The sequence below is a fragment of the Heterocephalus glaber genome, unplaced genomic scaffold (assembly GCF_053883595.1).
Source record: "Heterocephalus glaber isolate CG9 unplaced genomic scaffold, H.glaber_assembly_v1.0 deba00000122, whole genome shotgun sequence".
NCBI lineage: Eukaryota > Metazoa > Chordata > Mammalia > Rodentia > Bathyergidae > Heterocephalus > Heterocephalus glaber.
The window spans coordinates 62,411,755-62,467,344 of record NW_028258138.1 but is presented as its reverse complement, the minus strand read 5'-3'; the positions used below and the strand labels follow the sequence as shown (position 1 = coordinate 62,467,344).

Sequence of the window (55,590 nt, the reverse complement as noted above, 5' to 3'; positions counted from 1 at the left end):
GTCTGGTTATAGCAGTTCGGAGAGCCAGGTGGTATACTGTGGAACAGTATACTTTGAGCCAAAGAGTAAAAACCAGGACTGAGGCCCTTTGACTTTTTTTTTCTTTAACAGTCTCTTTCCCTACATTGCCTCTCATTTCTGTTTATTGTAGTCTGTAAAAAGTGGAGCGGCTAGTCTTTTCTCTAAGGAACGTTTGTTTTGTTTTATTTTTCCTCATCATTTAAGAATGCTCTACTTCTCTTTAATGCTTTTTAATGTTCCTCCCTTTTCCAATTGTCCAATTTTATAAGGAAAACTCCATAGTGAAGATAACAACTTAATGGAAGTAATGTGGAATTTGATACGGTGTGATATGAAAACATAAACATGGACCTCATCCCGATATACTTCAATATCCTGTTTATGGCTGGGCACAGTCCTTCATGTCTAGATTTGGGATTCTAAGGCAAGAGGAACGTTTAAGAAAAGAGGTCAAGACCAGCCTGCAATGTAGCAAGACCCTATCTCAAGAAGATTCTAGACAAATACACTGATTGCTCATATAACCAGCAATCCAGTCACCTGTCTTAATCTTCCAAACTAATTTTACTAGAATGCAACTATTAATATTTTCTGTCACTGCATATTTTTTCAAATAACGTTTTAATTTCAGATGTTTTTTCCAATTAAAATCTCTTTATGAATCCCCAAACATAAAAAATGGGTATATTGCCATAAATGTATTTTTTTATGAGTTCAGATTTATAGCATTCATTAGAACTAAGTTTTTGATGAACAATGGACCTTTGTTGAGCTTAAAACTGCAATTCAGACTATGGATCATCTTATCAGCCTTTTTGTTGAATTTATATTAAATTTCAGTTTCATAGTATTTTATTTCCCAAGGCATAGCAAATAGTAACTTTTATTTTGAAATAATTTTAGATTTATAGAACAGTTCCAAAGGTATCACAAAATCCTGTATACCCTTCACCTAGCCTTTCTAATGCTAAGATCTTATATAACCATGATCTATATACTGTGTTATGCCTTAAATATGAACTATCCCCCAAAGACTCCTCATGTATTGAGGGTACTAACCGCATCAATGGATTAACCGATTGTTGAGTTGATAGCTGAATGGGCTATCAGGTAGGGCCCAGTGCGAGGAGGTAGGTCACTGGGGATGCTCCTTTGAAGGGAGTGCTCCTTTGAATGGAGTGCTCCTTTGAAGGGTATATCTTCTACCTAGCCCCTTCCTCTCTTTGGGTTTTTCTGTTCATTCAGCTTCTTGGCTGCCACTAAGCAGGTTTCCTCCACCATGCCATTTCAGCCTTGGAGCCACTGGGCCTTGAAACTGAAACATCTGAAACCATGAACCAAAAATAAACTTTCTTCTTTAAGTTGTGTATGGCAGGTATTTTGTTCCAGTGATGAAAAGCAGAGTAATACAGTTAGTACAACTGAGAACTTAAAGTTGAATAGAATATATTAGATACCAATTTTATTCATAATTACCAAGTCTTTATTAATGTCTTTTTTGTATTCTAGAATCAAAATGTAGGATGCCACTGTGCACTTAGTTGTCATGTGCTTGCAGTCTGTTATAGTACCTGTCTTTTTATGTCTTCTATGACCTCAATACTTTCAAGAGTAATAGTCAGAAATTTTGCAGTATTCCTTATTTGAGTTTGATGTTTTCTGATGATTAGCCTGAGAGTATGAATTTTGGTGAATACCACAATAGTGGTGTACTCCTCTCTTTATATTATATAAGAAATTACTTAGTTAAGATGGTGTCTTCTAGGTTTTTCTACTATAGAGTTACTATTTTTTTCTTTTTCATTGTTAGAAATTAGTCTCATGTAGAAGTTTATAGCCTCAAAATGAGAGGAGTTAGTCTTTGCATTCTAGAGAAAGGACTATCAAAGAATATGTGGTCAATGTTAAAACCACCATGTAATTAGTAAATTTTGGGAGAAATACTTTGAGGTACCACCATTAGCCAGTTTCTCATTAGTTTAATACTTTTTTAGCACTTATCAGTGGACCTTCCTTGAAACTGGATCTTTCCTGTAGTGTTCTAATGGTGCATCTGGTTTTTTGGGGTTTTTTTTTTTTGCCTATACCACACTTGCCTTGATAATTATAATAAACCTTGAAATTGAGTACTGTATTTCCAATTTTCTTCTTATTTTAAGGAACTGATTTGACTATCATAGTTTCTTTGCTTTTGCATATATATTTTAGAATCAATTTGTATTTTTAAAAACCTTATCAGGATTTTGATTGGAAGTGCCTTGAGTCTATAAGAGAATTCACATCTTAGTAAGATTGAGTCTTCAAATCTATGAATACAGTATATCCCCCATTTATTTAGATTTTCTTTCAAACTGCACATACTTTGTTAAATTTATAGATAAGTACTTTATGATACATATATATGAACACAATTGACCTTCATACTCAGACTGATCATGTATCCTGAAACCTTGCTAATTTTTAATTTAGTAGTTTTTAGTATAGATACTTTTAGCTTTTCTACATAGACAATTGTGTCATATACAAATACAATATATAGTGCTTTCTAATGTATTATTTTTTCTCCCGACCCCATTGAACTGTCTGGGAACTATTGACTAGGAGTGATGAGATGGGACATCTTTGTCTTGTTCCTGATAGTGAGAAATAGCAGTTTCCCACTCTTAAGCAGAATGTTAACTGCAGCCTTTAGGTAATGCCCTTTGCTGAGAGTATCTATCATAAATGTTCGATTTTTCTACATCTTTTCAGATGGTCATTTTTTTTTTTAGGTTTGGTCTGTTAATTTGATAAGTTAACATTAGTTGTTGAGACAGCCTTGCATTTCTTGAATGAATACCATATTATCATTGGAATTTATTATCATCTGGAATTTAGTTTTCTAAAATTTCATTGATGATTTTTATATATGTGCTCACCAGAGATACTGACCTGTGGTTTTCTTCAAATGTCTTTGCTTTGGGTTTTTGAGTGACGCTAATTATGAATTGGGAATCATTTTCTTCTCTTTTCTGGAAGAAGTTGTATAGAATTAGTTTGCTGGTGAAAGCGGGGCATGGATATTTTTGTCAAAGCTTTTGAATGTAACCTTTACAGGATAATCTCCAGTGAATTTGTTAATTTATGTTTTTTTCAAAGAATTTGTTTCTGTAGTGAAGATGGAAGGGAGAGTTCCTGGTGGATTTTCTGCTTCTGTCATGGCCACCGTTCCTCTTTCAGTTCAGTACCACAATAGATACTTCTTAATTATCTTTTCCTGTGAGTGCCAGGTAGATGTTGTAGGCCATTTTAGCTGAACTACCCTAGGTGGGCTTGTGTCACTTCTGGTGTATTAAATTTTAGACCTTTTATTTGTTCTGCAGTCTCAGGCTTTGCTTAAAGTCTTGAATATGCAGTTAGTCTTGCTCTCTGTTTTGTTTTTTGGCTGTAAATGTGAAAACAACACATTGTTCCAGCTTTCTACACCCTGAGGCAAAAGTCTTATGTTTGCTTACAACAGCAATTCAATTTCAAGATATATTACTCAGTCAAGATAAATACTGAGAAATTTTCTGCCCTGTGTACATAAATAATTAACTTTGGAAACATAAGGTAATATGATGGTATGCAGTATACTAAGCATTTACTGTACAACATTTTGATGGCTTATATTTTTTAGCAGTTTGAAAAACAGTACATTTGTTAAGTGTAATTCAAATAAATCAGTGATTTGAGAGTTCCCAAAGCACTCTGTGAAACCCACTTGTCTAAATAATACATAGTTCATTTTGTAGGATTTGGGCTTCCATTTCAAAAAAAGCAACCAATAAACAATGCTGTGGTCTAAAAAAATATTAAGGAGGTGTTATAAGCATGAATTCAAGTCAGTTGATTCATAGGTAAAAGTTATTACTTGTTAAGTTACAAAATGAAAGATGCTCTAGACTGACAGTTTCCTACTTCCAAAGAAAGATATAAAGGAGTATATATTAAACCTGCCCAGATTAGAGTATGAAATTAAGTCCAAACTTCTTTTGGGGGGTACCAGGGATTGAACCACTGGATCTTGTGCTTACGAGGCAGGCAGTGGCACCACTGAGCTAAACCCCCGGCCCTAGGTCCAAACTCTTATGAAGTATAAAATTATAACTTTATAGAAGAAAATGTGGGGAAATATCTTGTGAATAAGGATTTTACAGGGCTTCTTAAACACCAGCCCCACCCCACCGTCCTGTTACTTGTTTGGCACGGGCCATAATACACAAATTTGATGAATGCAATTATCCCAAAATTACAGAGTTTTTCAGAAAAGATACTAGACAGATTTAATAGTTAAATGACAGTTTGGTGGAGGATATGTGTAAAGTCTAAAACTGACAGGACTCATTTTTAGACTATACAGGGAATTCCTTCATAATAACAAAAAACTGGGGTTTTGGTTAATCTGTTGTTCTATAAAAACTACCTAAAGTGTAATAGTATGAAACAATAATTATCTCTCACCTTTCAGGTAGTCAGGGAATTTGGGAGTGGCTTGGTACTTAATGTGTTTTATGCTAAGGAACTTCTAAATTTGAGGCCGCAAATGCTATATGCACCCAGCAGAGGGCAGCAGAAGAGCACAAGACATGAGCACATAGATACTAGGTTTATCAAATGTCACTACTCTGACTTCTTTAAGGTGGGAGGAGACAGGCAATATTGATGAACCTTCATTATGTTTGAGAGTCTCAGTCCTCCATTTATTTAAGGGTGATGAGACATCCTGGTCTTCAATATTTGTCACTTGTCATCGTTCTAAAATGAGAAAAGTGAATTAAACACAATATTGGGTTTTTAAGTTCTCATCCCAAGAGCCCTTGACCCTGCTGAGCTGTATCAGCACTGCTAGGTTGGAGTGGGAGGGGTGCCAAGTTACTCCCTAGCTCTGTCCATCAAGACATAATTGTTTTTATCTGACACAACAGACTTTCTCATAAGATTTTATTTAGAGGAAAAGGGTTGTATTTTTAAAAGTAGACATCTGCTAAAGCCTCTTTCATGTTTCCAGATTGTGAGGGCATGTACTCACTTTTAACAAAGAATAGCATTCTTTAGCATTCTTTAATGTTTGGTTAATTTATCAGTTAAAAATCAGTTAATTGTGAATTTTTATATGAAATGTTAAAATATAAAATGAAAATATTAACGTGCATTGACTATAGTAAAAATTATTTAAAACCTTTATTCTGGATATGTCTATGTATATATGCTGGGTAGAAAGGTAAAATGAATTTTAATTGTAGGTTGTGATCAAAAGTAAAAACCACTGCTATATAATATTGACTTGCCTCTTGCATTTATCACAGTGTTAATTTGCCAGGACTGATGTAATAAAGTATCCTGTCTATACTTTTACCCATCCATTAATCCATCTCGAAAAACTTTATAAAGGAATTTGCATATATCTGTACACTTTACCCCAAATAGTTTAATGTGCATATTATTAACTAGTAGTATTCTGTTAGTCTTTCTTTTGATGTGTACAAACAATAAAATGCACAATCCTCAAATTTGTATACATTGAACAAATGCATATACATATGTAGCCCAATTTTATATCAAAATATAAACCATTATCACACCCCCCAAATTCCCTCAGGTCTCTTCCTGGTCGGTCCTGCCCTCATTCCTCCAGCAACGATTACTCTCCTGGTTTTTTTCCACCAGCGTACTTTTGAGAATTTGATAAAAATTAATATAACGTGTGTACCCCTTAATATGCTACCTCTTTCTTGCAAAGTAGAAGCCATTGGATGAGAACACAGGGGCTATCCAAGTATAACATTCTTTATTAAGTGTGATAGAATCTAGCAAAAAGTGAAACATTTGTGTTTGCTCTTATTAATCTAAGAATCTTCACATTTCAAAAAAATGGGATAAAATTATGAATAAATTTTAAAGTCTACATTCTAAGAGTGAAATGATGTAATTTATTAGCAGATCATCTTATTTAAAAATGGACATGATAAAAAATTTTTATGGTGCTATGAAGAAAACAAAATACACCTTAAATTTTTAAGTACATAATATACAGCACAATTAACTGCAAGCATAATGGTTTACAACAGATCTCTAAAATTTTTTCATTTTGTATAACAAATTTTGTACCTGTTCAACAGCAGCTCCCATTTTTTCCTCCTTATGGTCACTGGCAATCATCATCCTACTTTTTTTTCCTATAAGTTTGACTATTTTAGATATACTTCTTATATGTGGAATCATGCAATATTTATCTTTCAGTGACTGATTTCATGTGCCATAATATCCTCCAGGTTCATCCAAAATGTACAAGGATTCCTTTATTCCCCATAGGCTCCCTTGCATTTCTTGTTTTTTGAGTTTGTGATGATAGCCATTCTTTCTGGAGTAATATGGAATTTGTGTTTTAACTTGCATTTCTTTAATGACCAATGCTGTTGAACATTTTTTCATGTACTTAATTGGCCATTTGTACTTCTGAAAAGTGTCCATTTCAATTGCCCATTTCTTTATTGGGTCCTTTTATTTTGAAGGGTCTAATTTTTTGAGTTTATTATATATTCTACTCATTAGTTCTCTGAGGAATGGCTGGAAAAATGTTTCCCATTCTGTAGGTTGTCTCTTTGATCAACTGGTTGTTTCCTTTGCTGTGGAGAAGCTTTTTTATATGACCTCATTTGTTGATTCTTGGTGTTATTTATTTTGCAGTTGGGATTCTGTTCGGAATCATTGCCTGGGTCTACATCTTCCAAGAGTTTTACTGTTTTATCTTCCAGCAGATTAAATGTTTCTATTTTAAAACAAGCTTTGAGGCATTTTTGTTTTATTTTAGTATGTTTGAGATATATACATATATGTCATTAATTCTTCTGCATGTGCATAACCAGTTTTCCCAGGACCATTTATTGAAGAAGCTATGTTTTCTATAGAGTATATTTTTGGCCTGTTTATCAAAGACCAGATGGTTGAATGTGCCTGGGGTTGTTCCTACATCCTCTATTCTGTTCCATTGATCTACATGTCTGTTTTGTGCCAGTACAATGTTGTTTTTATCACTATAGCTTTTCACAGTGTAACTTGAAATCCAAGATTGTGATTTTGCCTGCTGCTTTGCTCTTGTTGCTTGGGATTGCTTTTGCTATTCTGAATTTCTTCTGGTATAAATTTTTGGATTGTTTCTTCTAGCTTTGTGAAGAATACTGTTGGTATTTTGATTAGGATGACATTAAATATGTATATCAGTTTTGGTAAATTGGGCTTTGACAATGTTTTTTCTACCTATCCAAGAACAGGAATGTCTTTCCATTTTCTGATGTCCTTTTTAAGCTTTAGAAAATATATACTGTATAGTTTTTGTTATAAAGGTCTTTTTCTTGCTTGCTTAAGTTAATTTTTAAGTATTCAAATTTTTTGAAGCTCTTGTGAAGAGGATTGTAGTCTTAGTTCTTTTCTCTGTGGGTTTATTTTCTGGGTGGAGTTTTTTTAGCTCTTCTATAGAACAATCTTACCATCTGTGAATAAAGATAGCTTGACTTCGTTTCGTATACATATCCCTTTTATTTATTTCTCTTGCCTGATTGCTCTTGCTAAAGTTTCGAGTACTATATTGAACAGAAGTCGTAAGAATGGATAGTCTAGTTCCTGATTTTAGAGAAAAAGCATTCAGTTTTTCCCCATTTAATGTGATGTTGGAAGTTTTTCATAAATAGCTTTTATCATTTTGAGATAGGTCCTTCTATACTTGTTTTCTTCAGGTTTTTTTCTTTAATTGTGAGTGGATGTTAGATTTTGTCAAAGGCTTTTCTGCATGTATTGAGATGATCATGTGACTTGTCCTTGCTTTTTTTATATGATGTATTTATTGATTTACATATGTTGAACCATCTTTACGTTCCTGGGATGAAGCCAGCTTGGTCGTGATGTATTATCCTTTTAGTGATTTGTTGCATTCTGTTTACCAGTATCTTGAAGATTTTTGCATCTATTTTTTTTTTTGCTTAAATTCTTTTATTTGTACATTTTAGGTAGAGATTGGTCTGTAGTATTCTTTTTGTGTGAAGTCCTTATTGGTGTTTGCTATCAGGATAGTACAAGCTTCCAGGAATGAGTGTGGCAGTACCCCTTCCCTTTTAATTTCACTGAAGAGTTTGAGGTGTATTAGTATTCAGTCTTCCCTGAGGTTTTGGGAGCATCCTAGGGTTGATCCATCAAGTCCTGGATTTTTATTTGTAGAGTTTTCATTACTGCCTCTATTTAATTTTGCCTGGTATTGGCCTATTTCAAGTTTTTGTATCTTTTTAGTTCAATGTTAGTAATTCATGGGAACCTAGGATTTTCTCCATCAGTCTCATCAGTTTTGATGTTTTGTGCTTCCGTGGTCATTTGATTCTAGAAATTATTTCTTTCTGTGATCCATTGATTATTCAGTAATGTATTATTTAAGCTCCATGTGTTTACATAACATCTATGGTTTCTTCTGCTATTGATTTCTAGCTTTACTCCACTGAGTTGATAGTATACAGAAGATTTTAATTCTTTTATATTTTTTAGGCATAGTTTTTGGCCCAAGATATGTTCTATTATGTAAAAGTTCCATGTGCTGCTGAGAAAAATGTGTGTTCTGCTGTTGTTGGATGAAAGACTCTAGATATCTGTTAAATCCACTTTTTTTTCAATGGTGTGGTTTAACTCATATTTCTTTGTTGTTTTTTTTTTTTGTCTTACTGACCTAATTTTGAGAGTGGAGTATTCAAGTCCCCAGCAATGACTGTATTGATGTCTATCTGTCCTTTTTGTCCAGTTTTTGTTTCATGAATTTGGGTGCACCAACATTTGGTGCATAGATATTTACACTTTTTATCTTTCCCTGTTGATGTATTAATCATCTTTGTCTCTTTTGACCAGTTTTGGTTTGAATTTTGCTGTGTGTGAAAATAAGATAGTTTCTCCTGCTTGCTTTCTGGCTCCAGTGACAAGGAGTATGTTTTCTGTCCTTTCGCCTGTAGACTCTGAGCTTCTTTTTAATGAGGTATATCATCTGTAGGCATATGGTTCCATGGTGTCGTTGATCCCATTTTCCAGTCTATGTCTTTTGATTGGGGAACTAAGACCATTGACATTGAGAGTTATTATTTTAAGTGTTTACAGAATCTTCTTATTGCATTATTTTTTCAGTGCTGTCTTTTTTCTTTTTTTTTTTTTTTTAACTACTCTCAGCTCTTTGGTGCTGGTGGCCTCTCTGTCCCTGTGTAGGATTCCTTTAAGTATTTTCCACAATACTGGTTTAGGGGTTATAAATTTCTTTCATATTTCTTTGTTATGGAAAGCCTATACTTCTCTGTCAGTTTTAAAGGCTAATTTTGTAGGATATAAAAGCCTGGGTTCACCATTGTTTTATTTGAGGGCTGCAAAAGCTTTACTACATACTTTCCTGGCCTTTAAGGTTTGTGCTGAGAAATCTGTAATTCTGAAAGGCTTGACTTTATAAATAACTTGTAGCTTTTCTCTGATAGCTTTTCCTATGCACTAGCTTTGTTGAATTTCTAAAATTTTATGATGTGTCATGGAGAAGCTCTTTTCTAACTGTGGCTACTTGAAGTTCTTTGTGCCTCTTATACTTGAAAATAGAATTCTTTCCCCTAGATTTGGAAAGTTTTCTGCTATGATTTCAGTGAATAAATCTTTTTTTACCTTTTGAGTTATCTTCCAATTTTTCCTTTATTCCTATAATTTTGATTTATTTTTGAGTCATCTGGCTGTTGGATCCAGCTTGCTTGATGTCTTGCCTTTTTAAGGATACCATTAAGGTTATGATCTACTACATCCACTTTTTCTTCAATTTCTGACACACCTATGTTCATGTTGGTCAAAGCTGCTAGCCATGCTTTCTATTGAATTTTTCATGTCTTCTATTTATGCTTGCTTTCTTTGCAGAATTTGTAATTCTTTACTAAATTGGTCATTCATATTTTGTATCATCTTATTTAACTCTTATTTTCTCTTTAAGGTCACAAACATTTTATTAATAATATCCTTTATCTGTTTAATTACATTCTCTTTAAGCTCACTAAACATGAAATTGGTTATGTTTCTTTGAACTATCCAGATGTTTTGGGTCTTTGATTTTTGAGTTCTTTGCTTGTAACTTTCTCTAACTCATTGCCCATGAGAGTAGCTTTTGAGGGGCTAAGGGTTAAAAGTTTTTGAAGGCATCTTGTTGCCTTGCTTTCTTAATTTTATTTTATTTTTTTTTGTGTGTGTGTGCTACAGGTTGAAGATCAGTTGAAGTAGAAACCTAACTCTGTCCCTACTGTGTAGATCTTTTTAAATAGAATCTGTTTACCTGAAATATGCTCTTATGTATGTTTATTTTGGTTTTTATACCCATCTTAAGCTTGCTAAGCATGTCCGAGTGTCTTCTTAGTGTCCAACCTTCTACAGGCTTAATCCCCAGTACCAAACAAAGTGGAATAAACAAACTGCAATAATCTTGATGATGCAAAGACACACTAATTAACACCTATGGTACCACTGACAATAGCAAAGAAATCAGTAATAAGAGACAAATCAGATATTGACATTCCATAAGAATCAATAAAAGCTACATGTGTACCACCTTTATCAATATGAGATCTACAATAATATAAAGAAAAGACAAACCAAATAGCTGACATACAGTAAATACTAAATACAATTATACCAGCATTAACAATAGAAAAGAATTAAGCAATAATAGCAGATAGTCAATTAAATATTTAAAAATTAATATAGCTTAATTGTAATGAAAATGGAGGGAATGGGGGTGATGAAGTAAAGTTTAAAGAGAAAAATGAGAAAAAAGTGAGATAATCCAATTAAAGAATAAAGTTAATAGACTTACAAAAAAATGAGAGGAAGAAAACAAAAAGAAAATAAAGACACCCCCCCCACCCCACCCCCTGCCAAACCAAAGAGAAATGAGTCCAAAAACTCCACCTATGTTTGGGTGAGTGGTTTCTTTCCATGGCCTGTAGTATTGAATTCACCAGGTACAGAGAAGGGATAATGAGTTACAACTAGGACCTATTTTGTTTCCACCCCACTGTGCATGTGTATCGTGAGCCCTGCTCTGCCTTTCCTATTGGGCAGAGGTGCACTTTCTGCCTTAGGGCTATATTCGCTCAAGTGGCTCTCAGTGTTTGTGCCTCTCTGTGCACCCCAAGTGGTTGATGTCTGCCTAGCTCTATAGCCTGTGGGCTTTTTGGGTGCTTCCCTTGCTTCAGAGGTTCCTTTGACCATGCAACCTGAAATGTAACTGAGCTGAGGTGTGTATCCCTGATGATGTTGGCAGATGAGGAAAAAGCACTGAGAACTGTGCTAGATGTAGGCATTGAGGAATGAGGGAGGCAGGCAGTCCACTTGAGTTAGTACCAGACCCAGCCTCAGAAAATCACATACCTCCCGCATAGCTTCTTACCACAGAGGATGCAACCCCATGTCCTTCAAAACCTGAGGTCAGTGCTGCTTAAACTTCTCAGGTGGTTTATGAGTGGCTCACTTGCTCTCTGCAACTGTCTCTTGTGACCGTCTACCGCCAAATCATTGTGGTAGGTTGACCCCAGGAACTCTGAAGTGTAATTGTTCCGTGATTTCTGATTCCTGGAGCAGCTCAGTCTTAAAAAAAACCCTTGCCAAAATGGCTCCTTTTTTTTTGGTACCGGGATCTAACTCAGGACTTTGTGCTTGCTAGGCAGACACAGTCCCACTGAGCTAAATCCCCGTCCCTTAAATGGCTCCTGAATAATTATAGCCAAATATGGTAGGTATTGCAATGTATTTCTTCTCTAGAAGAACTCTAGCCTGCCATGCAGGAGTGAGTTTCAGAGTAAACTACTACACTGTATTTTCATTTTAAAATAATCATGGACTTTTCTTGTAGTTAGCACTGCAAGTCTATTTTTTGTCCTTGTGTCTGCTGACCCTCTCTAGACTTACCTTTCTTTTGCCGAAACAGGTCCCCTCTCTTGGAGCTGGTTTTACCACTCCAGACTGCTTTGTTCTTTTCTCTGCATTGTCTTCAGTTTCTCTATGGTTTTTAGTTTTCCTGTCAGGTCTTTCTTGATTCCAACAGCTCTTTTTCCTTTGCTCTTCACTAAGCTGTTGTTTTCTAGGTGTCTAGATTGCAGGCCTTCCTTGGAGAGCCTATGTTCTGTTGCTACAGTTTTCTCTTTCTAGCCCTTCCTTGGAGACCCTATGTTCTGTTGCTACAGTTTTCTCTATTTTGTTTTTTTTGTTTTTGTTTTTTTTGATAATAGTAAATGATAGGCTTGGTTCATTTTTTGTTGCTATCACAAAACCTGAAGCTGAGTGTTTTATATAGAAAAGAGATTTATTTAGCTTACATGTTTATAGTTTTGGAGATTTAAAACCATGGCATCCTCATATGTGGAATCTATTGAGGGCCTAATGGCAGATGGCATCACAAAATGAGAACAAGAGATCACATGGCAAGAAAGGAAGCAAGAGACAATAGAGGGGTCATGCTCACTTTTTTTTTAATAGAAACTCAGTGTCATGGGAACCAACCAACTCCTACCAGGCTTGATTTACTCCCACATGACAGCATTAGTCCATTCATGTGAGTAGAGTTCCTATAACCTAATTACCTTCTTCCAGGTCCCATCTCTTAAGGATTCTACACCCCAGGATGGCCACACTGGGAACCAAACTTCCAGCACATAAAACTTTTGGGAAACAATCTTGACAATAGTATTCCAGGACTGGTCCTCAAAGTTAATGTCTACCCAGTTCAAAATGCACTCACTTTATGCCCAGAGTTCCAAAAGCCTTAAATTGTTTAGCTTCAATTCAAAACTCCAAGACCAAAGTTTTATGTGAAACTTAAAGCAAACTCCATCTAGCTGTAGCCCTGTAAAATTGAAAACAAGTTACATGTGTCTTAGCTACAATGGTGGAACAGACAAAGGGTAAACATTCCCAGACATAACTGAAAAGGAGAGTCCCTCTCTGCCTCCAACCTCCAGCAGGACTGAAACCCTATCAGGCAGACATTGGATCTTAAACTCCAAATTTGGCATCCTGTAAGTTCTGGGGCAGAGGATCGGCTCTAGGGACTTAAGAAACCCTGCCCCTCTAGCTTGCTGGGCTCAGCTGACATGTTGATCTCATAGTTTAGATGATTATTCCTATGACTTTTCTCAGCCTGGGGTTGCATGCTGACAGTGGCTTTACATTTCTGGTCCTGGCTGCAGCTTTACACCTGTAGCAGGCCTCACTGTCTGGCCTCCAAGCCTTCTTTAAAATCTCTATGGAAGCCACCATACCCTACAACTCTTGCATTCTGCTCTCTTGCAGAATTAGCACCATGTGAACACCACCAAGGTCCCTTTGCACTCTTCAGAGCAGTGGCATGAGTGATGCCTCGATATGCCTCAGCTACAGCTGTAGCAGCTACATAATACTTCTCCATAAAGAATGGTACATGATCCCAAAATGGCCCTGGGCAGTGAACAAGTGGAGAATGAATTGGATCTTCCAAAACAATTCTCTGAAAGACCTGTGAGCCTGTGATGGGAAGAGTAGCTTGCAGATTTCTTAGAATCCTAATGCACAACATCTGGCTTCATTGATGCAAGTTGTCACTGGACTGCATACACCCTTGTACTATTTTTCCCTAATCAACCTGCACATTTTCCAAGTTCTTCCACTCTGATTCCTTTTGCCCCTCAAATCTGAGGATAAGTGGTTAAAGTACCAAATAGCCTGATAACGTTTTTTTAGAAAGAAATTTTCTCCATCAAATATGTTAGTCTGTCAGCGTTGAGTTCCACCATCTACAAAAACTTCAGCCATGGACATAATGCAGCCAACTTCTTTGCCACTTCCTAACAATAGACTCTAATTTCTAATAAGATACTTGTCATTTCCATCTGAAGCCTTGTTCACATGGCCTTTACTGTCTTCATTTGTATCAGTATTCTGGTCATGACCACTCAGCCAATATCTAATGAATGCTAACTCTTCCTTAGTCTTCTCATCTGAGCCCTCACCAGCTTTGCTCATAAAGCTTAAGTGACTATAAAACTGTGAGACTTTCTGAACTTTCTGTTATGTTTCTTTGGTGTACTTATCAATCTTTATATTATGTCTTAATTGATAGAGCTCTATAGGAAGACTTGAAATCAAGTAACATATGTCCTCAAAATTTGTTCTTTTTCCCAGATTACTTTGTATATCCTGAATCCTTTAAATTTTCACATAAAGTTTTAAATGAGTTTTTTTAAAAAAAAACCAAAAACCTTATTATCCCAAGATAGAGATCAGGAGGAGAATTGACTTTTTATTTTTATTTTTTAACAATATTTTCTCATTCTCTGAATGTGGCATATCTCTTTGTCTTATGAAAAAAAAAGTTTCGTAATCAAGAGACTATCAATAGTTACTACACTGTGTATTGTTATCTTCAAAGTGGTTACTCGGTACAAGATATAAACCAAAAAGATTTCTTACAAAAAAGAAACAAATAATAACACAAATTTTCTTTTCAATGAACAAAGATAAACTATTAGTATAAATGAAACAAAGCATATAGCAATATTTTTAAAACAATGGAATATTTAATTTGGGGAAGCATTTTAACTTCTTGCTATTTCCTATTTATCTCTCTTCTATTTTGATGTGTGTGTGTGTGTGTGTGTGTGTGTGTGTGTGTGTATGGTTGTTCTCACGTAAGAGAAACCATGTGAGAGAGAGCCCATTGCTATGAGATCAGGAAGATGGCAAAGTGGTGAGTAGCAGAGAGAGGGCCTCTCTGAGGCTTGTTGAAAATTGAACCCCACTGGGAGAGCAAAAATGCAGCTGCCTACAGTAATTGATGAGTTGTTGGGACCAGCATTTCCTACCTAACCAGACTGCTATGGGGTAAGGGCAGTTCAAACCTGCAGAAGCACTTGTGTAGAGTTCAAACCCACAGGAGGTCAGGGAGCTCAATTCCAGCCTTGCAGCCAAAAACCAGCCTGAATATCAGTGGACTACTGTGGGCTCACTGAGATTAACCGACTTGATTCTGCACTCTGCTGCCTATGTTATATATCAGCAACAGCAGAGACACGCCTCAAAGGGGCCCCTTTTTTCTTTTATTTCTCTTCTCTTCTTCATCTCTTTTCTTGTTCCTGTTTTTGTCCTATTCTTTTTTTCTTGATTGTTTTTATTTTTATGGGAACATGAATACAGTTTCTAGTTTTCCTGTTGCTGTTAGTTTGTTCTGCTCTTCGTTTTGTTCCTTCTTTCTTTTTCTCCTGTCCTCACCAGTTTCCCAAATTTTGCATGATCTTCCTGTGTCCTCTAGCCCCATTTTTAACCTTTCCCTCTCCTTCTTTTTCTCTATCCCCCCCAACTCTGTCTAAATCTTCTTCCTGGAGGGTAAATCCACTATATTAAAGGGCTTATTTACTGCAAACATATTTCTGGTTGGTCCTTGATTTTGATATATAACCACAAGTCCAGTTCATGTGGTTAAAGGTGACAGATTAATAGCTAACACACTTTATCATTTTCTAAGCTGTGTTTGATGCTATTGTTGATGCTGATTATATTACTTTGGCCAAGGTAATGTGATTGTTTTTGGCAGTGGTTCTTCCTGGGTACACTGAGACTGAGATTGTCTAAGGGTCATTACAAACTCAAAACCCAAGGGCACACCCTATACCTGGAAGACATCTCTGAGTAGTCATCCCCTATGGGTTCTAAATACGGGCAATAAGATACTCACTGTAAACAATATACAAGCATCAAGTGAGGAATTAGATGAAAAACATTAACAACAACAACAAAATAGAAATAGGAAGATACCTAAACAAGATCAAACCCAAACTTCCAGATCACCAAAAGCAAATCCAGGCAGGGGTCAAAGAGATGAAGCAATCCAAAAGGCAACAATCTTGATCCCTGAACTGGTAACAAGATAATGAAAGAGGCTCTGGAAAAAATGAAATCAGAAATAATTTCTCAGAAAACAAGAGATGGTGACCATAATGAAAGATATGATTAATCATAGAGAAGATACAGATAAAAAAATAGAGGAGCTGAGGAAAATGATAGAATCCATGAATACCCAACATAGGAAAAGAATTGGAAAACATAAAAACATCCAAGCCAATATCCAACAAATTAAAAATTCCATTGAAAGTTTCTGCCGCAGAATAAATAAATGTCACAACAAAATTTCAGATATAGAAGACAGGATAGGGGTTTAGTGCACATGAAAAGAAAGGTTTCTTAAAAATCACAAAGGACTATGCAAAATCAACAGCTACTAGATGATGCAAAAAAAGAATAACATCATTGATTGGAATCAATGAAGAAGTAGGAGATAGCACAAAAGACAAATTTTTCACAGAAGTAATCTCAGAAAACTTACCAAACAGGAAAAAAGAATTTATCATTAAGGTAAGTGAGGCATATAGGACTCCAACTAGCCATGATAAAATCTACATCTAAGCATATAATAGTCAAGATTCCAAAAATCCAACACAAGAACAAAATATTAAAAGCAGTTAGAAAAAAGAAATCACATACAAAGGAAAACCCATTAGAATCACATCAGACTTGTCAACATAAACCCTCAAGTCAAGGAGAGCCTGGAGTGAAATATTTCAAGCCCTAAAAGAAAACAACCTTCAATCCAGATTGATGTATCCTGCAAAACTATCTTTCAAAATCAATGGAGAAATAAGATACTTTTATGACAAAGGACACCTGAGGAACTTCATGAATAACAAACCAGCACTCCAAAACATTCTAAACAATATCCTAGGAAAAGACAATGAGGGTAACAATGCCATGAAGCCCAACAGAAGGAATCCATCAGGAAAGACAAGAAATTAAAGGCAAGGTGAGGGGGAATCCAACAACAGGAAAAGATCATGACAAAGATAAGTCAATACATACCAGTTATAACTATCAATGTTAATGGTCTGAACTAACCAATCAAAAGAAATAGACTGGCAGAATGGATCAAGAGGCAAGATCCAACAATATGCTCCATACAAGAAACACAATTTAAAAAAATTCATAGACTGAAAGTCAAAGGGTGGAAAACAATACTCCCAAAGAAAAGCAAGGGTAGCTATGGTATTTGCAGACAAAATAGTTTGCAGACCAAGACTAAGAGAGACGAAGGTCACTACATCCTTGTAAAGGGAATAATCCAAGAAGAGATGACAATCATAAATACATATACACCAAATACTAGTGAACCCAACTATATAAAATATTAATAGACATGAAAAATCAAATAGACAATAATGCAATAGTAGTAGGGTACCTCAATTCCCCACTATCACAGATCAACTAGACAAAAAAATCAACAATGAAATACTAGAACTCAACCAATTTCTTGAACAAATAGACTTGATAGATGTTTTCAGAGTGTTCCACCTGAGAAAATCAGAATACACATTCTTTTTAGTTGCATACAGGTCATTCTCCAAAATAGACCACATATTTGCTATGAAACATGTTTAAGTAAATGCAAAGGAATTGAAGTTATCCCTTGTATACTATCAGATCATAGTGCAATGAAATTGGAGATCAGTAACAAAAGAAACCACAAAAACTTCATGAACACATGGAAATTGAATAATACCCTCCTGAACAACCAGTGGTTCACAGAGGTATGTAAAGAAGAAATTAGTTTCTACAATTAAAAAAGTGCCAATACACATATCAGAATTTATAGGACACAGTGAAAGTCTTAAAAGAGAAATTCATGGCAGTGAATACCCATATTAGGAAAACAGAGTGAGCGCAAATAAAAAAACCTAATGCTAAACCTCAAGCTTCTAGAAAAAGAAGAGAAAGACAAACCCAAAGCTCATACAAGGGACATTAAATTATAAAGATCAGAGCAGAAATCAATGCAATGAAGACTAAGAGAATAATACAAAAAAATCAGTGAAGCAAATGGTTCTTCAAAATAATAATGAAAATTGACACTCAGCCAACTTTATCAAAAAAAGGAAAAAATGGCCCAAATGCATGCAAATAAGAATAGAAGGGTGAAATTACAACAGATCCAGAAAAAATCCAGAGGATCATCTACTCTTGAGAACCTGTACTCCCATAAGATGGAAAACACTGAAGAAACAAATTTCTAGGTACATATGAATTACCAGTGTTTACCAGAAAAGATAATAAAAATTCTAAACAACCCAATGTCAATCAATGAAACAAAACATAATTAAAAACTTCCCAATAAGGAAGAGCTCAGGTCCTGATGGCTTCACTGCTGAATAATTCTACAAAACATTTAGAGAAGAACTATTGTCACTACTGTTTAAACTCTTCAATAAAATTAAAAGAGAAGTAATACTCCCAAATTCATTCCTGGAAGCAAACATCACCTTGATCCCAAAAGCAGAGAAACATTCAACCAGAAAAGAGAATTATAGGCCAATCTCCTTAACAAATACATGCAAAAATCCTCAATAAGATACTGGCAAACAATGCAAAAGATCATCAAGAAGATCATACACCCTGACCAAGTAGGATTCATCACAGGGATGGAGGAATGGTGCAACATATGCAAATCAATAATTGTAATACACTATATCAACAGACCAAAGGACAAAAACCATATGATCATCTCAATAAATGCAGAAAAAGCATTCAACAAAATCCAACACCCATTCATAAAAAAAAAAAACTACAGAAAATTGGAATATATGGTCTTTATTTCAATCTGATAAAGGACATCTATGAAAAACCAACAGCTGATATCATACTAAATGGTCAAAATTTGAAATCTTTCATGCTATAATCAAGAACAAGGCAAGGGTGTCCACTATCACCACTCCTGTTCAATAGTTCTGAAAACAGCCACAGCAATTAGACAAGAGAAAGAAATAAAACAAAGGGAAGGAAGAAGTTAAATTGTCATTATTTGCAGATGACATGATACTCTATATAGAAGACCCCAAGAACTCCACCAAAAGTCTTCTAGACTTAATAACCAAATCCAGTAGAGAAGCTGGCTACAAGGTCAAAACTCAATACTCAATAGCCTTTCTGTACATGAATAACAGACTCACTGAGAGAGGAACTGGAGAAAAAACTCCTTTCACAATAGCATCCAAAACACTGAAATACTTATGCATCAATCTAATGATAGAAGTAAAAGACTGCTACTCTGAAAATTATTACACTCTGAAAAAAGAGATCAACAAGGATATCAGAAAATGGAAAGACATCACGCATTCTTACATAGGAAGAACCAATATAGTGAAAATGGCCATACTTCCAAAATAGCTATATAGATTCAATGCAATCCCAATTGAAATTCCAACAGCATATTTCACAGAACTTGAGAAAACAATCCAAAAATTCCTTTGGAACCAGAAGAGACCTAGAATAATAACAAAAGCAATTCTAGGCAACAAAGACAGGGAGTATCACAATCTTCAACTTGAAACTACTACAAAGACACTGTGATAAAAACAGAGTGGTACTGGCAAAGAAACAGACCTAAGAATCAGTGAAACAGACTAGAAGATGTAGAAATAACTGCAGAAATACTAAGCCTCCTCACTTTTGGCAAAGGAGCCAAACACCCTCACTGGAGGAAAGATAGCCTCGTTCATAAATGGAGCTGGAAAAATTGGGCTTCACTTTGCCAAAGATTAAAACTAGACCCATCTCTCACCATGCAGTAAACTAAAATTGACTTGGATCAAAGATCTAAATATTAAAATAGAAACACTAAACCTACTAGAAGATAGATTAGGTAGAACTCTTGAAGACATTGGTGTAGGAAAAGACTTTATGAACAAAACCTCAGTTGCATGGGAACTAGCACAAAGAATCAACAACTGGGATCTCATATTATTAAAAGCTTCTGCACAGCAAGAGAAACTACCAACAGAGTGAAGATAAAACTCACAATATGGGAAAAAAATTTTATCAACTCTTCCTCAGACAAAGGTCTACTGTCTAGAATATATAAAGCACTTTAAAAAAATCAAACCTCCCAAATTTAAAGACCCAATCCAAAAATGGGCATCTGAAATGAACAGATATTTCTCAGCTGAAGTAGAAAGAGCAAGTAAACATGAAAAAGTGTTCAACATTACGATCATTTGTGAGAAAACAAATGAAAACAATGCTGAGATTCCACCTCACCCCAGAAAGAGTGGTTGCTATCAAGAAATCAACCAATAACAAATGCTGGCCAGGTTGTGGGGGAAAAGGAACACTTCTCCACTGTTGGTGGGAGTGCATCTATTGTGGAAAACAGTATGGAGATTCCTCTAAAAACTAGGATTAGAGTTTTCATTTGAACCAGCTATTCCCCTGCTGGGTATCTTCCCAAAAGAAAAGCATCATACCACAGTGCTGTATAAGCACCCATGTTTATAGTGGCACAGTTTGTTATAGCTAAATCTTGGAAACAGCCCAAATGTCCATCAACTGGTGACTAGATAAAGAAGATGTGTTTTTTAAAAATAAAATAGAGTACTACTCAGACATAAAGAATGATACACTAGAGACATTTATAGCTAAATGGATGCACATTGAGGCCATACTCTTAAGTGAAATAAATACAACACACATGTGTAAATAACAAATACTTCCTGTGGTGTGAGGAACTGGAAGTGTAAATGAGGACCAAAATATATAGTAGATAATGTGAAATAGGAAGAAAAAGTCCAAAGGGGAAGTGGACACTGTGTGTGTGGGGGTATGTGGAAAGGTAAGAAGGGAAAGAAAAAATGGAAACATAGTTTTTTGTAAATAGGGAGGGGTTGTGGGTAAAAAGAGAAGGGGAGGAATGGGGAAAAAATAAGAACCAAGATATATCATGTACATGTACAAATTCCCAATGATGAATGTGATCATAATGTATACCTAAAATGTGTCAGTAAACTTAATGAATAAGAAAAGAGAGAGGAGCCATGAGATATTTAAGCTTACGTGTCTGCTTTATTTCACTAACATTATAGTTTTAAGTTGCATCCATTCACCTACATTTAGGTCTTCTATTTGTCTAGGCAGTATATTTTTCTAAGTTCCCATTGTATATATATTAAGTATCTGAAGTCTGTTCCTAAATATTTTTAGAATTCTTCTGTGTCACTTCTTGATTGCTGCTAGGATGGAAAATACAAATTTTAAATTATTAAACACAGTATAACAGGACACCATATACTAGTTGGCTTAAACAACAAACATTAACTTTTCAGTACTGGAATTGGGTAGTTTAAAATCAAGGTACCTGTGTGTTATGGTTTATATGTCAATGTCCTCTGAAAGCCTCATGTGCTCAGAGGTGGAGGCTTATGGAAGGTGACTGGATCATGGAGACACTACAGCTGGCTTGGTGTTGGGAGGAGTGGCCTGGTTGGAAGAGTCATACCACCCTATTTCCTCCCTTCACTTTCTGCTTCCTGTTTGCCATGAGGTGAGCACCTTCTCCTCTCCTCAGACCCTTCCACCATGCTGTTGACCATGCAAAGACAAACTTCTAAAATGTGAGCCAAAATAAAACTCTCCTCCTTTAAGTTGTGGGTATTGGGTATTTTGTTCCATTGATTAGGAAAGTGACAAAGACACTGCATCCAGTTCGAGTGTGTGTTGAGGGCACTCTTCCTGTATTCAAAATGGCTATCTTGTATCCCTGCATGTCTGAGAGAGAAATAATCTGTCATGTGTGTTTTATAAGGCTACTCACCCCATTAACGAGATCTCTAAATTACCTTCCAAAGACCTGACCTCCTGATGCTATCATGTTGAGTGTTAGGAATTCAATATATAAATTTGGAAAGACACAAGTGTTTAGTCCATAATACCTATCTTATTATGTAACCTTGCTAATGTCACTTACTTTTAGTAGATAGATTATAGGTTTCTTAGAATTTTCCATATACCACCTTCATTAAGGAGATAGTTTCACATTTTCTTTATACTCCTTTCTTTCTCTCTTTACTTCTTTTCTTTCTTTCTTTGTGTTTGTGTTGTGTAATGAATACTTTAATTGTGGGGAGTTGATATATGTACATATTTTATCTTAATGCTTTTTAGTTTCCCTTCTTCTCTCTTTTCCCTTCCCTCTGTTTCTAAGTCCCCTTCCCCTTCCATTTGTAAAAGATCTATGTTCCCATTTCCTAATATCTATCTTTCATTTCACTCTTTAAATTATTTATCCTTTTGGTTTCTTATATAAGAGAAACCAAGCAATGTTTAAGCTTGTGTGTCTGTTTTATTTCATGTAGCATTATGGTCTCAAAGTGCATATGTTTTCCCAGAAATCAAGTCTATCAAGTCTATCCTTCTTGGGAAGATATCCAAAATAGAAATAGTTGAGTTGAGTGGTATTTCTGGTTTCTACTTTTTTAGGAAACTTCATATTAATATTTGTAGTGGTTGTACAAGTTTACATTATCACCAGTAATATAGAAGGATTCCCTTTTTGCTCATAGCCTCACCAGTATTTTTTTTGTTTTTTAAGTTTGTGATAATAGCCATTTTTTCTGGGGTAAGATGGAATCTGTGTTGTTTTAATTTGCATTTTTCTAATTGCCAAAGATATTCAACATTTTTTCAGGTACTTATTGGCCATTTATACCTCTTCTCAAGTGTCTATTTGTTTCAATTAACCATTTTTAAATTGGGTCTTTTATTTTGAGGTGATTTTTTTTTAATTCTTTATAAATTCTAGACATTAGTCTTCTTTCTGAGGACTAGCTGGCCATTTTCCCCCATTCTGTAGGTTGTTGCTTCTCTCTGTTATCTCTCTGTTACTTATATCCTGTACTACAAAGATGCTTTTTCATTTGGCGTAATCCTGTTTGTTGATTCTTAGTGTTATTTTTTGTGCAATTGTGGATCTATTAAGAGAGCACTTGCCTATGCCTGTATTTTCAAGTTTTCTCCATTTTTATCTTCCAGCAGATTGTTTCTGTTTTAATATTTAGGTATTTGATCAATTTTTGTTTTATTTTCATGCATGGTGAGAGATATGGATCTAGATTAAATTTTCTTCATGTGGATAACCAGTTTTTCTGGTACTCTTTGTTGAAGAGGCTATCTTTTCTCCAGCAGATGTTTTTGGAACCTTTGTCAAAGAGTAGATGTCTGAGTGTGTCTGGGGTTATTTCTGTATCATCTGTTCTGTTCCATTGATCCAGATGTCTGTTTTTGTGCCATTATCATGCTGTTTTTATCACTATCTTTTAGCTCGAAATCTGAGGTTGTGGTTGCCTTCTATTTTTTATCTTTTTTGCCTAGGATTGTTTTGCTCTTCTGAATTTCTTCTGGATTCACATAGATTTTTCGATTTTGTTTTTAGTTCTGTGAAGAATGCTTTTGTATTTTGATTGAAATTACCTTAAAAATATATCTTAGTTTTGGTAATATGACCATTTTAATAATATAATTTGCCTACCCATGAACAAGGTATGTTTTTCCATTTTCCAATGTCCACTTTAATCTCCTTTTGTCAGAGCACTGTAGTTTTCAGTTTAGAAGTCTTTCATGTCCTCTTCACTTACCTGGATATTTAATTTTTGAAGATTTTGTGAATGGTGTTGTTAATTTCTTTCTCAACATGTTTATTGTTGGTATATAAGAATGGTATTGATTTTTGTGTTCATTTTGTATCCTGCTACTTTGTTGACTTTTAAAAAATTTTTTGGTGTACAAGAATGTAATTGATTTTTGTTTGTGTGTGTGTTGATTTTGTATCCTGATACTTTGCTGATTTTTTAAATTAGTTCTAGGACTCTTTTGGTGGAATTTTTTGAGACATCCATGTAAAGGATCATGTCATCTATGAATAAGGATAGTTTTACTTCTTCCTTTCCAATATGTAGCCCTTATTATTTCATTGTTTTGCATGATAACTCTGGCTTACATTTCATGTACTTATATTGAACAAGAGTGGTATGAAAGGACAACCTTGTCTTGTTCCTGATCTCAGTGGAAAAGTTTTCAGTTTTTCCTCATTTAGTATGATGCTGGAAGTAGGTTTGTCAATAATGGCTTTTGTCAGGTTAAGAAATCGCCCTTCTGGGCTGGGGATTTAACTAAGTGGTGCCATCACCTGTCTTGCAAGCTTAAGGTCCTGAGTTTGACCCCTGGTACCAAAAAGAAAAAAGAAAAGAAAAGGCCCTTCTATGCCTATTTTCTTCAGGTTTATTTTTATTTTTAAAGGTATCAAAATACCAAAGCATTCTTAACAGAAGTTAAAAAAAATCCAAAAATCTATGTGAATCCAGAAGAAATTCAGAAGAGCAAAACAATCCTGAGCAAAAAGATCAAAAATAGAAGGAAACCACAATCCCAGATTTCCTGTTTTTCTAGGATCTTGAGGTTCATCATTAGGTTTTTTTAGTAGGGACAATTCTATTTTTCTGATGTGAGTATTCATAGCTACAAACATCTCTTTTAGAACTGCTTTCATTGTGTACCAGGGCTCTAGTATTTTGTACTAGCATTATCATTTGACTTTAGGGAATGTTTGATTTCTTCTATTTTTTATTACCCATTGATTACTCAAGGATATATTGTTTAATATCCATATGTTTACAAAATTTCTGTGGTTTCTTTTGTCATTGATTTCTAGTTTTATTGTAGTATGATCTGATAATATACATGGAATTTTTTGTAATTATTTAAGCAAGCTTTATTGCCTAGTATGTGGTCTGTCTTGTTGGAAGTTCCATGTGATGCTAAGAATGTATGTTCTGTTCTTGATGGGTTGAACACTCTATAGATATCTATTAAGTCAGTTTGTCCCAATATGTGGTTCAACTTTTTATTTAATTTTCTTTTATTGGTACATTTTAGGTATAATATAATGACATTCATCATTGGAAATTTGCACCTTTACATAATCTCTCTCTGTTCTTATTTTTTCCCCTTCCCCTGCCCTCTTTTCAACCCTTCCATCCCTCCCTATTTACAAAGACTTTGTTTCCATTTTTTCATTTTCTCATATTCCATTCCCTTCTTTCCTTCCCCCTACCCCTTCTACTTCCCCTTCCCCTTTTCCCCTTTTCTTATTTCACATTATCTATTATAACTTTTAGTCCTTATTTATGCTTTCAGTTTCTCACACTAGAGAAACTATTTGGTATTTACACCTGTGTGTCCTATTTATTTCATTTAAGAGTATCGCCTCAATGTGCACCCATGTAGCTATAAATGCATCTAATTTTTCATTTTTTTGGCTGAGTAGTATTCCATTTTATAAAAAACCCCCACCACACCACATTCTCTTTATCCAGTCTCCAGTGAATGGGCATTTGGACTGTTTCCAAGTTTTAGCTACTACAAATTGTGCTGTTATGAACATGCATGCACATATATCACTGTGGTATGATTCTTTTAATTCTTTGGGGAAGATCCCAAGCAGAGGAATAGCTGGGTCAAATAGGATTTCCAGTCCTAGTTCTTTGAGGTATCTCCATACTGATTTCCACAGTGGTTGCACCAGTCTACACTCCCACCAGCAGTGGAGCAGTGTTCTTCTTTCCCCACAGCCCCACCAGCATTTGTTATTGGTTGATTTCTTGATAGCAGCCATTCTTTCTGAGGTGAGGTAGAATCTCAGTGTTGTTTTCATTTGGATCTCTCAACTGACCAGTGATGTTGAACATTTTTTCATATGTTTATTTGCTATTTCTACTTCTTTGTCTGAGAAATGTCTGTTCATTTCAGATGCCCATTTTTGGATTGAGTCTTTAAATTTGGGAGGTCTGATTTTTTTAAAGTTCTTCTTTGATCCTAGATAGTAGACCTTTGTCTGAGGAACAGCAGGTGAAAATTTTTTCCCACATTGTGGGTTGTGTCTTCACTGTGTTGGTGGTTTCTCTTGTTATGCAGGAGCTCTTTAGTAAGAAGAGATCCCACTTATTGATTGTGCTAGTTCACGGGCAACTGCAGTTTTGTTCCTAAAGTCTTTTCCTACACCAATGTCTTCAAGAGTTCTACCTAACCTTTGTTCCAGCTGGTTCAGCGTTTCTGTTTTAATATTTAGATCTTTAATCCATTTTTTAAATTTTTAGTTTAGTGCATAGTGAGAGATATAGGTCTAGTTTTAATCTTTGGCAAGTTGAAATTCAGTTTTTCCAGCACTATTTATTAAGGAGGCTATCTTTCCTCCAGTGAGGGTGTTTGGCTCCTTTGTGAAGATGAGGTGTGTCTGGAGTTGTTTCTGCATCTTCTAATCTGTTCCATTGATCCTCAGGTCTGTTTCTTTGCCAGTACCATGATGTTTTTATCACAGTAGCTTTGTAGTATAGTTTTAAATTGGAGGTTGTAATACCCCCTGCCATGTCTCTGTTACCTGGTATTGCTTTTGTTATTCTGGGTCTCTTGTTGCCTGCTTTTTATCTTTTGCACTCCACATTGTTTCTCCTCTGTGAGGCCTGTTTGCCATTCTTGTCTTGGAGCCAGCCAATTATGAACTGAAACCTTTACAAACTCACAGAGGAGGCTTCTGGGTCAATGTGCCACCACTCCCAGCCCAGAGGATGATTCTTCCAGGCCAATGTACCAACACTCCCAGCACAGAGGAGGTGAGCTGTGCAGGTGCCAGCAGCACACACACACCCCACCCCCCATAGAAATGAGATGGCATGTAAACAAGCCTCAATACCAGACTTCTGGATTACCTACAGCAACCCCAAAGGGAAATGAGATGGGACACTCTGATACTCAACCACCTGGACTCCCTGAACTGGCAACAAAAGAGGATCTGGAAAAAATGAAATCAGAAATAATTTCTCAGATAACAGAGATTGTGGAAGACATGATTAATAAAGTTAGAGAGAAGCTCAGGAGCATGATGGAATCCCAACATAGGAAACAAATGGAATCCATAAAACAGATGCAAACAGATTTCCAGATGATTAAAAACTCCATTGGAAGTCTATGCAGCAGAATGAGCCAATGTGAGGGCAGAATTTCAGATATCGAAGATAAGATTGCAATTAGTGACCAGGAAAAGAAAAATTGCTTTAAAATTGTAAGGGACTATGAGAAATCAATCCAGCAGCTGCTAGATGATGCAAAGAAGAATAACATAAGATTGACTGAGTCAATGAAGAAACAGGAGAGAGCACAGACAACATTAAAAAACTGTTCACAGAAATAATGGCAGAAAAGTTCCCAAGCAGGGGAAAGAACTTGACATACAGATAAGTGAGGCATGCAGGACTCCAACTAGACTTGATCAAAAAAAATCTACACATAGGCATATAATTGTTAAGATTCCAGAAACCCAACAGAAAAACAAGATTCAACTCTTAATATTTGTTTATTTTTATATCTAATTTATTTATCTATTTGTGAAAGTGAGGTGTTTACATCCTCTACTATGATTGTGTTGATGTTTGATCGATCTTTTATGTCTAGTAATATTTGTTTTATGAAGTTGGTTGCATCAGTATTTGGTGCATATATATTTTCACTTGTTATGTTTTCCTGCTGAATTGTTCCATTTACCAGGATATATTGCCCTTCTTTGTCTCTTCTAGTCAGTATTTGATTGAATTGAAAAGGGTCACTTCTACTTACAGTTTGATGAGTTTTTCTCATGAATGATTGCTGAATATTGTTGAATGATTTTTTAATCTATTGAAATAATCATAGTCTTTTCATTTTTAAAATACCTCATATATTACATATTACATTGGTTGATTTTTGAATACTAAACTATTCTTGTATTCCTGAATATAGTCTACGTGGTTGTATTTTTCACTTTATGGATTACTGGATTTGATTTGCTCAGATTTTGTTAAAGGATTTTTGTGTTTATGTTCCTGAGAAATATTGACCTGAACTTTGCCCTTCTGCTTCTACTTCTACTCCTTCTTTGTTCATTTCTTTTAAAATACTTTCATTAAATTTTTATATTTAGGGCATGTTGATTTCAAAAAACAAATTGGGACACTTTTTTTTTTTTTTGCTATGTTTTGATAGGGTTTGTATAAGATTGATCTTATTTGTTTCCAAAGTATATGATAAAATCCACTAGTACAACTACTGGGCCCCTTAACTTGGAATTTTTTTCTGGGAAAGTTTTGATAACCTATTTAATTTCTTTAATATTTATAGGCTTTTTCATATTTTCCATCTAATCTTGTGTTTGTTTTAATTGTATTTTTTCAAGTAATTTGCTCACTTATCTGAGATGTCAAATTGGTAAAAAGCTATTATATTTTCTTATTATCTTTTTAATATATGTGGGATCTGTGAGGGTAAATTCCTAAGTTCTTACACTGGTAATTTCTGTTCTTTATGACTACAACTTCATAGTTTTGTTAATCTTTTTGGAGAATAAAATTTTGGCCTTGGGGCTGGGGATTTAGCTCAGTGGTTCCAGCACCTGCCTTGCAAGCCCAAGGTCCTGAGTTTGATCCCCAGTACCAAAAAAAAAAAAAAAAAATTTGGCCTTATAAGTTTCTCTGTTTTTTTTTTTTATTTCATGTATTTCTTCTCTTTTGTTAGCACTTTTGGTTTATGTTACTTTCCTTTTGTTAGTTTTTTGAGTCCTAAACTTGGCTTATTGTTTTTTGCCTTTTTTCTAAAATACGTATTTAAAATGATAAATTTCCCTCTAAGTACTGCCTTAACTGCATCCACAAATTTTGATACTTTATCATTCTATTAAAAATAATTTCTCCCCTTCAGCTTTAAGGTATAATTGACAATAAAAATTATATGTATTTATAATATACAAAATGATGTTTTAATATGTATATCATGAAAAGGTTAAATCAAGCTAATTGTCATATCCATCACCTCAATATTTGTTTTTAGTTTTAAGAAGTTTAACATCTCCTCTTTTAGTAATTTCTAAGTATGTAACCCATTAATATTAACTGTACTCACCATCACTTACAGTGAATCTTGAGAACTTTTTTATCTTGATATTTCAGAAATAGTTTCTAGTTTCCCTTATAATTTCTTCTGTGACCCATAAGCTATTAAGAAGGCTGTTGTTTCCTTTTCAAATTTGAGGATTTTCTAATCTCTTAGTAATGATTTCTAATTTAATTTAATTGCAGTCAAAGCACATACTCTATATGATTTTAATAATTTTAAGTTGATTAAAACCTATTACAGATCAGTATTTATTCCATATTAGTAAGCATAACATGTTCACCTGAGAAGAATATGTATTCACACTTGCAAGGTGTATAGTTCTATATAAATCAGTTTGATTAAAGAAGTTCATATTATTATTTAGATCTATCTTTATTATTAAGTACCAAAAACATTCCTCACAGAACTAGAAAAGACAATCCAAAAATTTATATGGCACCAGAAGAGACCCAAAGTAGCAGAAGCAATACTGGATAACAAGAGTAAAGCAGGACGCATCACAATCCTGGGTTTTAAGTTATATTACAAAGATACAGTGACTAAAAAAACCAGCATGATATTGGCACAAAAATGACATCTAGATCAGTGGAACAGAATAGAGGATACAGAAACAACCCCAAGTACCTTAAGTCATCTGATCTTTGTCAAGGGGGACAAAAGCATAATAAGCTAGAGGAAAGATAGCCTCTTTAACACACAATGCTGGGAAAACTTGTTATCCACATGCAGAAGATTGAATCTAGACTCATATCTCTCACTATGTACTAACATAAAATGAAAGTGGATCAACAATGTTAAAACAAAGCGTCTATGGGAAGATAAAATAATAGAACGCTCAAAGACATAAGCACAGGTAAAGACTTTTAAAACAGAACCCAAATTATACAAGAGATAACAGAAGAATCAATAAATGAAATTATATTAAACTAAAAAGCTTCTGCACAGCAAAGGAAATAACCAATAGGTTGAAGAGACCATCTACAGAATGGAAAAACAATTGCCAGCTACTCTTCAGACAAAGAAATAATATCCAGAATATATAAAGAATTCAGAAAAATCAGATCACCCCCAAAATAAAAGACCCAATCAAAAAATGAACAATTGAAATGAATAGACACTTCTCATAAGCACAAAGGCCAAATAAGTACATGAAAAAGTGCTCAACTTTTCTGGCCATCAGAGAAATGCTAATAAAACAACATTGAGATTCCATGTTATACCAGAAAGAAATCAAACAATAAGAGAGAGGCTGAAAGCAAAATGACCATCTTCTACATTGTTTGGGAGATATAAACTAGTATAACCACTATGGAAATAAGTTTGGAGACTCCTCAAAAAACTAAAATTGGAAATTCTATTCAACCCAGCCATTCCCCTTCTAGGTGTCTTCCCCAAAGAGTTAAAGACATCATGCTGCAGTGATAACATGCATGCCCATGTCTATAACAGCACAACTCATATTAGCCAAATCTTGGAAGTGGTCTATATGTCCATAAACAGATGAATGCATAAAGAAAATGTGGTATCGATACACTATAGAGTACTACTCTGCCAAAAAGAAAGATACATTTGTACCAGTTGTAGAAAAATGGATGCACCTTAAGACCATAATGTTAAGTGACATAAATCAGACACACAAGCTTAAATATCACATAGTTCCTCTTATATGAGAAACTCAAAGGATACATCATTTGAAAAACAAAAGACAATAGAAAATAGGGTGATAGATCTTTTGCAAATGAGAAAGGGATCTAGAAATGGAGGAAATGGCAGGAGAGAGAAAAAGGAATAAAAAGAATCAAGGTATGTTATGTATATGTACCTACTCCCTGCAGTGACTGTAATCATTATGTACTGCAAACATGTACTAATAAAAAAACCAGTTGCAGCACATACCATGGCATTAATTCCAATCTATGTTCTCTTTATGAAGGAGAAAAGGAGGAGAAGAAAACACCTTTTGTCTGTGGGCCTGATTTTTAGAACTGACATTTTTCTAATTTACACCAAAATTTTATGTATATGTTTCATAAGTATTAGAGTTAATGATTGAGCTAGTTATGCTAAAATGTATATGCTTGCTAACAAAAACATCAAAAATGCCATCTTATGAAGAAGCAGACAGTGAGATTATGAAGTTTTATTCAATTTAGAAGAACTTAAATTAGACTAGCCCTTCATTGATTGCATCAGAGTTGCTCCAGATGAGAAATATGTGGCCAGCAAGATAAGAACTGAGGATTGTGAAGCATCTACCTGTATAGTTGTAAAACTTACTGATCAGCCTGTAATGGAAGCTTCTTTCCCAGTTCTTGTCCAGTTTTGAATGGGTAAAGGATGAAGATGTTTTATTCTACACCTTCCAGAGGAACCTTCGCTGCCATGATGTATATCAAGCTAATTTTGGGGATAACAAATATAATGAACGTTTTTACACAGAAAAGGACTCAAACTATTTTGCTTTCCTTTATCTTACAAAAGATAGTCGTTTCCTCACCATAAATATTATGACCAAGACCACTTCTGAAGTGTGGTTAATAGATGGCCTGAACCCTTGGGACCCACCAGCACTTATTCAGAAGTGCATACATGGGGTCCTATACTATGTTGAAAACAGAGATGATGAATTATACATTCTTACTAACATTGGAGAGCCTACAGACTTCACACTAATGAGAACAGCAGCTGATACCCCTGCTATTATGAATTGGAATTTATTTTTCACAATGAAGAGAAAAACCAAAGTTGTAGACTTGGACATGTTTAAGAATCACTGTGTTCTCTTCCTGAAGCACACCAATCTACTTTATGTTAATGTGATTGGTCTGGCTGATGATTCAGTTCAGTCTCTAAAACTCCCTCCTTGGACCTGTGGATTCATAATGGATACAAATTCTGACCCTAAGAACTGCCCCTTTCAACTTTGCTCTCTGATACAACCCCCAAAATATTACACATATAAGTTTGCAGAAGGCAAACTCTTTGAGGAAACTGGACATGAAGACCTAATTACAAAGACTAGTCATGTTTTACATCTAGAAGCCAAAAGCAAAGATGGAAAATTTGTGCCACTAAAATTTGGCCAAAATTTGTGACTATTTTTCACAAAACGGACACCAAAGACAGAAGAAACCTCTCTTGGTACAGGTGTATGGAGTTTATGGAATGGATTTGAAAATAAATTTCAGACCTGAAAGGCAGGTCTTGGTGGACAATGGGTGGGTCCTAGCATACTGACATGTTAAGGGAGGTGGTGAGTTAGGCCTCCAGTGGCATGCTGATGGCTGCCTAACTAAAAAGCTCAATGGCCTTGATGACTTAGAGGCTTGCATTAAGACACTTCATGGGCAAGGCTTTTCTCAGCCAAGTCTAACAACCCCGACTGCTTTCAGTGCTGGAGGGGTGCTTGTGGGAGGATTGTGTAATTCTAATCCAGAGCTCCTGAGAGCTATGACTTTAGAGGCACCTTTCTTGGATGTTCTCAATACCATGATGGACACTACTCTTCCTCTGACATTAGAAGATTGGGGGAATCCTTCATCTGATGAAAAACACAAGAGCTACATAAAATGTTACTGTCCCTATGAAAATATTAAACCTCAGCATTATACTTCAATTCACATCACAGCTTATGAAAACAATGAGCGTGTTCCTCTGAAAGGAATTGTGAACTACACAGAGAAGCTCAAGAAAGCTGTCATGGAGTATTCTAAGAACACAGGCAAAGGATATCAGAACCCCAATGTCATTTTAGATTTTCAGCCTGGAGGAAATCATGTGATTGAGGATTCTCAAAAAAAGATTACTGCCCATATTAAATTCCTGTAGGAAGAACTTGGACTTGACAGCACCAGTGTTTTTGAGGATCTTAAGAAATATCTAAAATTCTGAAATGCTACATTCAGCTTGGATTTGGAGATGCACTGAAATACTCCATAGTCTTATTTCCAGTTGGGGTAATAAAAGTGAGATTTGAAGTTATTAGAGAATTTCTTTAAAGTTGCTTATCCATCCAAGTTGTGCCTGGTCTACATCTCACTCGCTTGTCCTGTTCTCTTCCACTAAGGCACATGCCCTTAACCTGGGAAGTTTTCAGATTGTCTCCTTAGAAAGACATGGATAGGGGCCAGGAGGGAACTGGGGCAGCCAAACACCAGACCTCCCTCCAGTCTGAACTTTGTCTATTGTACTAAGGTTTTCTTTGAACAGTTTACAGTCAGTGTCCTTCCTCTTTGCTAGTGAATAATTTTAGTCACTGTGGCAGTGAGTCATCTTCTAGTTTCTGTGACTGCATTTTAAGGAGAAAGAACATTCTTCAAATTGAAATGTGTAGAGTTTTTGAGTAATCTTTGGTCCTGCAGTGTTTCGATTATCTTTTTTTGATGTTATTTAATATTTACATTACAAGTTCCTCCAAGCAACGGTTTTCTTTTAAACATTTTATTATTATTTTAAACATCTGAGAACATTTCCTAAAGCAGTTACATTTAAATGACAGAAATAGTGAGGAATTAGTGAGTATTCATAAAGTTTACCCAGCATCATGCTATATGTGAAGTTAGATAGGAATGCCAGGGTCACCATGTCTTTCATAGAGGTCCTGAGCAAACACTGTACAATATATTGAAGGCACTGGAATAGCAGGCTTGATTGGAAATAAAGCATTTGTCTCTGAATGCTGTTTGCTGATGAAGGAGATTCTTTGTGTTGTATTCAAGGATTAATCCTTCTCCCTTCTCCAGAGAAACACCAGATGTATCAACTTCACTGCATTGGGAGGCAAGATTGTTACTGAGTTTTACTCTCAGTTTTGTAGGAAGACCTAAATTCATTTCCTGTAGATTTAGCAGTGTTGAGTCTCCAAAATTCAGAACCCCCAGAAAAACTGTCTATGCCATCCAGTTCCCTTGTGTACATGCCAGAGTGGCTGTCATTGCTCAAAAGGTAAAACCAGCCCCTGCTGAGGAGCAGCTCATTGGCATGAAGTAGACTTAAATCTTGATACAATTTCAAAGTTGAACTAAGCTGAGTCTTTTGGAACTGTTTTTTCAAAAGAATATTTACATAAACCCAGCCTCTGAGCGAGAGCGAGCGGACAGGTGAGGACTTCAGCCGGGTGGAGCTGGAGCTGCTGCTCCCTGTCCTCACCCAGCCTCCTAGCTATGAGCGGAGCCACACGCGGGCACCTTCAGCAATCCCCCCACCTCACCCCGCCTCTGGCCTCCTGGCTGCATGGGTACCTGGTTCCACACTGCAAAGGCACAGGAGGTCATAAAGGCTATTGTCCTGAGCTTCAGAAGACAGAGCACAAGTGAACAACAGAAAGAAGGCCTCTCTTAGGCTCCTTGATGCAAATTGAAGCCCATTGAAAAAGTGAAGAGAATCTCTGATATAAAGGCACATCAGACTACCGTAGTTGGTAAGTTGGAGGGATCACTACCTCCCATCAGAACCTGGTCTATCTTCAGGAAGGGCAGCTGGAACCTGCAGTAGAAACTTGCAGAGTTCAACCCTGCAGCAGGTCAAGGAACTCAACTAGGGCCTTGCAGCCAAAAGTCAGCCTGAATCTCAGGTGTCTGCTGCTGGCTTGCTGAGACTACTTGACTTAGACCTGCACACTGTGGACCACATTGTCTATTGTGACAGCAGAGACATACCTTAAAGGAGGCCCTTCATTTTTATTTTTTGTTATTTTCAAAATTATTATCTCATTTTTAATTTTTATTTGTTTTTCTACTCTTTTCACATTTTTTCTTTCTTCTTTTTTTTTTTCTTTTCTTTCTTTCTCTCACTCTCTTGCTCTCTCACTCTCCCAGATTGTTTCTCATCACCCTTTTTGTTACTGCTCTGGCCCTAATTTGGATTTCTTCTTTCTTTTACTTTTCCTCTTGTTTTTTTCCTTCTCTTGATCGACATTAGTTTCAAAGGAAAGTAAATTCAGTTTCTAGCCTCCCTATTGCTGTTAGGTTGTTCTGCTCTCATCTTTGTTCCTTCATTCTGTCTTTTCCTCTTGTCTTCAACTGTTTCCTAGAGTTTGCATGATCTTCCTCTGTCCTCTGTCCTCACTACTAATCTTTCCCTATCCTTCTACCTATCTATCCCTCCTTCCCCAACTCCTTCTAAGTCCCCATACTGAAGGGTAAAGTTGCTATAGTGAAGAGTTTATTCACTATAAATATATTTTGTGCTGGTCCTCAATTTTGATTTAATTCACACAGTTAAAGGTGATAGATTAGTAACAACCAAAAATTGTTATTTTCTAAGCTGTGCTTGGTGCTACTGTGTTGCTGATTGTATCACTTGGGCTAAGCTGTTGTGATTGATCTAATTAGTTGTCCTTCCTGGTATAATGAAAATGAGATAGCCTCAGAGCCATTAGAGACTAAAAACCTAAAGACCACCTATATCTGGAAGACACCTCTGAGAAGAAATCATTCTGTAGGGTTCTAAATACAAGCAACAAAGATACTTACAATAAGCAATATCAAAGTATCAACCCAGGAATTAAACCAAGGACAGCACCACCAACAAAAATAGAAATGAGAAGACATTTAAGCAAAGCACAAACCCATACTTCCAGCCCACCAAAGGCAAATTCTGGGGGAAACAAGGTGGAAAAGTCTGATAATCAACCACCTGGACAGCCTGAACTGATAGCACAGGAAGTAATAAAACAGATGAATGAGGCTCTAGAAAAATTCAAAGCAGAAATAATCTCCTAGATAACTACAGAGATGGTGAGCATAATGAAAGACATGATTAGATACTCTAGAACAGAAACAGATAAAAAAAATAGATGAGTTCAGGACCATGATGGAAACCACGAATGCCCAACATAGGAAAGAAATGGAATCCCTGGAACAGATTTGAACAGATATCCAGGAGACTAAAAACTCTATTGAAAGCATACACAGCAGACTGAGGCAATCTGAAGACAGAATATCAAATATAGAAGACAGGATTGCGGTCAGTGACCATGAAAAGAGAGAGCTCTTAAAACTAGTAAGGGACTATGAGAAATCAATCTAACAGCTCCTAGATGATGCAAAGAAGAATAATATAAGATTGATAGGAGTCCATTAAAAAGCAGGAGAAAGTACAAAGGACATAAAAAATCTGTTCACAGAATTAATGACAGAAAGTTTCCCAAACAGAGCAAAAGAATTTGACATACAGATAAGTGAGGCATATAGGACTCCAACTAGCCATGATCAAAAAAAACCTCTACCTAGACATATAATAATCAAAATCCCAGAAACCCAACAGAAGAACAAAATACTACAAGCAGTTAGAGAAAAGAAACAAATCATATGCAAAGGAAAGCCCATCAGAATCACAGAAGACTTTTCAACACAAACCCTCAAGTCAAGGAGTGCCTGGAGTGAGGTATTTCAAGCCCTAAAAAAAAACAACCTCCAACCTAGAATGATGTATCCTGAAAAACTATCTTTCAAAATTGTTGGAGAAATATGATACTTCTATGACAAAGAACACCTGAGAAACTACATGAATACCAAAACAGCACTCCAAACAATTCTAAACAATATCCTAGAAAAAGAAAATGAAGATCACAACTCCATGAAGCCCAGCAGAGCAAATTCATCAGGCAGGGTAAGAAATTAAAAGGAGGGGAGAAAAATAAAAAAGAACCAACAACAGGAAAATAACATGACAATGATAAGTCAACACATATCGGTTATAACCATCAATATTTATGGCCTCAATTCACCAATCAAAAGAAATAGACTGGCAGAATGGATTAAGAAGCAAAATCCAACAATATGCTGTATACAAGAAACACACCTAGTTAAAAAAGAAGCTCATAGACTGAAAGTAAAAGGATGGAAAACAATTTTCCATGCAACAGGAACCCAGAAAAAAGCAGGGGTAGCTATATTATTTGCAGACAAAGCAAATTTCAAACCAAAACTAATTAAGAGAGACAAAGAAGGTCATTACATCCTTGTGAAGGGAACAATCCAAGAGGAAGAGATGACAGTCATAAATACATATGCACCAAATACGAATGCCCCCAACTATACAAAACAAATATTAATGGACATGAAAAACAAAATAAGCACTAATACAGTTGTAGTGGGGGACCTCAATACCCCACTGTCACAAATAGATTATCTAGACAAGAAATCAAGAATGAAATACTAGAACTGAGCCAAGCTTTTGAACAAATGGACTTAATAGACATCTACACAGTGTTCCACCCCCCACAAAATCAGAATATACATTCTTTTCCACCGCACATGGCTCATTCTCCAAGATAGAACACATACTAGCTCATAGAACATGTTTAAGTACATGCAAAGGAATTGAAGTTATCCCATATATATTATCAGACCATAGTGCAATTAAACTGGAGATCAATAGCATAAGAAACTGCAAGAACTTCACAAACGGAAATTGAATAACACTCTCCAGAACAACTAATGAGTCACAGAGGAAATTAAAGAAGAAATTAGACAGTTTTTACAAATAAAAGATAATGTTGATACAACATACAGGAATCTATGGGACACAGTGAAAGCAGTCTTACAAGGGAAATTCATAGCAGTGAATGCCCACACTAGGAAAACAGAGTGAGCTCAAATGAACAACCTAATGCTGAATCTTAAGCTCCTAGATGAAGAAGAGCAACACAAACCCAAAAAAGCTTGTACAAGGGAGGAAATTATAAATATCAGAGCAGAAATCAATGCAATGGAGTCTAAGAAAAGGATACAAAAAATCAACAAATCAAAGAGTTTGTTTTTCAAAAGAATCAATAAAAGCTGCGCATGGTGGCACATACCTGTAATCCTAGCACTAGGGAGGCAGAGGCAGGAGGATCACCACGAGTTCAAGGCCAGCCTGGGCTACAAAGTGAGTTCATGACCAGCCTGAACACAAAATGAGACCTTGTCTCAAAAAAACAAAACAAAACAAAACAAAGAATAAATAAAATTGATAAACCCTTAGCCAATCTTATCAAAAAAAGGAAAGAAAAGGCTCAAATCCATGCAATAAGGAATGAAAAAGGTGAAGGCACAACAGATCCAGCAGAAATCCAGAGGATCATCAATAAGTACTTCGAGAACCTGTACTCTAATGAAATGGAAAACACAGAAGAAATGGACAGACTTCTAGATACAAATGAATTACCAAAGTTGAATGAAGATATAAAAATCCTAAACACCTCAATTACAATCAATGAAATTGAAAACATAATTAAAAATCTACCAAGAAAGAAAAGCCCAGGTCCTGATTGGCTTCACTGCTGATTTCTACAAAACATTTAGAGAAGAACTATTGCTAATACTCTTTAAACTTTTCAATGAAATTGAAAGGGAAGCAATACTTCCAAATTCATTCCTGGAAGCAAGTATTAGTTTGATTCCCAAACCAGGGAAAGACCCAACCAAAAAGGAGAACTACAGGCCAATCTTCCTAATGAACACAGATGCAAAAATCCTCAGTAAGATACTGGCAAACAGAATACAGAGGCTCATCAAGAAGATCATACACCCTGACCAAGTCGGATTTATCCCAGGGATGCAAGGATGGTTCAACATAGATAAATCAATAAATGTAATACACGATATTAACAGAGTCAAGGAGAAAGACCATATAATCATCTCAATAGATGCAGAAAAAGCCTTAGGCAAAAATCCAACAGGCATTTATGATAAAAACCCTGCAGAAAATTGGAATAAATGGTCTTTATCTCAACTTGATAATGGCTATCTATGAAAAACCAGCAGCCAACATCATACTGAGTGGTCAAAAACTGAAAACCTTCACTAAAATCAGGAACAAGACAAGGATGTCCACTATCACCACTCCTATTCAATATAGTTTTGGAAACATTAGCCACAGCAGGTAGACAAGAGAAAAAAAATAAAAGGAATAAAGATAGGAAAAGAAGAAGAGAAACTGTCATTATTTGCTGATGATATGATACTCTACATAGAAGACCCAAAAAACTTCGCCAAAAGACTTCTAGACTTAATTGACAGATTCAGTAGAGTAACTGGATACAAGGTCAACACTCAAAAATCAATAGCCTTCTTGTACACAAATAACAGACTCACTGAAAGAGAAATTAGGGAAACAAATCCTTTCACAATAGCATCCAAAAATTAAATATTTAGGAGTCAATCTAACTAAGGAAGCAAAAGACTTCTATATTGAGAACTACAGCACTCTGAAAAAAGAGATTGAAGAGAATATAAGAAAATGGAAAGACATCCCATGTTCCTAGGTAGGAAGAACCAATATAGTGAAAATGGCCATACTTCCAAAACTGCTATACAGATTCAATGCAATCCTGACTGAAATCCCAGCAGCATATTTCACAGAAGTAGAGAAAACAATACAAAAGTTCATTTGGAACCAGAAGAGACCTAGAATAGCAAAAGAAATTCTAGGCAACAGAGTCATGGCAGGGGGTATCACAATCCCCAACTTGAAACTGTACTACAAAGCCACTGTGATTAAAAACAGCATGGTACTGGCAAAGAAACAGACCTGAGGATCAGTGGAGTAGATTAGAAGATGCAGAAACAACTCCAGACATACTCCACTACCTCATCTTTGACAAAGGAGCCAAACATCCTCACTGGAGGAAAGATAGTCTCTTTAATAAATGTTGCTGGAAAAACTAGATTTCAACTTCCCAAAGATTAAAATTAGACCACTATCTTTCACCATGCACTAAACTAAAATCTAAGTGGATTAAAGATCTAAATATTAAAACAGGAACACTAAACTATCTGGAAGAAAAGTTAGGTACAACTCTCAATGACATTGGCATAGGCAAGGACTTTATGAACAAATTCTCAGCAGCCTGGGTACTAGCACAAAGAATCAACAATTGGGATCTCATCTGATTAAAAAACTTCGGCACTGCAAGAGAAACCAACAGAGTTAAGAGACAACCTACAATGTGGGAAAAAAATTTTACCAGCTGTTCCACAGACAAAGGTCTACTATCTAAAATATATAAAGAACTCAAAAAAATCAGGCCCCCTAAATATAAAGACCCAGTTCAAAAATGGGCATCTGAAATGAACAGACACTTCTCAGACAAAGAAGTAAAAGCAGCAAATAAATATATGAAAAAATGTTCAACATGACTGGTCATTAGAGAGAAGAAAATGAAAACAATGCTGAGATTGCATCTTACCCAAGAAAGAATGGGTGCTATCATGAAATCAACCAATAACAAGTGCTGGCAGGGTTGTGAGGAGAAAGGAACCCTTCTTCATTGTTGGTAGGAGTGCAGGCTGGTGCAACCACTGTGGAAATCAATATGGAGATACCTCAAAGAACTAGGACTGGAAGTCCCACTTGACCCAGCTATTCCCCTGCTTGGTATCTTCCCCAAAGAATTAAAAGAATCATACCACAGTGATATATGCACACCCATGTTTACAGCGGAACAGTTTGTAATAGCTAAAACTTCAAAGCAGCCCAATTGCCCATCAACTGGAGACTAGATAAAGAAGATGTGGTTTTTAAATAAAATGGAGTACTACTCAGCTATAAAGAATGAAAAACTAGAGACATTTATAGCTAAGTGGATGCACATTGAGGCGATACTCTTAAATGAAATAAATAGAACCCATGTGTGTAAATACAGAATAGTTTCTCTGGTGTGAAAAACTAAAAATGTAAATAAGAATCAAGATGTATAATTGATATTGTGAAATAGGAAGAAAATGTCTAAAGGAATAGGGGACGTGGGAGGGGTAGGGGAAAGGAAAGAAGGGAAAAGAAAAAATATGAGAAAAGGAAAAAAGTGGAAACAAAGTCTTTGTAAATAAGGAAGGGTGGAGAGGGTGAAGGGAGAGCAGGGGAATGGGGAAAAAATAAGAACCAAGATACATCATGTAAAGGTACAAGATCCTAATAATGAATGTAACTGTATTGTATACCTAAAGTATACCAATAAACTAAATGGGAAACAAAAAGAATATTTACATAAATGTTTGATTCTAAAGATTTTTGTTTTTGGTACCAGGGATCGAACTCTGGACCTTTTGCTTGCGAGGCTGGCGGCAGAACCACTAAGCTAAATCCTTGGTCCTTGATTCTGAAGATTTTTTTAAATAATATTTTAGTATGAAGGAATTATCCACCCCCAAACTGCTTGTATTTTGCCCCGAAAATAACTGCCAAGTTATATGCATTAATAAGTAGTTAGAATAGTTTATATAAAAACTGATAGAAATTTCAGGCTCAGGTGTGGAATTTGTCTGGGAGTCCTTGCAGTGTGCAGTCCTCAGCTACATCCTAGAGCTCTGCAGACACCAAATTCGCCTCCACTGTAGGAATTCGAAAACAAGTGTTCACACCCAAGTTAAAGGACATTTAAGTTAACTAAGTAACATTGCTATGCTATATTATAGTTGCCAAATGCATGGAAGAAAAAAGCCACGTGGCAGTGGACCCTAGGAACTTCTGATGCATTTGGCCCTATGCATTCTCTTTTGTAGAGTGACATGTAGGCTGCAGCAGACATGTATTTCTTGTATGGCTAATGATGGAACAGAAAGTTTCAAAAGAAGATACAAAGCAATAAGCTGCTTAAAGTGAAAGAAATTGTAGTGGTTGCTTTTACCATAAAAGGATATGGCCGTTAAAGATTTGGGTTTATAAGCATAGTTATGTTGAAATAAATTTGTGAGGGACAGCTTTGGACCCAGCCGAGCGGGACTGAGGGACTGGTAGCCGCTCAATCCCGTTGCAGATTTAGGAGATGCCTGGGACAGGGAGGCCACCTTCTCCGGGCAAAAGGAAAAGGAGGTGACAAACATTGAGACTACTGAAGGGAACCCATGGCTAGGATCAGTTTTTTTTACCTCTGCCCAGCCTCCTGGTACTTCACTGTTCCCACAGTAAGCCCATTTCTCCGTCAATGGGTGGCATTCCTGGGAGTATTCTTCATATCCTGTCTCCTTTTACTTATGTTAATTGTGGACTTTCGACATTGGGGTGCTTCATTACCAAGCGATAGGCTATACAAAAGATGAAGAAACTGTCTGAGAGAAGTTAAGAAACTTGCTGAATGTGATAGAGCTGAGACTCAAAACCTTGATGTTTTTGATGGTATTTGGCTTGGGTAGGGGAGCTTGAAACTACTGACACTGAAGACCCAAATTTGAATTATGGACTCATGGTAGACTGTGGTAGCAGTGGCTCCAGGATTTTTGTTTATTTCTGGCCAAGACATAATGGTAACCCCCACGACTTGCTGGACATCAAACAGATGAGAGACCACAACAGCCAACCTGTGGTTAAAAAAATCAAACCAGGAATCTCTGCAATGGCAGATACTCCAGAACATCCCAGTGATTACCTTCGTCCTCTTCTGAGCTTTGCTGCTGCTCATGTACCTGTAAAGAAACACAAGGAGATGCGCCTTTATATCCTCTGTATTGCAGGCATGAGGCTTCTTCCTGAGAGGAAGCAGTTGGCTCTCTTGGCTGACTTAGTGAAAGATTTACCGTTGGAGTTTGACTTCCTCTTTTCTCAGTCACAGGCAGAAGTGATCTCCGGGAAGCAAGAAGGGGTTTATGCATGGATTGGTATCAACTTTGTTTTGGGAAGATTCGACCAAGAGGATGAATCAGATGCTGAGAGTTCCGAGGAATCAGCCATAGGACGCTGAAGGACAATAGGGATACTGGATAAGGGAGGAGCCTCTCTCCAAATTGCTTATGAAGTTCCTACCTCAACCTCTGCCCTTCCTCCAGAACAGGAAGAAGCTGCCAAGACCCTACTGGCTGAGTTCAACCTGGGCTGTGATGTACAACACACTGAACATGTGTACAGGGTTTATGTCACAACCTTTCTGGGTTTTGGAGGCAACTTTGCCTGGCAGCGCTATGAAGATCTTGTGCTGAATGAAACATTTAACAAAAACAGAGTACTGGGCCAGAAGACAGGCTTGAGTCCTGACAATCCATTTCTGGACCCCTGCCTGCCTGTGGGACTGACAGATGTGATGGAGAGAAACAGCCAGGTCCTACATATCCGAGGAAAGGGAGACTAGGCAACTTGTGGGCTGATGCTGAGCCCTCTGCTTGCTCGCTCCAACACCAGCCAGGCTTCACTGAATGGCATTTACCAATCACCAATTGACTTTAAAAACAGCAAATTCTATGTCTTCTCAGAGTTCTTTTACTGTAAAGAGGATGTGTTGCACATAGGTGGCCGTTACCATGGGCCAACATTTGCCAAGGCTGCTCAGGATTACTGTGGCATGGCTTGGTCAGTACTAACTCAGAGATTCAAGAATGGCCTCTTTTCTTCACATGCAGATGAGCATCGACTCAAATATCAATGTTTTAAGTCGGCTTGGATGTACCAAATCCTACATGAAGGATTCCACTTTCCCTATGACTACCCAAACCTGCGGACAGCCCAGCTGGTGTATGACCGAGAAGTTCAGTTGACATTGGGAGCGATTCTCTATAAAACCCAATTCTTATCATCCAGGGATCTTCGACAGGAAGGCGCCCGACAAGTCCATGGTAACTGGTTCCATCTCTCCTTTGTCTACAACCATTACCTATTTTTTGCCTGTATCCTAGTGGTGCTACTGGCCATTATCCTGTACCTTCTGCGGCCCCACTGAATTCACCACCGACAAACTCGAGCCTCAGCTCCCCTGGACTTGCTGTGGATTGAAGAGGTGGTGCCAATGATTGAGGTACAGGTGGGACCATGAGGCTGGACCAGAACTGAAGAAACTAAAGTATCCCAGAGTTGCTGCTCATTGAATTCCTCCACTATTTTTTTGTACTGGCCTCAGATGCTGCTTTGACCTTGGAATTTCTACTTTAATTTCCATTTTAATTCCTTAGTACCCAGGTCCTCTTCTCAGAGAGAAACTATAATTTATTCTGTGAGGAACTAAATGATTAGAGATTGGTGCTAACAAAGGTAACCAAGATTAGTCCAATTGAAGCATGCTTCTGTATCTCAGAGATCTGGTGTGTTCCTGGGATCTAGCAATTTCCCCCTTGCTAAAGCATCAGGTTTGGCATTGGGCATAGTGGAAGCTTGGTTGAAACCAAACGTGAAGCATCTGAACTAAAACCAGACATTCTAGCAAGTGCAGCAGCCCCTTCTTTCTCTGTAACAGAGATAGCATTTTGTGGACATCTACAGCCTTTAATAGGGACCCAAGATCTGTGCAGTTTGGTGGACCATATAGGAATTTCCAAGCAACCAAAATGACACAACTTCCTTGCTTACTTGACAAAGAAGCCATTGTGGGTATGATCTAAGACCCGTGACAGTGTTGGTGGTGGTGTGTGTTTTAAAAGGTTTAGAATCCTTTCTAAATGGATGGTCCATTAAAATCTTAAACCATATTTTATATGATACGTAGTCTGACTAGGCTAGGAAATGTTTCCATGTCTAGGTGCCTCACAGGCTGTTTGGGCATTAATTTTGTTTTTTGAGCCTTAAATGTGCTTCTAGGATGGAGAAACTGTTATGTTTGTCTGGTTTCAAGAACCTGTCCCATAGGCATATTTTTATGTACAGCTTCAAAGAGAGTTACTTAATTTTATTGCTAAGATCAATATGTAGTTTGGAAAAGGATGTATTTGGGTTATTTATAAAGACAAGAAGAATAGTATCAAAAGAGTGGACAAAGGCATAAAATCAAAGCTTTAAAAAAAGGTTTTTTTCTTAATTTCTGACTCTTAGAATGTCTGAAAGACAGCAAATGCTAAACTTTGGAATAAATAGATTAACTTCCTAAGAAGCCACCTGGAAGCTTCCAGAACATCTATTAAAAGATTGCTTAGTCACAGTGAGCACTTCCATTATAGTGAGGAGAGAAAAAGCCATAATAATTACATTTTCATCCACTACCCTTTATCTGTGCTTCTCTTCTACATTTAGCTTTCCCATTGCATGAGGATTTTTCATCAACTTTCACCTTCCCCCATAGATTCTTCTTTATGCATTACCTTTTCTTATATGAAGGTATAGCCATAGCCACGAGTATCTTTCCATGAATATGCTTCCAAGATGATTAAAGTAGCTTTCCATGTGTGTGTGTGTAGTGCTGGGGACTGAACCGAGGGCCTTGCACATATTAGGCAAGCACTCTATCACTGAGCTACATCCCCAGCGCCTCTGATTTCTAGGATTAGATAAACAGAGAAAGTGGTCTCTGACTCCAAAGAATAAAACTGTAACTCTTCAAAAATAAATTTCATACTGAGAGCAAAAAGGATTTAAATCCTTCATAAAACAGTGAAAAAGAAATTAAAGATCCTCCTAGAAATAAGGCTGAGACAAAAATAAGTACACTGGCTAAATTAGTAGGTGAAAGGTGGTAAGTCTTGAATTGTTTTCAAATTAGATAAAATATATCTTACCTTTCATTGGGGCTTATATCACAGAATTTCCTTTAATTTTAAGACTTCAGTTGCCTTTACTTCTTATTATTGCATTCTATGATCCTTTGTCTTGTGAATGTTGTTTAAGAATGTCAAAATGTTTTTGCTAGCCATGCCTTCTCAGGTAACTTTTTCTCTTCACTTCACCATGGTTTCCAAATGCTACTATTTTTCACTTACTTAGCAGATCTAGTCAATGATCTAGTCAAAAGCTATGTGATTGACTGTGATCATAGTTGTGTGCTTAAGCTGAAGTTGAAGCAGGGAGGTAATGGTGAGTCCAATTTTAAAGCTCTTATTAGAAAAGGTATCTTTCATCCTTGTAATAATAGTTGTCATTTGTTAAGCAATTATGTACAAGGTACTCTTTTAAGAATTTTATGTGTGTTATTTAATCATTGCAACCTTGCAGATTGATACTGTGTTCTTTTTATAGTTGAGAATCTCAGGATACTTGTTTATCATTTTTTCAATATAAATATATTTCTGATTCTTATTTTAATTGGTTTTTGAGTTTTTGTTTAGTGTATGATATCCTGTTTATTTTTTTAATATGGGCCCTAGGCTTGTTTTTATTACTTGCCAAAGTTCTGTAGTATAAAAATGAGGAAAATGATTATACCTCTCAGAAGAACTGAAAATTTGCTCTTGGATTTAGTTCCTGTGCTGCTTCCATTTCTCCCAATTAGTAGATTTAATGAAACCTCGTTAGCTAGAAAGAGAAGCCATTTATTCTTTGCTGAAGGCCAATTAACTTACATGTATCAGTTCCTCATAGGAAATATTCTTGCTTATAGGACCAGAAATCAATCTTGCAATACACTTTTATTCTTTTAGTCTTCCATTTTTAAAGATTTCTTTTTAAATTTCTGCATGCTGAGTGTCCCTCTGTGAAGATAATTATGGTGTCATAAAATTCACATTCCATTGGTTCCTTGAATCTTCCCAACCGCTCCTGGTAACAGGAACAAAGAACCTGAGTTGTTTTAGTACTTTCGTTATTACCGAGGCAGAGCACAAATGTCTAAATTGGAGTCAGTGGCTTATTGTAGTGATGCTTTATTAATCTTATGACGGTGCAACCCAACATTTTTCTCTGAATTGTCACTAGAACCTAATGAAAATATGTATAATATCAGTTATATGGCATTACATTTACTTAAGTTGCAGTTAACTCTAAGCCAAACTATACTATCTTTCTATACCTTATATCCTTAAATTTCCTTGAATTGGTAAGTTTTAATCATTTTCTGCCAAAATTGTATTTATCTTCCAAATGTCATCCAAAGTATTCTGCCCCTTCCTGTCCTTAGTCTACAAGCTTCCTTTAAGGCCTTGAGTAGAGCTTATTGAAATGTTGACTGAAAGCCTGCTGTGCACTCACTAAGTTAGTCTTTTTAGGCATTAACATTTGCTATTACATTTATATTTACATTTTTGTAATCAAATAACATATTTACTATTATTTAAACAGAGCCCCCCCCCCAACACACACACCCAGCCATCTCATAGTGTTGTGATTTGGAGTTTCTTGGCTGAGACATGTGGATGGTATCATTTAAGGGAAGGAACACTGTATTTAATGAATAGTCCACTTGAACTCTAGTCCTGGCTTTGTAATTTTCTAGCTCTAGTACATAGGCCAATTGCCCTCTCTGGCTCAGTTCGTCTATAAAAAAGTGGCTAGGCATGAGAAGAAACTAAAGGCATGAAACAAGGTAAACAAAGTCATATGGTTTCAGAGAGAATTCTGGCCTTTGATTTAGATGATCAGGCAACCTGAAAGAGCTTCCTGTTTTATCCGTAGCCCCTGACATTAAGGTGATGGGAATGAAGTTTCCAACAGCAATCACTATAAAGAAATTTCAGATGAGAAATTTTCTTGTTCTTGTTTTTTAATTTATAAAGAATAGAGATTTATTTGGCTTATGGTTCTAGAGGCTGAGAAGTCAAGAGCATGAGGGTAGCATCTGCTTGGCATCTATGAGTATTCTTGCTGCACCGTAACATGGCAGAAGCATCATGGGATGAGACAATATGGGGATTTTGAAGCTGCATGTTGAGAGATCTAGTCAGCCTTCTTTGATTTTTATGGATGATATAATTGAGGAGCAGAGCAGCCGTAATATATGCAGTCACAGTGAGTGGCCTCCTGGACCCTAGATTTCTCCCTTAAAACAACCCTCTCCCCAACAGTTTGACAGCTATGATGTAATGCTCCTTGACAAAATCTGTGAGTATATTTCAGCAGAATCTATAGTACAGCTAGCTGCAAGTAACTGTGCTCCATCTTTATAAAGGCTTCTGATCCTCATTTATGATTGTTTTGCACACACTTAGGAATACACTTTGAAATACTTAGAAATAGTTGCCAAGCATGGTAGCATAGGCCTATAATCCCAGCACTTGGGAGGCGGAGGCAGAAGGATCACCATGAGTTTGAGGCCAGACTGGGCTATATAGTAAGTTCAATGCCAGCCTGAACTACATAGTGAGATCCTGTCTTTAAAAAAAAAAAAGTGCTAAGTTTTTACCACATGTTTTAGTTTCTGTATTTCTTTTTAATCATTTTAAATTGTGTCTTTCAGGCAAAATTTGCTTAATTTTGCGCAATTTTCTTAACCACAGCATCCAAATAATTAACATGATGGTTACAATTTAAATGAACTTATAAATGCTTGCTAGGCATGATGTGCGTGCCTCGAATGCCAGCTACTCATGGGGCTGAGATTTGAGGTGAAGCTTGAGCAATGTAGCAAGATCCTGTATTAAAACAAAACAAAACAACAAAATGGCTGCAATATACTTACAGTGGTTGCCTAACGTGAATGAGTCCCTGGGTTCAATCGAGATCACCACAAAAAGAAAAAAAGGTATAATGCCTATTATTACTATAGAGCTACCTCATCAAGAAACGTGGTTGTAATTCTTGGGCAATTTTTAAACTTTCTTACAAAAGCAGTGTTGAGGGTGTTCTGTCTTTTGTTTAGAAATAGTATCTAATTTTCCTTTTTATTATAGCATATGATATAACTTCATTTCACCATATGGGATTATGAATTAAGGCAGAAGTAACAATGGATGTCTCAAATTCTCCCAAAGTAGTCTCTTGAAAGTTATGCTAGCATCATTGTTTTGCCTTTAGAACAATATGCTTTTGTCAAACTTTTGAGGATTTTTTTGGTATTATAAACAATATTGTTAAAAAATTAAGACTCAAAACTAAGTTTTGGCTCTCTTGATTAACAAAATAGCAAACATTTCTGCAAACAGTGAATGTATCTAAAATCAAATACTTCTAGGTAATGATCTGTATTTCTTATGGCTTTGTAGTTGGTTTTCTCTCTCCTAAAGATGTAAGTTGAAAAGTTATAGCACCTTGTTGAAGCCTCATCTTAAGCCTTTTCCTTCTTTTTGTATCCTAAAAGTCTGTCCTTGTATTACTACACATTTTCCTTTCCCCCTAGTATTTCATTGTTTCCCACCTTGTCAATAATGGTATTATAGAGACAGAGAAGAAATACACCAGCTGACCATTTTGTTTTTTGGAAATCTAAGCAATAAGAAGATCCTTTTATCTGTAAAAGTGAATTATTGCTCATGCTATAAGAGCTTTCATTTTAATTATATGATCAATCTTTGCTTGTTATTTTTATAAAAACCAAAGTTGAATGATGTTGTGAATCACAAGATGTTTGCAGTCCTTAAAGGAATGCTATCAGGCAAGCCTGAAGACATGTCTGCTTCTGAGCCTGCCCTTTTTAAGTGGGGCAGGCACTGAATGACCCTCTGGTGACTCACAACTCCTTCACTTGTCAGTCAGCTTTTTGTTACTGTAATCATATATATAATTGAGGTCATTAACATACAAAGGAAAAAGTTTCACTATTTTGGAGGTTCCAGTCCAAGATTAAATGGTGCCCTTTGCTTTGGGCCTGTGGTGAAGTAGCACATCATGGTGGGAGTGTGTGGTGCAACAACATCACTCACCTGATGGCAGGAAGTAGAGAAAGGAGCTAGAATCTCACAATCCCTTTGCCATGATTGCAATGACCTACAGATCTACTGAAGCCCTGGCTCTCAAAGGTCCTACCACCTCATGATAGTGCCACCCTGAGAACCAAGACTTTAACACATGACCCTTTGGGGGACAGTCCAGATCCAAACTACAGCACCACTCTAAGGTAGCCCTGGTACTTTCCTAAGCATTCCCTCCTAGGGGAGCATCTGCCAGTGTAGTCCCACTGGTGGTGAAAGGTCTGTTCCTTATTAACTCCATAAGTCTTTGTCAGTAGGGATCCCAAATTCTTTGATTTCTAGTATTTCTGTTATGCGGCATTTGAAATTTTCATTCCACAGTTCACATTAAGTTGAAGCTTTGAGGTAAATGTTCATATTCTCCATCATTTCTACCTTTAGCAACAGCTTCTGCAAAGCATGCTGACAGGCATCTTTTTATTGTGATCCACAAGTAGACATTACACACTTTAATTTGTTCTTTGACTATGTAGCCAGGGCTGGCCTTGGAACTTGCAGGGATCTTCCTGCCTCAGCCTCCCAAGTTCTGGGATTACAGGCATGCACCACCACACCTGGCTATTACATTTAAAATACTGAAGGCTGCCTATATTGCATTGCTTGGGGAGAAGGGGCTGTGAAGACTGTATTTTTTTTTTTTTTTTTGGTCCTGGGGATCGAAAAGACTGTATTTTTCTAATGCTTCACTTAACATTAAATAACAATAATTTGGGGGAATAATCCTTAAAATCCTGACAGACATTATGTTAGTGTTGAGGAAAATGTGCAATGCATGTTAGAAGAGAGGTGACCCAATTACCCTTATTGCAGGGACATAAGTGTATGTTACAAATGCCTATATTTAATCCACTATTCGTCCCAAGACCAAAAGGATAGCTGCAGGTAAACTAGTCCTAAAACCATGGTCATCAGTGTTACTTTTACACCAACATCATTAGGCAATTGCTAATCATTATTTCTACCATAGTGGACAGCATATGTCAATGTACATCAAAGACAAAAAAATTGAGTTGACTGATTAAAATACATGTTTTAATTTTCTTCATGTTTAAAAATGACAGAATTATTGAGACCTTTGAAAATATTAAGGGAAAATCATTTAATCCTATAAGTATGTGATTTGAAGAGGTATTTGGAACATTAATCTGTAATTGTTTATTTTTCATTCATGCAATCATTCCATTCAGTATTTGTTATGTGTCTGGTAGCTCTGGGAATAACACATACAAAAATAATTAAGACAATCTCTGTTCACCAGGAGCTCACAGATTGCATAATGCAGTTATATAGCTAAATACAGGATCTGTTTTTCCAAACTTATTCTTCAACTGTAATAAAAGAAAAATGAAGTAAAAAAAAAAAAGAAATAAAGTTGTGAAAGGCATGAAAAAAAGATTAGGGTTTATTTTACAGCTATATAAAACATATATAAGTTAATGTATTTTTCTTGCTGTTTTTCCTTGAATCTTTCACACATTTTCCTATTATAGCCTTCATAAATGTCATTTTATGGTGAATATTCTGTGAACTAGTTAAACTAGTTATACCATACTTAACATTCCCTTTATTCCTCCTTCCGTATTTTGTATTATTTAAGGATAGATTATCAAAAAGAATTATTATGTAAAGGAGTATGGACTTGTGATATGTAATGCCAAATTTTTCTTCATAAGAGCTGTTGCCAAATCAACAATAATGTTCATTTCACTGTACTCTTGCCAACTTTTTTGCTAGGGTAGAGGTTATTGTTGTTATTGTTCTTTAGAGGAGGTTGCTTAATATATGCATAAAATGAATATCTCATAGGTGTTTGAAAAAGTATATTCTCTGTTTATCGCGTGCAAAAATATTTATGGTTCATGTGTATGACTTCAGGGTTACTACCAGCATTTTCTGTAGCTTAGGTAATGCATGAAAAGTGCATAGTACAGTGCCAGCCACATGCAAAGTGCTCAGTGTTAGCTGTTATTTTTGTCTCAAGACCTTGTAATTGTGAATTTGTCAATTTCTCCTTGCATTTCTCAGAGTACTTGTTTTATATATTTTGAAACTATTGTAATACACATAAAGATTCATGATTTTAGTGAACTATTCTTTTTTCAAATTTTAAAAATTGCCTTTGCCTCATGTAATGCTTTTCATACTGAATTCTATTTTATCTGCTATTAAAAATTCCCAAGCTTAAAAAAAAAAAAGAAAGAAAGAAAATGCCATCTTAGGGCTGGGGATTTAGCTCAGTGGTGCAGCCGCCTGCTTCGCAAGTGTGAGGTCCAGAGTTCGATTCCTGGTACCAAAAAAAATAAAAAACCACCTTAGAAATGACATGTACCAACTCCTTACAAGGAATGCAGACATTATGTACTGGAAACTGTACTAATTAAAAAAAATAAAATGAAATAAAGAAATGGCATAAAGGTATGGATTTTTGTCAATCCAATTGGAAGAAAAATAGTTACATCAGAAGGAATCAGGCTAGATTTATGTAGTATAGGATATGCTTAAGAAGAAAAAGAATCTATTACCACTGAGCCCCAACTATGTACAGTGAACTTTCTTCATGGGAGTTCATTTTTATTACTTAAATACTGTTAGGTGGACATCATTATTTTTCATTTCTTAAATTAGGAAATGTAGACCAGTTCATTAAATTTCCTGAGGTTGCAGAGGGTGGCTGAGACAATGGTTTGTGTTCAACATTCGATTCAGTGTGTGAGAAGTTTATAAATGATTTCCCTCACAGTTTAGTCATAATATGACAGTTCTTAGCAATGACATAGGTAGTGAAGCAGTGAACAGTCCTGCCTAAATCTTTAGCCTCTATTGAGTTACTACTGAAGGAGCCTTCACAAACAGTCATGTGAATTTCTAGTAAATGCTTGAAAAGTGAGGGATAAACATTGTGTTATGCCCCTGAGATGTGAGAATTGTTTATAATTGTATCAAAGCCTAGTATTCTGATTAAAACCAAGGTGGAGCTGAAATTTGAACTCAGTTCTGTTAAACTTAGTATTGTCTCTTCTCTTTCACCCAAAGACGTAGGCATTAGAATGGATCTAGTAGGAGCCAGAGAGAGAAAGTCTAGCGATAAACTTAGTTAAGGTCAAATAAGGGCATGAAAGGCTTTTGAAGTAAATAAGTCATTTTTATTCATTCATTGGAGAAACAGTTTGGGGACATCCACTATGTATCCAGCATTAGGCTTGTCATTGGTAGTATATAAGATAAACAAAAAAATATAAATGCTGGTGACCCTTTTGAATTGTCTGGGACAGGTAGAAACACTAGCGCACATATTTGTACAAGATACTGGTGTCTAGAAATCTTGAGTGAGTGAGTCACAGATCCTGTTATTTCAACTGTGATCTGCCATTCAAGGTAATGTTTTCTCTTCTGATTTCCTGTGATTTTTATACCACTATGATTAGATGTGATTAGAGATTAGCCTAGAATAGTTTTGCAGAAAATCTGGCTCCTTGAAGGTCTGCTTATCCCTGATTAGCCTTCCCTCCTCAAACCATAGAAATATACCTCAAAATATTAGAGAGGCCTGGAAAAGCTCCCTGAATGAAATAGTTCTCACTTACATGAAGCAGAGAGGATGGGTATAATGATAATGTAGCCAGGCTCTTTCAGTGGGAATTAACAGGTATGTACCATACAAATTTAATTTCTTTATTGTACAAACAAAGGAACTTCAGCCCAGAAAAACTGAGAGTGATACAGTCACAGAGATAGCTAATGGCAAAGCCAGGAATAGTCTGCTGCCACAGTGTCAGCCCCTCTTAGTGCTCCTCAGAGTATTATTTTACCTGACAACAATGAAAGTACAGAAATTGCAAGTAAGCTTATAAAGAATTTTATAACATAACAATAATATACAGCAATTTGACATTACCATGACATCCAAAAGATTGATTATTTTTCTAGTACCTGTTATTGATTTAACCAACATATTGATGATCAGTTGGGGGGAAAGGTCATTCACCATCGGTTGTAAAGCAATGCATTATGTGTTGCAGTCTCTCACATAGTACCTGGCTAAATGATTAGGTTGGTTTAATTTGTATTTTGGGGGCCACCCAAGCACTGTGAGATTCTAATACCACCAGAACAGTATTAAGTCTCTTCTCTCCTCTCCATCCATACGCTCTGTCCCCATAGAAGTGATATTTCTGATCACTGATCTACAGAATTTTGATGATGCTTCCATTCTGGCACATATTTCATATTATTTTTATTGTGGATGTTTTTGTTTGTTTTGGTTTTTTTGGTACCTGGGATCGAACTCGGAACCTTATGCTTGTGAAGCAGGCAGCGGAACCACTGAGCTAAATCCCCGGCCCAGTTGTAGATATTTTTGCACATGTAACATTTGCTAGATTATCAGCTTAATGGAAACAGAATCTTTCACATCTAGTACATGTAACTATTATGTTGAATAAATATGATATATAGATTATAATCAAAACATTATTTTTATCCTCCATGATTCCTTCAGACAGTATTCAGGAGACGTAATCTGCCTCTGCCTCAGATGAGCACCCTGTAGGCCATGGCTATACTGCTTTATCTTGAGTAACAGATTATGCTAGAATAATTACATACACATAATCATAATTCAATAATTACTATGCTCAACCCAATGTGAAAGACAAAACCTCAAACTAAGACTGATCATTAATTCTTCTCTCCTGGCACAGCACAGATGGATGCCCTACTTTCATTCTTTCCCTGATCACTTCTTCCCCCACATTTGATAGATTTTTAATAATTTGTTATTACCCATTTAAAAGCTCAATTGTCTTATCTGTCTGGATTTTTATGGAAGTTCCATTATATAGGCAAGATTTCTAATAGATTGGGTAGGGAAACCCAGCAGGACCGGATTCTTCTTGGTCTCTATATGTAGATTTCCTTCCTGCAGGGTACATATCAGGACCTCCATGGAGTAGGGAGGGTCACATCCTATGATTATACATGGATAGATCAGAGTATTAGTTTATGGCCAGCTCCAGACAGAAAGCAGAGGAAAATTATATTCCTCTAAGATTCAATGAGATGCATTGGGGAACAGAGATTCTAATTTATGTATCCTGCCTTGGGGTGGGATTAATGAGCTAGGAACCATAGTCAAAACCCAAAATAGATAAATCATATTAAAATATCACAGATTACTCCTAATTTTTGATCATGGATTCATTACAACAGGACAATATACAACTCAGAATATACCGCCACATTATTAGACTCCCATTTAGTCATTAATAACTAGTCCAGTCCATCATGTTGAATGAATATGTTTTACAGGCCAAGGCCACTTAGGTTTGCAGGCTTCCAATTGAACTTACCAAGTTCCAAAAGCAGGAGTAGTCTAAGGAAACATACATTTTCTCCTTCCAGGCATCCAGTATAATTGAGCTAAGAGATAATGCCATCTTTCAAGGTATTAATGTAATATTTAATTTTCCTCAGTTCATTACCCATGTATTCTTGTTCCAGTTAAGGTGAATTGTAACAATTTGATTGGCTTGAGAATTACCTAGGGTATTAGTAAAGCACACTTCTGTGTGTGTATAGGTGGGTCATGGACAGAGAGAGAGAGAGAGAAAGAGAACACACTTTGTAGAGGAACAAAAAGAAAGATATCTTGAGGATATCTCAGGGATCAGCAACCCTGCCCGTGACAGGCTCAAGAGTGCAGAAGTGTCTACTTTTCTTTAGAGAAGAGAGTTCCTGGGACCACTGATTGAGAAGGGTCTTCTGGGGGAGTTTTTTCTCTGGGATTTATTTCACTGTGGTCACTCAACCAGGCATTCAGAGACTGCTGCACCCATGTTCCAAGGGAACCTGGCTACTGCTTCCACTGACAACAGGCCTTGACATCATGCATATGATGTTGGTTTTACCAGCACGCAGAATGCAAGAGTTGTGGGGTCATGAAGACTTTCACCCAGATTTCAAAGGACGGACTAGGTGGCCAGATAAGAAATCCCTGAGAGGACAGTGAGTGAAGTTGTGGGCATGAAACTAAAGGTTCATTGGAGACCTCAGGAGTTGAAGATACCAGGAAAGTGAATCATCTGCTAATGAAACTTGCACACTGAGAACCTAGCCAGACCATGAGAAAGGTTATGTGGTCTGCAACTAGCAAGACCATAGGAGTGGGGCCACCGAAGCCCTTTGGAACTCACGTCTCAGTACCATGTATCCTGGATACCAGACACGGAGATAC

The 55,590-nt window shown here is 36.3% G+C and overlaps 2 pseudogenes; both read left to right on the top strand.

Annotated features, from left to right (window-relative positions):
* The first annotated feature begins 12,967 nt into the window (after positions 1–12,967).
* On the top strand, positions 12,968–34,511 carry LOC101699024 (prolyl endopeptidase-like pseudogene; annotated as a pseudogene).
* A 7,108-nt stretch (positions 34,512–41,619) lies between these two features.
* LOC101698135 (ectonucleoside triphosphate diphosphohydrolase 7-like) lies at positions 41,620–44,303 on the top strand (annotated as a pseudogene).
* The last annotated feature ends 11,287 nt before the right edge of the window (positions 44,304–55,590 follow it).